We start from the raw sequence: 72,089 nt of genomic DNA, 5'->3' as shown, positions 1-72,089 counted from the left end.
GAACCATCAGAAGCATTTATTTTTTCAGTTGGAGCTCCTTAGCGTTTCTCTTCAACCACGTATTCACAGCGTACGAGGCGCGATGCAGAGTCTAATCCTGATTTACGTCGGTAATCGTTGACGTCATAACTCCGCTAGTCCCTGTCGTTAACTGGCAGATTGACGCCAGACCCGCCCCCGCGTCCCACACACTTCCCGTCTATTTCCAACGCGTGCCAAAACCAAAAGAGAGCTATTGCGTGGAAGAGAAGGAACGGCGATTGAAAAGTGATACGATATTATGCCCACAGCAAACTGGCTCTGAGCACTATGGAACTTAACTTCTGAGGTCATCAGTCCCCTATACTTAGAATTACGTAAACCTAACTAACCTAAGGACATCACACACATCCATGCCCGAGGCAGGATTCGAACCTGCGACCTTAGCGGTCGCGCGGTTCCACACTGTAGCGCCTAGAACCGCTCGGCCACCCCGGCCGGCGTATGCCCACAGCAGTGGGTGATTACGTTGCACAGTGTGTTCTACTATTTTTATATAAAACTATTATTATTAGGTATATTAAACTTACATTGTTTTTGCCTTGCCACTATCAACTGAACTGTAGCCGCGACGGTCGATCGCGATCGACCGGTTACCCACCCCTGCCCTACAGTACAGAATTGGGGAGAAAAGAAATTTGTGACGCAACCTGACTTGAATGACACATTCTGAGACATCAAGGGATCGCCAATTTAATATTTGCGGCAGGTGGGATCGAATATTATTGAATATGGTATGCAGATTCAGAAGGATGTAGGTTGCAGTAGTTATTCGCAGACAAGGAGGCTTGCGAAGGATAGAGTAGGATCAACTGCTGCATCAAACCAGTCTTCGGACAGAAAACCTCAACAACAACGTAAATAGTACTGAATTCCCTTTAACCATTTACTGTTATATGTTGCAGGTATATATTCTGCTACTTTACCTCCATACTGACATACCTAGGTAATTGGGCTGTCCACGGCACGGATGTGTTGCGTATTGAACAGCAACAGTTGTCTTACATCCCAGTAAAAAAGCAGTTCTTGGTGAAAGAGGTAGGGTTTTTGATTTCTTTGGAGCAAATTTTTCGAAGATCTACAATGATGAAATTAAATGCCAGTAACATAATTAGCATAATAATAAACCGTCCGAAGCCATCCCGTTTGGTTTAGTAGGTGGGTAATTCGCTTTGAAAAGGATGTGTCGATAAAATTGTAGGGTCGAACCATACACGTCTGATTTCATGCCCAGCAGCTAAATGCGTTGCACGTAACAACCTGCACCTGTGATCCTACAGTCAAACAGCCTATGCATTGGCTAGAATTGTGAGAAACAAAAGATAAATGAGTGAATAATGAAAGGGTTTTGTTCTAACTTGTGTAACTGATGTATGTGACACCAGAGACTTACGTGCAATAACGTTTATTCAAGTAAGTAATCTCAAATAAACGAAAGCGATCCAACAGTTGTCAGTTATAAAACAAACCAGAAATATAACCTTACTTAAACACAATAAATTTGCATTAAGTAGCGTAAACCCCAAACTAAATAGTCATCCAAGACGCGCGGAAAACGAAGTCCATTTCGTGATCATAATAAACGAAATATTCGCCAGGTCAAAAAACTTAGAATTAGGCAAGACGATTTAAACGTCAACGCACGAGACATACAAAGTAGATAATCTTGCTCTGTCTGGTTTTCATTCCATAACGCAAGCGGAGAAAGCCAAATTTCTGAACTAGAAAACAATCAGACATCGCTAAAATTAAAGTCCCTTCTAAAGTAAAAATATTTTAGCAGCGGCCACCACACAGCAACTATCACCTGCACGGCTGAATATCACACGTTACCTCAGGCAGGTCTGTCTTCTTCCACATCTCGATGTAAATGTATGGGAGTCGCTCTCTTGAACGCACCACTCAAAAAGTGCCCGTCTTCACTTGACTCCAGCAGTGTTCTGCTACTGCCTAATTCCCTCTGTCCACCAAAAATACAGATACGTTCATGTTGCTCGCCAATTGTCCCGTCTCAAACTGGTGCTACGCAACGCCACGGGCCGCTGAAGCGACACCTGCATTGTTATGAACGGCTGCACGTTTAGACTACCTCGGTAGCTACAAGGATGCTGACTTTCCAAAATTTCTGTGGGTGCATATCAATGGCGGAGCTCCCGTGTTCTTCGAAGCCGTTATCTCAACAAACAAAACGATAACAATCCAGATTACATGAAAACAATTCCACTGAAATCTTAAACCACAGTGCCGTTTTGTTAAAAATAAATAGCTGTTGATGTAATCTGTATCAGTCGACTTCCTTGCGTCTCAAATTATTCTTTATTATTGCTCAATATTGACAAGCAGATATTTTAAAATAATTGTTGACGAATGGAGTGGGTATATCGTGGCGTGTCACTTGTAAGGAAACATGAAAGCAAGCCGAAAAGACGGGATTCCATTCGCAGTATAGTGCAACTGTTATTCTGAGGAGTGCCTTTGATTTAGCCTGAGAAAGGCAAGCAACGGTGATGTGTGTTGTTTGGTTGCCTTTGTGCAAAGACATCTGAAAGAAATATTTTTTAGAGGTCACAAATTTTAATTTCCATCTCAGTGTTTTGATAGGTCATTACTTTGTTGATAAAGACAAGTGACAAATATTTATTTTGTTTTTACCAAACTAAAAATTTTTCATGTGCGGCGCACCCACAAGATTATGAACATTATGTGATCAAAAGTATCCGGGCACCACCAAAAACATACGTTTTTCATATTAGGTGCATTGTGCTACTACCTACTGCCAGGTACTCCATATCAGCGACCTCAGTAGTCATTAGACATCGTGAGAGAGCAGAATGGGGCGCTCCGCGGAACTTCGAACGTGGTCAGGTGATTGGGTCTCACTTGTGTCATAGGTCAGTTCGCGAGATTTCCACACTCCTAAACATCCCTAGGTCCACTGTTTTCGGTGTGATAGTGAAGTGGAAACGTAAAGGGACACGTACAAAAGCATACAGGCCGACCTCGTCAGTTGATTCAAACAGACCGCCAACAGTTGAAGAGGGTCGTAATATGTAATAGGCAGACATCTATTCAGACCACCACATAGGAATTCCAAACTGCATCAGTATCCACTGCAAGTACTATGGCAGTTAGGCAGGGGGTGACAAAACTTGAATTTCATAGTCGAGCAGCTGCTCACAAGCCATACATCACGCCGGTAAATGCCAAACGACGCCTCGCTTGGTGTAAGGAGCGTAAACATTGGACGATTGAACAGTGGATAAACGTTGTGTGGAGTGACGAATCACGGTACACAATGTGGCAGGTTGTGGGTATGGCGAATGCCCGGTAAACTTCATCTGCCAGCGTGTGTAGTGCCAACAGTAAAATTCGGAGGCGGTGGTGTTATGGTGTGGTCGTGTTTTTCATGGAGGAGGCTTGCACCCCTTGTTGTTTTCCATGGCACTATCACATCACAGGCTTACATTGATGTTTTAAGAACCCTCTTGCTTCATACTGTTGAAGAGCAATTTGGGGATGGCGATTGCATCTTTCGACACGATCGCTCATCAGTTCATAATGCAAGGCCTGTGGCTGAGTGGTTACACGACAATAATATCCCTGTAATGGGCTGGCTTGCACCGAGTCCTAACCTGAATCCTATAACACCTGTGGGATGTTTTGGAACGCCGTCTTCAAGCCAGGATTCACCGACCGACATCGATACCTCTCCTCAGTGCAGCACTCCGTGAAGAATGGGCTTCCATTCGCCAAGAAACCTTCCAGCAACTGATTGAGCGTATGCCTGCAAGAGTGGAGGGTGTCATCAAGGCTAAGGGTGGGCCAACACCGTACTGAACTCCAGCATTACCGGTGGAGGACGCCACGAACTTGTAAGTCATTTTCAACCAGGTGTCTGGATATGGTTCAAATGGCTCTGAGCACTATGGGACTTAACATCTCTGCTTATCAGTCCCCTAGAACTTAGAACTAGTTAAACCTAACTAACCTAAGGACATCACACACATCCATGCCCGAGGCAGGATGCGAACCTGCGACCGTAGCAGTCGCGCGGTTCCGGACTGAGCGCCTGAACCGCTAGACCACCGCGGCCGGCAGGTGTCTGGATACTTTTGATTACATAGTGTACGTGGGTGCTCGAGCCCCGACGCGCTCACGTAGTCGGTGCGCATGGTTAACTACGCGGTCAGCGCGGTGGATTGCTAACCGGGGGCGTGAGTTCGATTCCCGGCCGGGTCAGGGGCTTTCTCTGCTCGGGGACTAAGTGTTGTGTATAGTCATAATTGACATTTTTAATGTTGTGATGGCTGTGTGGGCACTGTTGTTACAACTTCGTACACGCAACTGTAAGAAGACGTGGGGTACGGAAGGACGTTGGGTGGCAGCAGAAACGATTAGCAAACAGAAGATTTATTTAACTATAAAAGTGGACGAAGACTCGTTGCAGATATTGCACCAAGAAATAAAGTACAGTTCTCAGTGTCAACAAGTATGAGGCTCACTGCACTGGATACGAACGAGGGTGTTGTAGTGAAGAGGCTCCAAGTGCAAGTGGGCTATCTCACTGCCGCAGGCCATTCTATGTTCCGGCGGTGGAGGGCGCTCTGAGCCTGCAGGCGCGGCTCAGTGGGCGTGCACTGTTGACTCCGTCAGATCCCTATCGGCGTGCGGGAGAAACATGCATTTCCGTTACTTGCATTTCCGTTGCCAACTGACGCCCTAGGGTGTCATCTCAGCCTGATACCACAGGCACGTTCAGCGATATAGTAGGTCATAATTAGGCAGGAGCACATTGGCAAAGCCCCAAGTTCCCCGAGGATAAATGGAATGGCCGAAAGAAAGAAAAGGAGATGTAAAACGATCAGTCAAGTGAACTCTTTCGGTTTATTCAGGTAATCAAATACAGTTGTGGAAATTCTTCAGAGTTAAAGATACAAGATTGACTTACCTCCTTCATCCTGGTCATAGACCAGTCTGCAGTAGAGGAGGTATTCATTGGCGTAATTGCTACTAGTAACGAACGAAGTACGAGGGCTGTTCAAAAAGTAAGGTGACTTTTCAAATTGCGCTACCAACTCCATTCGACTGTCGATCTTTTTTTTTTGTTATGTTGGTACACATGTCCCGAACATAATGTTCACAGTTTCAAGTGTACAGCATACTTCGTTTGTTTTTGACGATAGAAAGGTTAGACGTGTTTTAGTGTGCTCGGCGATTTTCGGAGCAAACAATTTGCATCAAATTTTGTGTGAAAAATGGAATCAAGTGCTCTAAAACATTTTAAATGTTGACAGTGGCATATGGTGAGTCTACTTTAAGTCAAAAAAGAAATGACGAATCTCACTCTGGACGTCTCAGCACATCAACAGATGATAACGTCGATGATGTGAAGAAAATCGTTTTGGAAAGTCGTCTAGTTACCGTAAAAGAAGTTGCTGAGGATACTGGCACATCGGTCGGCTCGTGTCATTGAATTTTTTTGGATTGACGTGTGTCAGCGAAGTCTTGGCACAAACTTCTCAATTTTGATCAGAAGAACCGTCGCGTGAGCATCCCTCAGGAGCTCTTGAATGACGCCAATTATTATCCTGATTTGCACAAAAGGTCATAACTGGTGACGAAACATGGTTTTATGGTTATGACGTCGAAACCAAAGCCCAATCGTCCCAATGGAAGAATCCCGGAGAACCAAGACGAAAAAAGCACGCCAAGTTCGATCAGATGTCAACGTATTGCTCACTGTTTTTTCTTTCAATTACCGTGGCTTATTGCATCATTAATTTTTGCCTCAAGGCCAAACGATCAATAAGGATTATTACCTTGACGTTATGCGCCGTTTGCGAGAAGCAATACTCAAAAAACGTCCGGAATTGTGTAAAACAATTCATGGCTTTTGTATCATGACAGTGCACCTGCTCATTCATCGTTGCTTGTGTCACATTTTTCGGCCAAAAACAACACGACAATCATGCCTCAGTCACCATATTCACCGGATTTGGCCCCCTGCGACTTTTTCCTGCTCCCAAAACTGAAGAGACCTATGAAAGGACAAAGATTTTCAACGCTTGAGGAAATGAAACTGCATCACTGGAAGTTTTCAACACAATACCGAAAAGTGCTTATGAGAAGTGCTTCGAGGATTGGAAGAAGCGTTGGCACAAGTGTATTGTATCCGAGGGGAATTACTTTGAAGGGGACAACATGACTATTGATGAATAAATAAATATTTTTTCGTAAAAATATAGTCACCTTACTTTTTGAACACAACTCGTATATCAGTTCGCCTTAAAAATGTAATTTAACCCCACAGCTTTGTTATTCATTGTAAAGTACTAGAAAAATACCGTACAGTACTTGAAGCGTCGTAATCTGGGAGCATGGACATTGCACCTGCATGTGACATTTAAGGAAGAGTGCTGTCCGATAAATTGCCTGCCGGCCAGGGTGGCCGATCGGTTCTAGGCGCTACAGTCTGGAACCGCGCGACCGCTACGGTCGCAGGTTCGAATCCTGCCTCGGCCATGGATGTGTGTGATGTCCTTATTTTAGTTAGGTTTACGTAGTTCTAAATTCTAGGGAGCTGATGACCACAGCAGTTAAGTCTCATAGTGCTCAGAGCCATTTGAACCATTTGTCTAACAAACGAATAACAACAATAAAGAACGATAGAACGTTATTTCCCAATAACTGATAATATTCATTTGCAACCAAATACCTAATGTTAAGTAATGAAGTAAGGTACTAACGTGTACCGTGCAGTGACGTTGAAAAGAACATCAAATCTGTTCGGCTTGCAATACTTACCAGAGCTGAAATTTTCGTACGCAGACTTAGGCACAGCCGTGCTGATGTATCTAACAGAATCTGTATCTATTGTAAAAGCAGAGCGTTGTTTTTCCGAACTAAAAATATTTTTAAAGATGTGTAAAATTTACATAAGGTGACAAAAGACATGTGATACCTCCTAATACCGTGTAAGACCACCTTTTGCTCGGCGTAGTGCAACAACTCCACGTAGCATGGAGTCAACAAGTGGCTGGAAGTTCTCTGCAGAAATACTGAGCCACGCTGCCAATGTAGCCGTCCATAATTACGAACGTGTTGCCGGTGCAGTATTTTGTGCACGAACTGATCTCTCGATTATTTTTCATAAATTCAGAATGGGATTGATGTAGGGCGATCCAGGTGGTCGCACTATTCTATTCGCTCGAATTGTCCAGAATGTTCTTCAAACCAATCGCGAACAATTGCGACACGGTGATGGCGCATTGTCATCCATAAAAATTTCATCGTTGGTGACATAACGTCCATGAATGGCTGAAAACAGTCTCCAAGCAGCAGAACATCCAGAGGCCCCGTCAGCTCCATGTAAACACAGTGACACCATTATGAAGCCACCACCAGTTTGCTCAGTGTCTTGTTGACAACATGCGCCCATGGCTTCGTGTGTTCTGCGCCCCTACCACCAGCTCCTACCAACTGAAATCGGGAGTCCTCTTATCAGGCCACGGTTTTGCAGTAGTCTAGAGTCGAATCGATATCGTCACGAGCCCAGGAGAGACGCTGCAGGCGACATCCTGCTGTTAGCAAAGGCACTCGTATCGGTCGCCTGGTGCCATAGCGCATTAACGCCAAATTTCGCAGCACTATTCTACGGATACGTTCGTCGTACGTCCCACATTGATTTCTTCGGTTATTTCATGCCTTGTTGTTTGTTTGTTAGCATTGACGACTCTACGCAAACGCTCATGCTCTCGATCGTTAAGTGAGGCCGTCAGTCACTGCATTGTCCGTTGTGAGAAGTAATACCTGAAATTTGGTATTATCAGCACACTCTTTGTGACTGTGGATCTCGGAACATTGCATTCCGTAACAATTTCCGAAGTGTAATGTCCCACGCGTCTAGCTCCAACTACCATTCAGCGTTCGAAGTGTGTCAATTCCCGTCCTGCGACCATAAGCATGTCGGAAAACTTTTCACATGAATCACCTGAGTACAAATGACAGGCCCACCAATGCACAACCCTTTTACAATGGTTGAATGAAAAGTAATGCCTCCACCTTCGTTAATTGGGTTTGGATGGGAATATTTTAATAAATCAAACACAGAAGTAATGCTTAGTACGTTATCTTTAATTACCAATATTCACTTTTCCACATAATCACCAGCCAATTGGATACATTTCTGCCAACGATGAACAAGTTTTCGGAAGCCGTCATGGAAGAAGTCGACACTCTTGTTTCCGCAGCCACAGTCTCACAGTTCTCTCAACGTCTTCATCAGAAGCATAATGATGTCCCCACAGATCGTCTTTCATTATCGGGCACAGATGGAAGTCAGACAGTGCTAAGTTTGGACTGTGTGGAGGATGCCGTACGGTGGTGAGATCCAGTCTCTGAAGTTCTGCTGTGCTGGCACATGAAGTGTGTGGTTTGGCATTGTCATGCTGCAGGAAAACATTTCGATTTTCCTTTCAGACCCTTTGTTAACCGTCATTTCAGAGTTCGCAGCGTTGTGATGTAACACTCTGAATTTATTGTTGTTCCATGAACAAGGAAATCAGCATGGATAAAACCATCTGCGTCCCAGAACACTGTGGCCATGATTTTTCCAGCGAAGGGCTGCGTCTTGAATTTTTTTTCTGGAGCGAGTCTTTGTGTCGATATTCCATAGAATGACGTTTCTTCTCCAGGTCGTAATGGTGTACCTACGTTTCGTCTCCTGTCACAATTGAATGGAGAGAGGCACTTTTATTCTCGTAACAGGAGAGGAGTTCCTGGCAAATTTCAAGTCTGTGCACTTTCATTTCAGAAATCAGCATCCGGGGTACCCATCGTGTACAGATCTTCTGATAGCCCACACGTTGTTGTGAAATTCCGATTGTGCTTGCAATTTCTCTCTGAGTGATACGACGATCATCCTGAATCAATCTGTCAACATTTTGCTTGTGAAACTCGGTGGTTGCTGCCACAGGATGTCCAACTCGTTGTTAGTCATGCAGGTCCGATGTTCCCGCCTTTACATCTTTAAACTTACTCGCCCAACGACGCACAGCACTCACATCAACACTGTCACCATAAGCTGCTTTCATTCTCTGATGAATCTACTTTGAGGTGACACTTTCTGCTGTCAAGAATTCAAGGACTGCACGTTGCTTAAATCGCATTGACCGACCGTCTGCGCTGGCTTCCATACTTTACACTGTAACAACACAACTGTTGAATGCTAAGGCTTCCCGCCAACTGGAGCTGTAGAGAAGAGGCTACGGAACAAGCCTGTGCCTGCCGCATACCAATGCTGCCAACTGTTGAAGAGTTACGAAAATGGAGGCATTACTTTTCAGTCAACCCTCGTATATCTTGTAGACGCGATACTGTTTCCATCTGAACATGTGCATATCGCTGTCCCACTACTACTGCCACCTCATTGTCAACTGAATCAGGAAGGGCTATCTCGTTTGGTAATAAAGAATTATCAACAGAAGAAGGGGAAAGCGGGTATGGACACAGGAGTGGTTGACTGGCAAACGAATGTAACAAAAATTTTGAAAAATGTTAACTGATAGAACGCGAAGCGAGACGTTGTATAGCTTGCAAGAACGTGCTTGGTAAAATCAAAGACCTGTCCTCCAGAGCAGAAGCTACACTTATTTGTCAACCTCCTACATGCCATCACTTCGAGGCCGTGCAGATAAAATTAGGGAATCGTCTCGCACAGAAGAGTGCTGTCTGTCATTCTCCCTTGCTCCATGTGCGCATGGAACATAGACAACTTTAATGTGTGGTAAAATAAAAAGTATCCTCTGCTATTAATTTTACAGTGGTTTACAGAGTGTAGATAAATGTGTAAATACGTCCGTAAATCATAAAAGAGCACAAAAATACAGATTTTTCTAAAGTAATGGACGGTGTTGCACTTTTAATGATGAGGAAAAACACATTTATGTAAGACATTCAATCCATGTCACTAAGCATATACACATATCAAAAAAAGTACTCTGGTTCCCAGAACTCCTGAAGATAGACGTTGACAGTGGATATTGTATCACAGAGACAGCCCCTTTGACTGTTCGGAATGTCACTAAACTGGCCCAAAGAAGTAAACAACCAGCAGCGCCTATTAGGTGGAGTGGCTCCGCCAGCCGATCAGTTCCAGTCATTCCAGCAGGAAGGAGGTACACGGCTCTTGTTGTCTGTAGTTCAATCATGCCTAGACGGTCAGTACCGCGGTTCGATCGCGTCCGCATTGTTACTTTGTGCCAGAAAGGGCTCTCAACAAAGGAAGTGTCCAGGCGTCTCGGAGTGAACCAAAGCATGGACATGGAGGAGATACAGAGAGAAAGGAACTGTCAATGACATGCCTCGCTCAGGGCGCCCAAGTGCTACTGCTGCAGTGGATGACCGCTACCTACGGATTATGGCTCGGAGGAACCCTGACAGCAACGCCACCATGTTGAATAATGCTTTTCGTGCAGCCACAGGACATAGTGTTTCGACTCAAGCTGTGTGCAATAGGCTGCATGATACGCAGCTTCACTCCCGACGTCCATGGCGAGGTCCATCTTTGCAACCATGACACCATGCACCGCGGTACAGATGGGCCCTACAACATGCCGAGTGGATTGCTCAGAATTGGTATGACATTTCTTCACCGATGAGTGTCGCATATGCCTTCAGCCAGACAATCGTCAGAGTCGAGTTTGGAGGCAACCCGGTCAGGCTGAACGCCTTAGACACGCTGTTCAGCGAGTGCAGCAAGGTGGGAGGTTCCTTCTGTTTATGGGGGGTGGCAGTATGGGGGGCCGACGTACGCTTCTGGTGGTCATGGAAGGCGCCGTAATGGCTCTACGATACGTGAATGCCATCCTCTGACCGATAGTGCAACCATATCGGTAGCATATTGCGAGGCATTCGTCTTCATGGACGACAATTCACGCCCCCATCGTGCACATTTTGTGAATGACTTCCTTCAGGGTAACGACATCGCTGGAGTAGAGTGGCCAGCATGTTGTCCCGACATGAACCCTATCGAACGTGCCTGGTATAGATTGGAAAGGGCTGTTTATGGACGACGTGACCCACCAACCACTCTGAGAGATCTACACCGAATCGCCGTTGAGGAGTGGACTAATCTGCACCAACAGTGCCTTGATGAACTTGTGGATAATATGCGACGACGAATACAGATATGCATCAGTGCCAGAGGACATGCTACTGGGTATTAGAGGTACCGGTGTGTACAGCAATCTGGACCACCACCTCTGAAGGTCTCGCTGTATGGTGGTACAACATACAATGTGTGGTTTTCCTGAGCAATAAAAAGGGCAGAAATGATGTTTCTGTTGATCTCTATTCCATTTCTCTGTACAGGTTCCGGAACTCTCGGAACCGAAGTGATGCATAACTGTTTTTGAAGTGCACACATTTCATTAGTAGTTTACTTATTTATATGAATGTTAAGTATTTATGTACTTCTTTGAAATTATCGTTTCGTTCCAGGTTTGTCACTGACTCTTTTTAAGTACTTATTAATATCATTACCGTAGGAGTAAAGGAGAATACTTACCGAAAAGCAGAAGCGTTGAGTCATCGAGATGCACACACAGCAAAGAAAGAAAACTTGCTAGCTTTCAGAGTAATACTTTTTCGAGCTAGAGTATGAATACACGCGCGCAAACACACAGACAAACACTAACGCCCCGAAATGGTGCGCTTGTGCATACTGCGTGAGCGAGCACGCGCGCGCTTGTGTGTGTGTGTGTGTGTGTGTGTGTGTGTGTGTGTGGTGTTGTGTTCTGTATGTTTTTGTACTCCGGCCCGAAAAAGGATTACTCAGAAAGCTGGCAAGTTTTCTTTCTTTGCTGTGCGCATCTCGAAGACTGAGCGCTTTTGCTTTTCGGTGAATGAACTCCTTCACTCGTGAAGTATTTACATCCTACCAGAACTTTCTTACAATATTGTTTATTACCTGTTTTTCTTTTCTACTCAATTCTGAGCAGAGCGTCCTGTGTGCAGTGTAGTGTGTGTGTATGGGAAGGCGGGCGGGGCACTTTTATCTACTTGTTCCTTGACACTCACTCACGACTATACGCGAGCCTCTGTACAGGGCCTTTCATGTATTACCATAAGAAGTGTATACGCTATTATCTTGACACTGGGGAAAATCGTTGTCATCATATTCAACTGCATGGATAACACTCTGGTGATGGCTGCAATCACAAGTGCCAAGGACGAAGGTGTGGAGCAGTAATAGATAGAAAACAAAGCTATCTTCAATCCATCTTAGATCAGTATATATCAAATAACGTTTTGAGGGATGGCAAACCCCACCGTGGTTCAGTCGCCTATTAGAAAGTTGATACGAAAGGAAAGCTCCTCTCAGATTTAAGCAGATTAAAAGCCTAGGTGATAAACAGAAGCTAAACGAAGCGCAAATGAGCTTAAGGATAGCAATACAAGGAGTGTTCAATGAATTTGAAAATAAAATTTTGCCCGTCAGTTTGACTAGAAATCCTAAGAACTCTTGGTCTTCTTCCTAAACTTGTACTCCGCTGAAGGTCGTAGAACGTTTCCTCCTTCCAATCATCACACGAACACCGAATTAGCATGTCTTGAAGTAAGAGATCGCGGAGCAGAAAATGCACTAAATTCGCTCAGTAGCGGAAAGTCATCTGGAGCTGATGAGATACGTGTGAGATTGTAGAGATTATGCGAAAGAACTTGCTCTCCTTCTGTCAGTAGTTTATCGTAGGTTGTTAGAATAACGAAGGGTACCTAGCGACTGGAAAGCAGGACAGGTAATTCCCGTTTTCAAGTAAGGTCGCAGAACATATCACGTAATTATAGGCCCATATCGCTGTTTTCAATCTGCTGTAGTATTATCAACATGGATATGCTCACGTCTTATGACGTCTCTCAAGACGAAAATATCCTTTACAGAAATCACCATGGAGTGAGATCCAGAGCGCCGTAACAGCATGTTCTTCAACTTTGGGAAAGCATTATCTACAGTTCGCCACAGTAATCTAGTGAACAGTGCAGCCATTGTCGTAATGCGGAAACGGGGCGCTTTATTTTACGTCCAAATATCTATATCAACAGGCAGAGCCATCAGGTGAAGTGTATTACAAGAGGTATAGAGGGGAGTGGTATCATTTCCATGAGTATATAGCTTGCAATATTGCCTCTAGCAATTCATGGGCACATCACATTACAGCAGTCCACTTAAGGTGAAGAAATAGCAACCTTTTCTTCCTGATATACTGGGACTTCTTGGTAACAACAGGTGCATGCATACTTCTTGTTTTGTTACACAGTAGAAATACTACCATAAAGCAGTGAAGTTTAGCTGTCTGCAGCAATGCTATTCACACAGAAAAATGCGCTCTTCAATTTCTAAGCATATCTTTGCACAATAAGAAAAATTTGACGTCAGCAGAGTCGTCACCACCATGCAAATGATGACGTTTTGATATGAAAGTATTCCATTTGAATCCTGAAAAGGAACAGGACTTTTACTGCAGCAGCTTGGGTGGCAAGATGCAATGGAGATCATGAAATTCATTTCTTATTTCTCAATTCTTATCGTCAGTCTCATTTGAGGCACCGTTCACCTTGGGTCTGCATTTCACAAACATTCAAGCTGTGCAACTGTTACATGAAACGTATACCAATAGATAACATATGAACAGTATTTTCATTTGGTCTCCTGTGTGTGTTCTGAAAAATCTTCTGCCATGATGGTGTTTATTTACTGAGTGGTATAGGAGCCTGTGTGTTTTGACAAGACATATCCAAACATGTTGGTAAGTGGTGCCATCAGCCAAATAAATCATAAACTACAAAGAAAATTAATCATATAACAGAAATTTAACAGATTCTTTCCAATACTCATATGGACGACCTCGCTCTTTTCATTATTTAGGGTTAATTTCCACTTTTTGCACCACACAGATATCTAGACTAAATTATTTTGGATTGGTTTTGATCTTCTGATGACTTTTCTAGACAGCACCATCTGAAAATAATACAAGGGGATGTGCAGATTGTCTCCTAAATCAGCTACTCAGAAACACCATAAAATATTGTATGGCTCTGAGCACTATGGGACTTAACATCTATGGTCATCAGTCTAAAATATTGTAGCTGCACCTAATAGTTTAGTTAGCAGTCCAGACAACATGTTTTTACCAGTCACACAATAATGCTGGAACAATTGCAGAATTATTCCAAGAAAGTCTATGCTCAGTTGCATGTAAATACCCCTGTCATGCGATATAGTTGGAGGTGGCTTTAACCTACAGCATCAAGACTGTCTACAGATTCATTGGAGGTGGTAGGGACACACACGTCTTGTGAAGTAGTTCTGTAAACATTTTCCCAACATTCTATTGAGTAGCTAATATGCAATAGAAATATTTTACACCCTGTAACTACAAACAGGCCAGACCTAGTCAACAGTATGAGCGTAGAGACACGGATTAGTGATCATGATGTTTTTAGGGAGGTGATGATTACTAAATTTAACAAATCCATCAACAAGACTAGGAGAGTATTTCTGCTGTAAAGAGCAGAAAGCTGTTATTAGAAACCTACTTAGACACTGAATGGGTATCACTTAGTTCCAATGCGATGTATGTAGAGCAATAATGAAAAAAGTTTGAACTGATTGTAAATCTGGAGAAGTAGGTGCCTAGTCAGTGGATTAGGATGGAAAAGACCCACCATGGTTTCACAAGGATGTTGAACTCTCGGTTTAAAAGAGAAGGCACAAATGACGACAGACAAAAACTGATAAGAGACTCATGTGTCTGTGAAAAGATCTATGTGCGAGGCATACAGCAACTACCACCACCGCCATATCTTAGATCTGACCAAGAATAATAGAAAATTCTGGTCCTACATAAATTTGCTAAGGGTGTGTAAGGTTTCCATCCAGTCACTAGTTGACTAGTATGGTGCGGCAGTTAAAGATAGAAAACAAAAGCCCCAGTTTTAAATTTCGCATTTAATAAATGCTTCATACAGGAGAATTGTACAAACAAACCATTGTTTGACCATCAAACAGACTGCCGTATGGACGAGATAATAATAGGTATCACTGGCGTAGAGAAACAACTGCAAGAGTTGAAAACAAAAATGTCACCAGGTCCGTATGGAATACCTATAGAGTTTTACAGAGAATACTCTATGGCTTTATGATGTCCTGTGAACCAAAGATGAAGGGTAATAGGCAGATTCCATAGTCCTAGATTTCTGGAAAACTTTTGACATGATGCCCCACTGCAGACTGTTAACGAAGGTCGAGCATAAGGAATAGGTTTGAAGATATATGATTCAAATACTCCTTAAGTAACAGAAGATAAGGGTATCGGCAAGAACACCCAAGGGAAGTGTGAGAGGACAGCTATTTTCTTCTGTACACATAGATAATCTGACGGATAGGATGAGCAGCAATCTGCGGCCATCTGTTCATGAAGCTGAGGTGTACGGGAAGGTGTCATCATTGAGTGACTGTAGGAGGATACAGGATGTCTTGGGACAAAATTTTACTTGGTGTAGTGAATGGCAGCTTGCTCTAACCGCAGCAAAAGTATTGTGCAGTGAACGGTAGCTTGCTGTAAACACAGAAAAATGTAAATTAATGCACATGAGTAGGAAAAAGATCCTGTAATGTTCAATACAGTATTAGTAATGTGTCAGTTAAATATCTAAGAAAAACGTTGCAGAGCGATATGAAATGGAGCAAGCCCGTAAGGTCGGTAGTAGGGAAGGCAAATGATCCAGTATGGTTTATTGGGAGAATGTTAGGAAGGTGTAAGCTTATGTATAAAATTGACAGCATGTAGAACACTTGTTTGACACATTCTTGACTACCACTCGATTGTTTGGGATCCCCACCAGTTCGGATTAATCAAAGACGTGGAGGCAATTGAGAGGTGTGCTGCTAGATTTGTTACCAGTAGGTTCGGTTCACATGTGAGTATTACGGAGATACTTTGTGAAATAAAATGGGAACAACTGGACTGAAGATGAAGCTCTTTTAGAGAAACACAATTGAGAAAGTGCACAAAACCGACATCTGCAGCTGACTGCAGAACGATTCTGCTTCCACCAATGTTCATTCTGCAAAAGGATCTTGAAGACATGATTAAACAAATGGCTCATACGGAGATATGTAGACAGTTGTTTTTCTCTTGCTCCATTTGCGAGTGGAACACAAATGGTATGAGTTGCAGTGGTAGAAAATATCCTCTGCTACGCACTATATGGAGCCTGGGGGAGTAGCTGTAAACGCAGATATACTTCAATTTTTTTGCATATTCCACTGATTCTTCCCTAAAACAGATGGTAGGTCATTAATCAGACGAATGTCTACTCTTTCATCTGAATTTAGAACACAGCCAGTGAACACACGCTGCCCTGTAACCAGCACACAATAAGCACCACAAGCAGGAAGTGCTTCTCCATGTAAGAAATGGCCAAATGTCATAGACAATGCCCTATTCTTAGTTTTTGTGTGGAGGACGTTTACGGGAGGTGAATTAAGGTCACTGACACGTCTGCAATCACACTTCACCGATTAACGACACAGGAATCTACTGTATGATCGTATGCATCTGGGTCAAGCATCACACTACTAGTGCTGTATTCGAACATTAATGGTGTGTCTTTCCTCATCTGAATTAACTTACATTTTTCTACATTCAGAGCCAGCTGACATTCATCACAATACCTAGAAATTTTGTGTATGTCATCCTGTATCCTCCTACAGTCACTCAAGAACAACGACTTCCTTACATCACAACATCAACAACAAACAACTGTAGATTGCTGCACATCCTGTCCACCAGATTATTTATGTATATAGAAAATAACAGTGGTAGTATCGCACTTCCCTGGGGCTCTCCTGGTGACGCCCTTTACTCTGATTAACACTAGCCATCGAGGACAACGTACTGGGTTCTGTCGTATTGACAATGGTCAGGAAAGCGTTCCAATAGAGATACACCCACTTGGAGGCAGAGATACCAGGTCTTTGACATTGTAGGTTTTGTTATGTCTTCCTTTGCATGCTATGTGTTTCTTTAGTAGATACAGAAGCGAGGAGCAGATGCTGTTCATGAACAGAGAATTCAGAGATTAATTTATTCTACATCTAACATCAAATATAATACATAACTTTGTTGCTGTATTAGCGGCGTCAGTTGCTAACAGTAGTTTTGAATGTTGAAACATATACAGATACAAAAGATTTATAAATCTGTCACTCTTCAGAAGACGTCGAGTCCTGGCAACTCTGAAAGTCTGTAAACGTTATTCAGCTGGCAAACACACAAAATGGGCTCAGCATGTGAATGTTCGAACATAAGTGCACCCGCCCCTGGCAGTCCGGAGAGGGGTACTTGTATCTTACTGGCAGTGGCGTAATCTTTTGTGGCAGCGTCCTCCTGCCATGATGGCGGTTGTAGGAAACGTGACGGGGGCGGGGCGCATATTTGAAAGTGCAGCTGACCGGGTAGGTGCCGATATCGCAGGTTTGAACACTTAAAAGCAGCCGCACGGAGTGCCCGTGTGGTTTGAGGCACCATGTCACGGATTGCGCGGCCCCTCCTGTCGGCGGTTCGAGTCCTACCTTGGGCGTGTGCGTGCGTGTGTGTGTGTGTGTGTGTGTGTGTGTGTGTGTGTATGTGTGTTGTTCTTAGCATAAGTTAGTTTAAGCAGTGAGTAGGTCTCGGGACCGATGACCTCAGCAGTTTGGTCCCTTAGCATTTCACACACATTTGAACATTTGAACTTAAAAGCACACGTGAGAAAACACCAGGCAGGTGGGAATGTTCTGTTTGTACCAGTGTTTTAGCCGCACACTCAACAGAATAGTGAGTTAGCAAGATGTAGCACCATGATGCGGTAACCAGAATACCCGTCGTTCCATCAAAAGCACGTATCTCAGTTGGAGAGGCAGGGTCAACTGCAGGAAGTGCAGACATGCCTCGCCTGTGAGGCATTGTGGAAATGTGACTACTCATACTAGGCGGTCGCCAGTAATACCCGCCCACACACTGATACTGACCACGTGCTTATGGTTCGCTGCCACCGTATCATGGGGATTCTCTGTAGGCCAAAAGTGGGTTTTGTGCAGGTTGACGATACCGCCCTTGTAAAGGTAGCTTCATCTGTGATTAGGATGAATGGCAAATCCCAGCATCGTGGTGCTCTGCGCGACGAAGCAGCGACAAAATCTTTGCCGTGGAGATATGCTCTTCATTAATAAGGCCTACACACGTCGTAAATGATACGAATAGTGGCATTTGTCATGGAGGATGTTCCAAGAATAAACTGCAGTCGACTGACTTTTGGCACCTATTGCTTGAGTCATTAAAATAGCAATCACAAAATAATTTTAATTGAAGTATAGGAACAATTTTCACCCCACAATGGCCATCTTCACTAGGTAATCGTTTCTTTCATTGTGTTGACGCTCCAAAAGTGCAGTCAAAAATATGTGTCATATACCAGCGAGTAACAAGCTTCTGTGCTCTGGAGGATTATCTTTGTAGTCCTGAACTGGCTCCATGTAAAGTTTGCTCATTTCCACAAAGAGAGACATACCTGAAAGATGGGCTCCTACAAGTGTCACACTCCAAGAATAAGGAGGGGAGTGGAGGTTTTGTTTACTGACTTTGAAATGATGAGATACGATTAGTACTGTGGAAATTAAATTCAAATAAGCTGGACTGTATTGCAAGTTTCTTAGTACCCTTTGTATTATGAAAATAACATAAACCTCAGTTGTGAACTATAAATTGTATTTCTTATTCTTATCAAATCATACTTATCCTCTATAAGTATTGATGATGATGATAATGTGTTCTGCCCATAAGACAGGTCTGTCACTGCAAGATCAACATTCTTCAGACCTTGCAGTTTCTGCCATCCTATTTGTAGCTGCATTTGATACATTTATCTTGATGTCATCAATTAGCTGTTATCTTCTCCTTCCTCTGGTCCTCTTCTCAGTGACTATCCCTTCCAGTGCATACTTTTCTGTGCAGTCTGTTCTCAGTGTCTCATCCACTTTCTTTTGCTTCTCTTAATTGTTTCCAGAATTTTTTTTTCCACATTCACCCTGTGTAACACAACCTCGTTCCTTATTTTATCTGTCCACTTCACATCTTCCATTCTTTTCCAAATCCACATCTTGTAAGCCTCTTAAGCATTTCTTCTGTCTGCCTCACAGTGTCCATGTTTTGCCACCATACACAGCAACAATCAATACAAAACACTTCACTGATCTTTCACCTAATTGCCTGTTCAGTATACCACAGAAAATAATCCTCCTTCTGTAAAACACATCTTTTGCAATGGCTGTTCTTTTTCTATTTCTTGAGTACATGTCATATTTCTTGTTATTTTGCATCCTAGGTAACAGAAGTAATCAATTATTTGACCAACTTTTCTCTTCCTCATTAGTCTTGTCAAAACCATTGCCTTAGTCTTCTTCAAATTTACCTTCATTCTATATTCCTTGCAGCTGGTTTTCATCTCCTTTAATATATTTTAAATGCCTTCATTTTCGCTTATTAATACTCCGTCTCATTGGGAAATCCTATACAACTGATTATTCTTCTTCCTATTGTCATGTTACTTTTTTTTTTTTTTTTTTTTTTTTTTTTTTTTTTTTTTTTTTTTTTTTTTTTTTTTTTTTTTTTTAAGCAGTTTTTAAGTAAATGGATGCTAAACAGACTATGTATCTGTATTAATTGTACAAATGTATTGTTTCATCACAGTATGTACAGATAAAATTCTCTTGAGCTTCCAGTCACACCAAGTGATTTAAGATCCACGAGTTGTCAGGCAAGTTCTCTTCAGCCATTGTCAAGTGGTGACTGTCTTTTGGTTTGCTGCTACCATCCTTATAAAGCCATGCTACCTTCTGTGACATCACTAATATTTGCTCCATTGCCATATAAGGTAATGTTTTCACGGCATGCCCTGTGTGTCTTCTTCAACTTTCTGATGGCCATGCCCTGCGCACCGTCTTCAACTTTCTGTTGGTCAGTCCCAAGCCATGCTTAACTGCAGACCACCATCTTTATTGAGGGTGTTGTCACAAGTTTTTCTCTCAGTCATTTCTTTTACTACCCTATCCCAGAAACTATTAGTCCATGTAATAACAGATGTCTCGTCAATGTTGTTGAAGACAACACAATGTCTGTTTTCTAGAGCATGCTCTGCTGGCATTGATTTCTCAGGGTACCGAAGCAAAAGCATCTGTCATGTTCTCCACAGCACTGTTCAATAGTATGCACAGTGTGTCTGACATAAAATTGTCTACACCCACCCAGGAATGTGTAGAATACCATGTGGGTGTGTACAGTTTTATGTCAGACAGAGTCTGCATCTTACTGAACAGCACTGTGTAAAACACGAGTTGCTTCCGCCTTCAGTACCTTGAGAAACCAGTTGTAGCAGAGCACTAGAAAACAGACATTGTACTCTCATCAACAAGATGTGTGTTATTACGTGGATTAATAGTTTCTGGGGTAGCATAATGAAATAAGTAATCGAGATAAAAATTTACGAAAAACCCTCAACAAAGATGGCAGTCTGGAGCTAACCATGGCTTGTGACCTGGGCATCAGATTGAAGTGGGCAGTCAATGAAAATATTGTCTCATATGGTGCTGGAGTGAGCACCAGTGATGTCGCAGACAGCAGTGTTCCTATAAAAAATAAGGATGGTAGAAGGAAACAAAAGACACTTGGCTGAAAGGTCAAGTGTTTGAAACCAATTGGTGCGGCTGGATGCTACAAAGAATTTTATCAGTGTTAATTGTATTATAAACAGTTTCTGCAGTGTAGATGCTCGAAATCTTGGTTGCAGCTCGAGTGTCCAGACGAACTGCGGAAATCTGTGCGGGAACAGGTGGAGCAGGGTCTGCTCAGTGGCTACACAGAGCAGTTCCTCGACTTTGAAACCATCACACCATACCCTGTGGGCATTGTGGGCATGCCGGACTACAATTTCTTTCCAGAATTTAGCGGCCATATGTGGTACAACCAGATGCAACAGGTATGTAGATGCACTCAGTATTATTGAACAGTAAGAATTATTGAGATTATTCGAAGGACATACTGTAACATAGCTATTCTCCTGGTGCACAAGATATATGAGACAGGTGAAATATCCTCAGCCTTCAGCCTACATGAACATTATTGTGGACCACCTGCATCCCTTCATACTTACTTGATGTCTTCCCCATCAATGATGGCATCTTCTAGCAGGGTGATTGTTCATGTCACAAGCCCAAAATTGTACTACAGTGGTCTGAGGAGCATGATTGTGAGCTCGTGTTGATGTCTTTGCCATCAAATTTACCTGCTCTGAACCCTGTGGAGCACGTTTGGGATGCTGTCAGGTGACAGCTCCGTGCCTACAAACCACTGGCTTGTAATTTATGGGAGTTGCATGACCTCTACATAGACACATTGATGCCATATACCAAAAATCACTACCAATGGCTTCTTGTAACCATTCCCCACAGAATCACTGCCATTTTGCATTCCAACAGTGGACCAGCATGCTGTCACAAGGAGTGATCAAAAAGTAATGGGAATCTTTGTTTTTATTAAAGAATGTTTATTTATTCATAAACATCAACTTGTCCTCTTCAAAGTAATCCCCCTCAAATATAATATATTTGTTCCACTGCTTTTTCCAACCTTGGTAGCATTTCTGGAACTCAGTTTTCATTATGGTGTTCAGCTCTTTGAGTGATTCTGTTTTTATCTCACCAATTGCCACCAAATGACATCATTACATGGTTCCCTTCAGCCTCACGAGTAGAAAGAAGTCATAAGGGGCCATGTCTGGCAAACATGATGGCTGAGGCAATATAATGGTTTTGTTTTTTTGCCAAAAAATGACGAACAAGCATTGAGATGTCAGCGGGAACATTATTTTGATGCAATTCCTACAAGTGGTTTTGTCACAGTTCTGTTAGTTTTCTTCAGATTGCTACATCCACATAGCACATAGCTGCCAGATAGTATTCCTTATTGACCATACAACCATAAAGCAGGAACTCATGACACACTATCCCATTATGTTCAAAGAAAACACTGATAAGAACTGTCATGTGGGCAACCACTCACTTATAGCTGATAAATGCACGGTGCACAGAAACACAACAGAAAACATTATTCACTCATGCTTTTGAGCTCTTGCTTTTTCTCTAGTAAAAAGTACACATATTCACACACACAACTACACAGACACTCAAATGCAAACTCCTGCAGTCGTGGCAAGACTCACATAGTATATATTATACTCATTTACCAAAACATTGTTCCAGATGCTTGTAAATTTATGTTGATAACTTGGAAAGTGCATAATCTGAATCTCAAAATGTTTACCTTCATTTCAGAATTACTTTTCCACTTATGAGGGGTCCACTGAAGACAGTTATGTTCATTGGACTATAAAGAATTGTATCTATTACCTCATTTTTAAGTAGCATTTATTCTTTTCAGTGAGTGACTGTATCGTATGTATGAATGAGGAAGTGCTAAATAATGTATAATAATAATTTTCAACTTTTTTGTCAACAGGGATCTCAGCATGGAGGAGCAAATTATTTGAGGCAATCAGATGACAAACTCCAGCCATTTGGGGCCTGGAATGTGTGTGGTAATGACAGCCGAGGCCACCAAGGTGGGTACAGCATTTACATAACACAGCAAGAATGTTTTGAATAACAAGTGATACTAGTTAAAGATACATGTTCATCCAATTACAAAATCTTTGTATGATTCTTTATCAACTGAGTGATCTTTAGTGGTGAGATACTGGACTTACAACTGGAAATAAATGTGTCCTATTGTAAGGTCAGCTTTCACTGCAGAAATTTTTCATTTCTGTTTATTCTTCTTTCTTCAACTTAACCAAGGGTCATTGTATCCTGTTTTCTCCTCACAATTGACCAAATTCACCAGGTCTAATAACTGAATATCATAATCAGTTCTAACTGAAAGATAAGCAGGCATTAATGTCTCCAACTTCTTTTTGTTCATTGTCAGCTGCTTTCCATTAAATATGTTTGCAGTGCATGTTGCTGCCTTACAAACTCACAGCCCTCCAGAAACACAGCTCTCTTTATTGACAATTGATGCTGTAGAATGTGTGTCCATTTCTCAAAAGTAAAGCCAAGCATTTAAATTATGTCAAATAAGTCAACTGATGCCTGTAAGTAGTCTCAGCCAAAACAGCAGTGAATGAAGTACTGAAATCTATCCAATATATTAATTAATTATAGAAGATTAACTGTCAGGGACTGCTTCAGAGTGGCATAACACATTATGGAAAGTCACTGGTGAGTACTCTCTGAATGCCACCTTCCTGCTGTTTCAGAGCATTTGATTTGCTGCGATAAACCTTTTCATTAGCCTTAGCCTAAAATGACTGAATGAGGAAACTACATTAGAATTATGTGCTGCCCACTCATGAGAACTGTGATGAACTGTCCATTATTGTTGAAAATGCTTACCAAGCAAGCAACAGGCATCAACAAATATTATATGATAAGTCTTTTTTAATAGTTTCATTAGTTTCTCTTTGTGTTGTACATAGTCGTCCTCATCTGAAATATTGACAGTTGTTTTTATTTTGCCCTGAAGTGGATTCTGCTGTTTAGTTAGTTCAACGTTCTGTGGATCATACTTGTAACCTCTCACTGTGATATGAAATGATTCAGTTCTACAATTACTGTATATCTTCTCAGCAGTGGGGAGCAGAAGCATTCATTAAGTAGATATAATTTCAATTTGTGTTTCAAGCTACTTTTATTATCCATTCAAGTTTTTATGTACTTAACTAAGTGAGTGATCAAGGATTTTTATGGCTGAATACCCCACTCCTTTCGGTGCCACACTAAGGGTGAATGATGGATTGTGTAAATCATTTCTACTTTTAATACGATATTTATGAAAGTACTGTTGCTTCCTGACAACATGCTTCATAAATGCACTATGAGATTGTTGTCAGCATATCCAACTGTTTAACGAACTGTCTACTTTACATTTCCATCTTCAAAATCTAATATTATCCATAATGCGAAAGTTGCAGAGGCAAGGTGTTTAAGGTCTGCAGAATGTGACTTCCAGTTCATGATCTATTCAGTGTAAACACCTACGAATTAAGAATATTCTGTTTCATTTATTGATTCATCCTTGTACATTATTTCTAACAATATGGTCAAGACTTACGCAGTACTGTTTATTTATACAGAACAGCAGGTATTGTCTTTTATTTAAATCCAGCAATAGCCCATTTGAAGATAACCAGTTATTAATTCTCAAAAAATGCTATTTACATTTTAAAGTGTTGAAGTTACTGAATTGGGCTTAATTATAATACATTCATTGCCAGCAAAGAGAACTATTTTTGCTGTTTGGATGTATGATGGAAGATCATTTATGTACAGGGTGATTATAACTAAAGTTAAACTTTCAAACTACTGAAAAAATAACACCACTGGTCAGAATTACATCAAATTGCAATGGAATATTATTGGAGAAGGGGAAAAACTTATGGCAGAAGAAAAAAAATAGTGTGAAAACTGATCAGTAGAAGTCGAAATACATAAATGAAAACAACTGTCATGCTCATTGAAGTTGATATAAACACACTGGGTACACAGAATTTGCCTATTTTCACATCTGCTATGTTTGCCATGACTGTCTCAATGCAGAATCATGCTCTGTTTGTAAAGCTGTATTACAAGAATGATGAGTGCGCACATGTCACTCGGCAGAAATTCCGGAGACTGAAGGGTTTGAAAAAAGGCATTTAATAGCAGTCGACTACAAATGACAAATGAATCATACAGCAATGCGTAAGGTGTACTTTTGATGTTAAACTTTACTACTCAGTGTGCATGGTTGTACAGTTGTGATACTGTTAGTTACATAAGCCCATGCACCACGCAAGGTCAAATCACATCGGATGGGAAAAATCGGTTTTTAATTGTCCTCAGGCAAAAAACTGCATAAAAAGCATCAATCACATCAGTTTTGAATTGTCCTGAGGCCAAAAACTGCATAAAAAGCAACAGTCAGAATCAAATCAGATTAATAATTCCCATTTGACTAGCGCAAAACATTTTCAATATGCTGTCGACTGTTTTCTGCAACAAGTTGAAACAGCATGTTCCACAGCTGATTGAAGTGTTTCTGGGGTCATGTACAGAATGTGTTGTGCAATGTGTGCCTTCAGTGCAGCTAAATTTGCAGTTGGAACACTGAACACAGCATCTTTCAGATAGCCCCACAGCCAGAAGTCACACCGATTAAGATCAGGTGATCGGGATGGCCAGGCTGTAGGGAAATGACATCTGATAATTCTAGCATTTCCGAAATGGTGCTTCAGCAGCTGCTTAACTGGATTTTCAATGTGAGGAGGTGCGCCATCTTGCATAAAAATGATCCCATCCACACATCCATGCTGTTGGAGAGCTAGAATGATGTGGTTGCACAAAAGACACTCATAGCACTTACCAGTGATGGTACAGGTAACAGGAATGGAAGCACCTGTCTCTTTGAAAAAATATGGCCATATGACATGGTGTCCATTTCATTTTCATTGAAAAAGGGGACATTTATGATAAATGAGAGAAAAACCTGGGACAATGAAGGAAAAAAAAAAAAAAAAAAAAAACGGGACATAAATATTGTATGGACTAAATTTAATACACATACAAGTTTACCTTTACAACGTGCACTCAGATGATCCCAAATAACTTTTTACAATTATTCTGCCACACTATCACCGTACTTTTCACTTTTATGTACTTTATCAAGAAGTGCATTTTCGTTTGAAATTGTCTCATAAAAGTCAGTACACGATACACCATTAAAGTGTGTTTTGACAATGAGCAAGGCCCTCACTGTTTCAAATTTCATTCTGTTTTTTTTTTTTTAAATCATGTTTTTCATGTTAGTGTTTTTACTTTTGAAATAAGCAAATATTTTGCACCACGTTGCACTAACACTTTCTTTGTCTCCTTCTTCACTTTTTATGAGGTTCTGTGCACATGAAAATTCATCGAACAGTTCGTCTTCATTGAACAGTTCGTCTTCATCAATAGGAAAATTTGGTACAATACTTTTAACAAAAACAACAGTCCTGAATATCCTTCCACTGTAGCTGCTCCTTTTCAGTATTAACCCAGTCAAATGCTTTAAAAGGTGTGAGAAATGGTGAACACCATTCTTTAATATACTCAATGCAAGAGTCATAGAAGACGTCAGCATAAATATGAAATTGTTCTACAGTAATTTCACCCTCTTCTTCCAACTTTCTTAGAGTCTCATGTACAAAGGATGTGAGAAATCTTTCAGATTTTCTTCATTGAAATTTGCCCAATAATTTGTTTATTTCTTGATAAACTTCCACTGTTGTGATTTCTTATTTCTCAATACATTTAATTGTTGTGGAGAAAGGTTTTAGCTGGCTAACAAGAAAATGTAGAAGAACAATAGACACAGGATTATCAAAGAATTGTTTAAGGATAACAGGACACTTATCAAGGGAAATGAAATATGATTTCAAAGCAGGAAATATCTCTACAATTCTTTCCAATGCTGGTAGCAGAGATAGCCACCTTGTCTTGCTGTGCCCAAGTACAGTTTTGTATTCAGTTTCAGTAAACTTACAGAATGACTTCAGAGATTCAACCCTTACTGTATATATGTACACATATGCCCAAATCCTGTATCATATCTGTGACACTCTCTCCCATATTTCGCTATGATACAAAACATGCTGCCTTTCTTTGAACTTTTTCAATGTACTCCGTCAGTCCTACCTGGTAAGGATCCCACACCGTGCAGCAGTAATCTAAAAGAGGACGGACAAGCGTAGTGCTGGTAGATTTTGTTTACCATTAATTGGCAGTCAATGGGTAGGCAATCTGAGCCAGCTTGTAAGGAATTGTGCACCACATGTGCTGGATAGCCAACGCCTACTATATTATTCACTGTGTTCTGTTGCAATTTATAGAACAAATTGTTTTTTCCTTTCCTCTGCTTACCACCAAAATTGGTGTTAGTGTTGTCTGCAGAAACTGCAATCACCTTTCCCTCAAGATCATATTTCTTTAAAACCTCCAGCACATAATTCTGAAGTAAATCTGAAGTTTCTCCAGCTAAATTAACCAATTCGAGCACTTTCACCGTGATGCCATTTTCAGGGTGAAAATACCTGATAAGGAGAGGAACCAACTTCAAATCCAGATGATTCGATGTATCAATCATTACAGAAATGAATCGAGCACTTTTCAGTTCATTTAAAACCTGCTGAGCTGCATACGGTGCAATAACATTTGAAATGACTGCATTACATCTTGTGTGTCCACATGTGAATTTAGGATTGAAAAGTTTTCTTAACAACTGCTGTAGTACAGTCCATTGACTTAAAGCTATGGTTATGTATTGCACTGTGGTATGCAAACGTAGCTTCTTGTGTTGCCAACTGCCTATCCATTTCTGTTACTGATTTTAAGTTTACATAGTAGTCACTCGTGCATTTATTTGCTCTTTTCGTTTGATCACTCATGCGATGTTTCTTCTTCTTAATGTGATTCACAATGTCAGACCTTCCACCATCACCAATAGCAAATTTTGATCTGCACAACATACATTCTACAGTTTCTCCACTACCAGTGATAAAAGGAAACAAGCTTTTTATATTGCTGTTAAAGTTACACTTTCGTTTTGGCATAATGAAACAGTGATTGCACAGTGCAGAACATTAACAGTGTGGTGACGAAAGCCAGAGAGCAAATATCAGTGGTGTAGAGTATCTCTGGACCGAAAGGATGGATTCAGTGGATCAATTTAGAAGAGAAGAATCTTCGTTGTTATTTGTAACCTATAGTGCGTTTAAAATTACTTGTGACTTTTGACAGTTTGGTACATGTTTGAGGTATGCTGAAAGTCATCACACGCTTTCTAGCGTAAATAATTGCGCAGTTAATAGCAAGTCAAACAACCAGTAGTGTAAAATACTCTAGCCAAGCGGAATCATAAAAAACGGGACATTTTAGCGTCCCCAAAAAAACTTTCGGGACAGTGGGACATTTTGGTAAAAAACGGGACTGTCGCTGGAAAAACGGGACGAATGTACACCCTACCCTATGATAAATGATGTTGTAAACCCACACCACACAGTGACCTTTTCAGGATGAAGTGGTACTGGTTGATTTGTGTGTGGATTTTCCGTTGCCCATATTTGACAATTCTGTATATTGACATATCCTATCAGATGGAACTGGGCTTTGTTTGTCCACAAAATATTCCATGGCCAATCATTGTCCACTTCCATGCAAGCAAGAAATTCTAAAGCTCTCTTGCTGGCAGGTCAACAGGAAGCAACTCATGCACATGGGTAATTTTGAATGGATGGCAAAGAAGGATGTTTCGTAGGATTTTACGGTCCTTGCTCACGAGTATGTCCAGTTTTCGGGCAATTCTCCATGCACTACACATTTGCACACCACCACTTGTCTCCTCCTGCATTGCTGTGCCCACTGCCTCCACTGACATCAAACCAATTTGTTTTCTCTCTCTACCAGGGTGCACACCAAAAGAACCCATCTTTTTGAATTTCTGCATCATTTTCTGCAAACCCACGGCAGCCATCGGACCAATGCCTTTTTTCAAACCTTTCAGTGTCCAGAACTTCTGCAGAGTGACATGTGCCCAGTCATCATTCTTGTAATACAGAGTGCGATTCTGCATTAAGACAGTCATGGCAAACATCGCAGATGTGAAAGGAGGAAAATTCTGTGTATACCAACTGCAATGGGTCGTGTGCATGACAGGTGTTTTCATTTGTGTATTCTGACCTCTATTGATCAATTTTCACACTATGTTTTCTCTTCTGCCGTATCTTTTCCTCCTTCTCTGATAATATTCCGTTGCAATTTGACATTGTTCTGACCAGTGGTGTTATTTCTACAGCATTTTGAAAGTTTAACTTTAATTATAATCACCCTGTATATTTGATGTATTCAGTTATGATGATGGGCCAAGTTCCTTGATGTTATAATGTACTACTCTCACTTCTTTGCCTATACCCCAAAGAAGCTCTATACCCCATAAATGTTATAAGGTACTGATGCTTGACTTGATATCCGGCCTACCTAACAATGCCCTGCAGAAGTTGTGGCAGTGAGTGATACTGTCACCATGAAATACTCCACATTACTTAGTGCTGTTGGATCATCTTGTGTCAGTGTTGAATTCATGGATCGGTGTTGTGCCAATTCCTCCATGTCTAGATATGTTGGCTTCAACCAGTCACTACAGATTGTTTTGTGTCTACTGTTCTGGTCATTTCGTAGGTATTCGTATAACTCAAAAGTACATTGTATGGCCCTGTATACATTTGATGTAATGGCAGGTGCACTGTATCATCTTGGAGCCAGATTTGTGATGCCTTGTGAATGAAAATCTGTGTTTCACTGTATCTGACAGGTGGGCTCACCCACAAAATCTCATGTATATGCCGAGCTGCCCTGTGAACTCTGGTGTTGGGGTCTGAACTCTTTTCAGGCTCATGAGCTCCCCTGCCACCCACCCTCAACCATTCTCCATAGGCCATTTGGGCTGGTGAACATTTTAAATTGTCCTTGATCACTGTGCACAGGTCCAGCAATAGTAGCTGTAGTGCCCCCATGAATATAGGCGAAGAATAAATCAGTGCAGCCTTTAGGTACGATGCAGCCTTTCCACTGTTCCATTACCCTTAAAGTGTCAGCTGGCAGTGCGCAGATGGTTGCAACTTCATAGCTGTAGGATTTCTGCATAAAACTGTGATTCAAATTGTCATCTGCAATCCATAGTAATTGAGTGAGGAATACCAAATCTGAAAACCATACACTCACTAATGCCTTAGCCACCATCTCTGCTGATATTTCTGGTACAGGTATAGCTTCTGGCCATCTGCAAGTGTAACCAGATAACAGTGGCCATCTGAATATGATAATTGTCCCATGATGTCCACATTGTTGTTGTTGTTGTGGTCTTCAGTCCTGTGACTGGTTTGATGCAGCTCTCCGCGCTACTCTATCCTGTGCAAGCTTCTTCATCTCTCTCTCTCTCTCTCTCTCTCTCTCTCTCTCTCTCTCTCTTTCTCTCTCTACGTAATATTATCTGACTGAATTTGTGATTAACTACTAACAATGCGTTTAATTTTAAAAGAATGAAATATATGGCCAGATAAAAGCCACACATTGTGGTTTGTATTTTGTGAACACTTACATCAACTCATATGCTGCTTTGACAATGACATGGGTATTCTTACTGCCTTTCTGTTTCTGGCAATCCATTTCAATTATATCATAATTTTGCAGTTTTAATGGTATTCAAGTTTTGTTTTTTTTTTAAATTTAGAATACTGATTTTATGTCCATGATAAAACCTTACATGATGAAGAAAAGTATTTGTTAATATTATGCTTGTCTCTCAAGGTTCATCAGTGATGGTCCGGCAGACAGTGTTAGGTGGCACAAACCAATTTGGACTAGCTCAAAATGGAACTTGTGCTGGTCAGAATGCTGGACGCATAGGTTCTGCACAGCTGCAACACTCTGGGCTATTCCAAAAAATGGAAAACTCTGTGAGTATTTACCATAACATAATGCTTTTTTTGTATTTATTTTAAATATTAAGTTTTTAAATGTGATCAATGTCTTTATTTAAGTTATGACTTAGGTTTCTGTTTAATTTTAGTTTCATACCTCATTGACACTTGTGGTCTCCACACCAAAAGTTGGTTAGGTACTAGCAGTGCACATAAACTACAGAATGGCACAGAACTAAGGATGCCATCTAATGAGGCAGTGCACAAGGCTGCTAGCAAAACCCAGTACCTATCAGCAGCTACTGCAATGAGGCTGAACAGACACAACAACAGTGATGAGTCAAGCATGATCTACCACCCAGAGGCATCTACTAGTTGATCTCTTAAGCCACTCATAGGTCCAAAAATGGAATAAAAAATCTCTGAGACAGCCAACCATAAATTACATCCATGAATTGTTGATGAAAGATATTTCAAAGATCATCAAGAAGATAATAGAAGAAATAAAGAATGCAGCACAAAAATCACTGTGACCAATACAGAGACTCTTAACGCATCAGGAGGAATAAACTCCCATAGAGAGATGGAATGTATTAAATGAGGGAGATTCTACAAAGATGCAAAAAAGAGTGGAGGAGAACATCAATGAATGATCGTGACCAGAAAAGGAAATCGACCTATGAGAAGATCAGAAATTGACACAAAATATTGGACTCTGAAATGATGTACACAGGAGAAAGGAAAACACTGACAAATCAACTTAGATTCACCACAGGATCCAAGAAAGCAGACTGAGCTGGAAGCAGCAGCCAAGGTGGCCTGGCTCTACATAGAGAGACTAAAAGAAATCATCAACACAGAAAAATCCTTGAGAGAAGTGATATTGGTGAAAATATAGAATGTGAAGGACTCCAGCATGGGGAGAGGAAAGCCTTCAAGATTGGCTTCACATTCAGTTATCCAGAAGACACGCAAAGAACAGACTTCCGGTCCGAAGGAATAGCCATAAGAAGAAACAAATTTTGAAGATACAAAGGCCACTGGAGGGGGAGAGAAGATACAGCTTTTGGAGATACAGAGACACCAGAGGGAGAGACAATAACCTTACCTACAAGAAAATCTAATTACACCTGAATAAGAGCATAAACACCAGATTATGGAGCATCGCACCAAAGGAGATAATGGATGAAACTGATGTTATAACTTTTGTAACTGAAGTTCACAGAGATCTTTCTTACTGAACCTACACAACTTGAGGGTTACTATGCTATAAATTCAGTGGCACAGCCAGTCGATGCATGATCAATGGGGGGAACTGCATGCTTCCTAAAGGGCAAAGCAGAGAACATCAAAAGAATTATCAAGGAGGGTAATATGGTAATAATAAAAACTACCATAGTAACAGTAATAGGCATATACAAGGTGATTTTTCCACCGTGTACATACTCTAGCGATCGATCAATGTGAGGATATGGAATGAAAAAGGTCTAATGAACTTATGTCTGAAAATGCGTGGTTTACATTCTGGAGACCATTTATTCAGTCATACATTGTTACAGAGACTGTGGTCTGATACATGCTGTACCATCAGCCACAGCTACGGTATGTGTTGAAAATGTGTTTCCATGTGCCTCAGCACATGTGTGTATATGCTGTAGCATGTTCTGTCTCACACATTCACATCAGCTAGGCTGTATCTTAACAGAATGGATACTCTGCTCCAATGTCTCCACATCTGGAATGGACTCTGCATACATGATACTTTCAAGATGGTCCCATAACCAGAAATTGCAAGGGTTAAGATCCAGTGAATGAGTAGGCCATGTAACTGGACCCCCTCATCTGATCCATCAACCATGTAAGACACAATTGAGATGTGTCCAGACATTAATTGCAAAGTGGACTGTAGCACCATCATGTAGCAGCCACATAATCCTTTGAATCATCAATGGGACTTCTTCCAGCAGGGGAGGTGAAGTCACCTGCAAGAAACATGGATAGTTCTATCCTGTTAGGTGACGTGGGAGGAAGACTGGTCCCAGAATACGGTCGCCAATTATCCTGACCCACACAATCTGTCTGTACCGATGCAGATGATTCACTGTCACCATACCATGGGGGCTCTGCATACAATACCACAGGTGACTGTTACAAAAGTTGAAGATACCACTCCATATATAGGTGGCCTCATCTGTGAATAGGATGGCTGAGAAAAATCCTAGAATTGTGGTTGCCTGGTGAAGAAACCAGTGATAAAACTGCTCCTGATGTGGAAAGTCTGTTGCTAGTAAGCCCCACACACGGTGTAAGTGATAAGGGTGGTAACAATTGTCATGGAGGATGTTCCACACGATCGTCTGGCTTACCTTGTACTAGCTAGTCAGCTGCCTGTTACTGACATAGTGGTTGCCTTCCACAATGTTAATCACATTTTTCTCCAAGTCTGGTGTCGGAACATTTTGGGTACATCCTTCATGACCTCCTACTTCCTGAAGTGACCCTGTCTCAGACAAATGGCAAAACACTGTTGCAAACATTGAATGCTGTGGTTGTTGTTGGTCTCCTGATACAACCTTGTTGCCTGCCACTCTTTGCCATTTGTCTTTCCATAAGTAAGCACCATATCGGCAATCTCTCAATTTCAATACAGAACCATTGTGTACAATGCTGTATCACATCCATTACAAGGTGAGTCAGCAGCAGATATACACACATCAAAAAAAGTTTTGCATCACCCCAGTTCCCAGAACTCCTGAAGATAGACGTTGACTGTGGATATTGTATCACAGACATAGTCCCTTTGACTGTTCAAACATGTCACTAAACTGGCCCAAAGGCGTAAACAACCATGCATGAGTAGCACCTATTAGACGGAGGGTGTCCAACAGCTGATCAGTTCCAGTCATTCCACCAGGAAGGAGGTACACGGCTCGTGTTGTCTGTAGTTCATCCATTCTTAGGCAGTCCATACCGTGGTTTTATTGTATTTGCATTGTTACTTTGTGCCAGGTAGAGCTCTCATCAAGGGAAGTGTCCAGGCGTCTCGGAGTGAACCAAAAGCGATGCCTGTTTGGAGGCAACTCGGTGAGGCAGAATGCCTTAGACACACTGTCCAGTGAGTGCAGCATGGTGGAGGTTCCCAGCTGATTTGGGGTGACATTATGTGAGGCCAACGTACGCTACTGGTGCTCAGGGAAGGTGCCGTAATGGCTGTACAATACACGAATGCCATCCTCCGACCGATAGTGCAACAATATCTGCAGCGTACTGGCGAGGCAGTCATGTTCATGGACAACAATTCGCGCCCCCATTGTGCACATCATGTGACTGACTTCCTTCAGGATAACGACATCGCTCGACTAGAGTGGCCAGCATGTTCTCCAGACATGAACCCTATTGAACATGCCTTGGATAGATTGAAAAGTGCTGTTTATGGACGTTGTGAGCCACCAACCACTTTGAAGGATCTACGCTGAATCACCGTTGAGGGGTGGGACAATCTGGACCAACAGTGCCTTGATGAACTTGTGGATAGTAGGCCACGATTATTACAGGCATGCATCAATGCAAGGGGACGTGCTACTGGGTATTAGAGGTACCGGTCTGTACAGCAATCTGGACCACCACCTCTGAAGTTCTCACTGTGTGGTGGTACAACATACAATATGTGGTTTTCATGAGCAATAAAAAGGACAGAAATGATATTGATCTCTATTCCAGTTTTCTGTACAGTTCCAGAACTCTCAGAACCGAGGTGACACAAAGCTTTTTTTTTTGTGTGTGTGTGTAAGTTCTTTAGTCCATTTTTGTTCTGTATCCTCTCATCGCTCAATCCCTTGAGATTGTACACTGTGGATAAAGTCAGCTTTTATATACATGGTGTCCACAGTTAAAATTCCAGTGTCAACACTGTAGAAAGAGAAATACTGTTCAGAGTGACATCAAATTTGGGGGGGGGATTCATGAAAACTTTACCAATAGGCGGCACTGTTAGCGTCTTGACATAAAGAGGGCAGCTGCAAATGACAGATGAATTTCAATATGATAGTTGTGGTTTGAGTTGCATATTGCACAATCCATACTGTTCAGTGTCCAGAACAGCACAGGTTGGCAGTCAGTGTTGTGGCTCTGTTAGTTAGGTAGGCCCATCCACCAGAGCTAGATCATATCACATTGGATGAGAAAAATCCGTCCTTAGGCCAAAAGCGACATAAAAAACAAAATGACATTGGTTTCTAATTGTTGTGAGAGTGGCACAAGAAATGTTCAGTGTGCCATCAACCATTTTCTGCCGCAAGTTGAAATCGAGAAACAGCATGTTCTCCAATAGATTGGAGTGTCTTGGGCATCATATTCAGAATTTATTGTGCAATACGTGCCTTCAGTTCAGCTATGTTCACCATTGGAACACTGAACACATCTTTCCAGTAACCCCACAGCAGAAGTCACACGGATTAAGATCAGGTGCTCTTGTGAGCCAGGCTGTAGGAAAATGACAGCTGATAATTCTAGCATTTCTTAAATGCCTGTGCAGCAGCCACTTTGCAGGCTTGGCAATGTGCAGAGGAGTGTCATGTTGCATGAAAATGGTCCTTCCCAAAATTTCCGTGCTGTTGTAGGGTTGGAATGATGTTCATGCAGAAAAGACACTCGTAGTGTTTACCAGTGATGGAACTGGTAACAGGACCCACATGTGGTATAGTTAACAGGACCTGCAGCACTCATCTCCCAAAAAAAATGGGCCCTATGATAAATGATGATGTCAACCTGCTCCACACAGTCACCTTCGCAGAATGAAGCAGTACCGGTTGATTTGTGTGTTGATTTTCTGTTACCTATATTCTGCAGTACTGCATATTGCCATATCATTTGAGATGGAAATGGACTTTGTCTGTCCACAAAAAGTTCCATGGCCATTCATTGTCCACTTCCATGCAAGCAATAAATTCCAGAGTGAACATGGATGATTTTGAATGGCTAGCAACGCAGTATGTTTCGTAGGATTTTATCCAGCATGCTCTCAGGCATGTCCAAAGTTTGGGTAATTCCCTGACCACTCTGTGTTTGCACACCACTGCTCAACCCTTCCTGCAAAGCTGTGGCCGCATCTTCAACAGATGTGGGATCAACTGTTTCCCTCCTTGTGCCACGCTGCACTTCAAAAGAACCTATCTTTTCAAATTTTGTGATCATTTTCTCCATGCCTTTTTTCATACCCTTGAGTATCTGGAACTTCTGCAGAGCCAACGGTCCATAGTCACCCCCTCATGGAGATGGTCATATTAGATGTCTCGGATGTTGATATTCCAACACTTCTAGCGCCATCTGTTGGTCTTTCTTCTTCTTCTTCCCACCCCCCACTCCCATTATTATTATTATTATTATTATTATTATTTTACATTTCTCCCTGTGTCAATAATGTGCTGCTCAAATTTGATGTCATTCTGAGCAGTGGTTTTCTTTCTACAGGATTTTAAAACTGGAACTTTAATTTTGGACTCCCTGTACATCCAGGTGTACCAGTTGAATATATTACAGATATGGCATCAGAAGCCAGTGACCAATTGAAATATAAATCAAATGTTGTACTAGCCATAGATCTTAACTGTAAAATTGATAAGCAAAATGTAGAATCATCCATACTACTCGAAACACTAGAAGAGGAAGGTTTCAGAGCAAAAATAATAGCACATAATGGAATCAGTGCAACTGTAAAGTGTGACAGCAACTCACGCTTTCATTTGAATCAGGTCCGCAACAAATGGGATTCACGATATCCAGTTTTATGGCGCTATACGATAAGCTCATTGATTCAAAGAAAGCGTATGGGGCCTGAAGATGGCAAAATGAATTGCCAAAACTGGTTGATTTCCAAATAAAATAAAATATCTTTAAGTGTACAGCTGTTGATAAAGTTTATTGAATTGAAAAAATGCAATATAAGTAGTTAAAGAAAGAACCTGGTCTGAGCAGGTTCTGTTTGATCAGAACTGGTGGGGCTGCTTGCAGTGTCTTATGGCTAATTCTGTCGAGGAACTCTTTCTAATAGTTTTTAGATGATTCTGAGTAGGGCAATTAAACAATAGCTTTGAGGTCTATTATGTTCTCATGAGATTTTAGTATAGCTATAATATTTGATTTTTCATCATTCTTTCGACAAGGTAGCAGTTTGACATTCTGCTCCACCTGTACTCAACATTTAGAGTTTTTTATCATATTTAATTTATTGAAACTATTTTGGTGTTTGCATAAACATTTCGTAATCCATAATTTGAACAGAAAAAAACCTTCAAAGTATCCAAATGCTTTGCATCATCTCCTTCACCTATCTGGAAGCAGCTATTTTCTTAATGAGCTCCACAATATCAATATCTCCGCTATATTTGGCGCCAAAATACGCAGCATGTTTTTCAAGATACGATACAGAGCTTTCATTTAAGGGAGGGATGCCATTTGGACTTGTAATTTTTTTGTTTTATTTTTTTACTCATATTTCATTCTCTCCTGGAACTTAGTTTTATTGACCCAGTTTAACTGGCATTGGGGCAGGAGGATACCAATTCAGAATAATGACTTGTCTCATGGCACAATATTTTTGAAATTGCAGCCTTTATGTAGACACAATAAGGAGTTTGCGGACAGTGGTACTAGCAAGACTGTGCACCTCTGATTCAAGGTATTTCTTGATGGAAAATTAAAGTTAGATGAAATGACATGATACGTGTTAAATGTTTTCCATTTCACCTATTGATTCAAATACTTTGAAGCACATTCTAGCTCAGGAAGTCTTGCTGTGGCCTTCAGTTGCCAGAAATCAGCAAAAACTGGAAACCTTCAGTCAAATAGCATGCTTGCACACTCCTGTGCCAAGCTTTGAGATCCTATAATACTGCAGTGAAGCAGCAGCAAAACCTCCAGTGTTGAAATGAGTGAGGTGTGTAGATGATAGCTGTGTGAGCCAAGCACACTGTTGTCACATAAATTAAGCTACTTCTGTGCCCTGCTGAGGAAAGTACCAGTAACTAAGAAGAGAAAAGCTAAATAGGGAAGAATAAGTATTGGAATCTCAAAATGAAGACTATAGCATTGGTACATTACGATTCCTTATGAGAGGCTTAAACTTTTGTATATATAGTTTTCCTCCAGTGTACTGTAGCTTTGATTTTCAGTAATTTAAGTATCACTTTGAAAATACTTGATATAGGAACTAGAAATTAGATTAGTGGTTTATCCAGTGATGTTCTTTAAAATGCATTGAACAGTTTTCCTTAATTACATAAAAATGATCAATAAATTTGAAAATATGTAATAATTTTTAGTAATATTTACATTTCATATAGTTTTCTTTCCTTTTAAGAAACAGTAAGCTAAAAAATATCTTTGTCTTTACTCTATACCAACATCATCTTTGAAGTTTAGTGCTGATCATTTACCCTTGTCTTGAGAAGAACTGAAGAGTAGTTGCGTTTTTGAACCTCTCAAAAATAAAAATCTGTATTACCTATTGCTCTTTAAAAGATTTCTTATCTTGCTATTTTGATAGAATCCAATAGTTGTGACTTACTAAACTGGCTTCAATCAAACCAGGATATTCTTTTGATATATTTTCCAGAACTTATGGTTCTATATGATTTTTGCAACATAAGTGTGTACGTACAACCTGTATCTGTGTATGGTTTCTAGGTACCATTGTGCATATGTGGAACCAGTTTCCATGAATTTTTGAGTTTCTACAATAATTTTTTGTTCCTTTAGTCTGTTTCAGACAGATCTCATTCTAATGATGTGTGTGATATGAAGTATATTTCTCACAGATGATAATGTGTTTTGTCATTTTTATTCCTAGAGGACTGTTAATATGCACAACTAAACTAATGTTTTCCAAATATATCCATATTTTCTCATCATCTAGATTTTGTTGAGCCTGTTGTTCAATTTTCCTATGTAATGTAGAATATATCTATTCTTGGAAGACATTTGTGACATAATTACTCACTGCAACCATGTTATGTGCCTCTGATGTTGAGCTTACAATGAACATGAATCATCAAATCGTGCATATGCACAGAAGGAACTGTTCTTAAAATATCTACAAATATATCTCCGTGGTTGATGTTTAGCTAGGTTTCATGTAGAAATGGTTCTGTTTGGGGGAAAAGAGAAAATTTCTCATCCAGGTAGTGCAAGACTTTTAAAATATAAAAACACACTTCTGTTTTAATGTAGTTCTCCTCTAGGTTATTGACCCCCTCACCTCCAGCCCTGACTAGATTCCATCTGTGAATTGCCTCTATGTAAGGTCTGAAACGTACTCATCTATGTGCATTGGACTTTAAATAATTTCCAGCCACACATTTCTTCAAATGTTAGAACAGGTGCAAGTTAGAGAATGAGGACTCTTGTGAATATGTTGACTCTCTCTCTCTCTCTCTCTCTCTCTCTCTCTCTCTCTCTCTCACGCACTCTCTCTCCATCCCTTTATTATTTCTTTCTTTCTTTCTTTCTTTTTTTTCCCCCAGATACACCACTTTTTGCATTGTCATGAAGAAAGAACATTAGTTCAGAAGGCTTGCATAGTAATTGTCAGTCATTATTTTACACCAAATCGTGCATATGCACAGAAGGAACTGTTCTTAAAATATCTACAAATATATCTCCGTGGTTGATGTTTAGCTAGGTTTCATGTAGAAATGGTTCTGTTTGGGGGAAAAGAGAAAATTTCTCATCCAGGTAGTGCAAGACTTTTAAAATATAAAAACACACTTCTGTTTTAATGTAGTTCTCCTCTAGGTTATTGACCCCCTCACCTCCAGCCCTGACTAGATTCCATCTGTGAATTGCCTCTATGTAAGGTCTGAAACGTACTCATCTATGTGCATTGGACTTTAAATAATTTCCAGCCACACATTTCTTCAAATGTTAGAACAGGTGCAAGTTAGAGAATGAGGACTCTTGTGAATATGTTGACTCTCTCTCTCTCTCTCTCTCACACACACACACTCTCTCCATCCCTTTATTATTTCTTTCTTTCTTTCTTTCTTTTTTTTCCCCCAGATACACCACTTTTTGCATTGTCATGAAGAAAGAACATTAGTTCAGAAGGCTTGCATAGTAATTGTCAGTCATTATTTTACACCAAATCGTGCATATGCACAGAAGGAACTGTTCTTAAAATATCTACAAATATATCTCCGTGGTTGATGTTTAGCTAGGTTTCATGTAGAAATGGTTCTGTTTGGGGGAAAAGAGAAAATTTCTCATCCAGGTAGTGCAAGACTTTTAAAATATAAAAACACACTTCTGTTTTAATGTAGTTCTCCTCTAGGTTATTGACCCCCTCACCTCCAGCCCTGACTAGATTCCATCTGTGAATTGCCTCTATGTAAGGTCTGAAACGTACTCATCTATGTGCATTGGACTTTAAATAATTTCCAGCCACACATTTCTTCAAATGTTAGAACAGGTGCAAGTTAGAGAATGAGGACTCTTGTGAATATGTTGACTCTCTCTCTCTCTCTCTCTCACACACACACTCTCTCTCCATCCCTTTATTATTTCTTTCTTTCTTTCTTTCTTTTTTTTCCCCCAGATACACCACTTTTTGCATTGTCATGAAGAAAGAACATTAGTTCAGAAGGCTTGCATAGTAATTGTCAGTCATTATTTTACACTTTACAAGAAAATCAGTTAGGAAAATTCCAACTGGAACTTATAAAATGCTGACCACAGTGTGGAAGATGACATAGATCCCATGTTTTTTTTTTTTTCATCAGGGCATTTGGCTTCCACTCTATATTTTGACTGCTGTTCCATGTTTAGTGTGAAATTGTAGAACCAAATTCTATTGTTAACAAAATCGTTATCAGTGATTAATAATGTTGATCACCTTTGTCATCTTTGCTTGTGTGATAGCTCTAATTGTTATAGAGTGTGTGTGTGTGTGTGTGTGTGTGTGTGTGTGTGAGAGAGAGAGAGAGAGAGAGAGATACTTTTAAGTCATTGTATACTCTTAACTATTAAAATTGGTGCTTTTTGTTTTGCATGGGACACTGCAGAGAGAAGACTGTGTGCGAGTAAGTACACCTGTGCATGCTGGATCTCAGCAGAAGCAGCTGCATCAGCAACATCAGATTGCTCAGAGGCAGCAGCAGCAGCAACAGCAACAACAACAACAACAACAACACCAGCAACAACAGCAACAAGCCCAACAACAACAACAACAACAACAACAGGTCTCAAAGCAGGCCAACAGCAAGAAGCAACAGGGATCAAATATGGCTGTTTCTGTGACTTCTGGTGGAAGTACATGCACCACAGCTGTCACTTCAACTGCTCCAGTTGACACTAAACCGTTACCTGCTTTTGAGCAGGCATTTGGGTCTACTGAGATTGGTCGTTTCTCACATGAGGGTTTTTTTAGTAGCATGCAACAGCAACTTCAGCAGCAGCAGCAGCAACAACAACAGCAACAACACCAGCAGCAGCAGCACCAGCAACAGCAGCAGCAACAACTTCTGCACCAACAGCAGCACCAGCAACAGGTCAGTCAACATATGGACTGGCCACCAACCTTGGTGGACCCCTCTGCATACTGCAATTATTATAATGACTATCACAACACAGGTTTCAGCTCTTACCTGCTCAACAGTTTCTAAAAGTGTGCTGTGTGCAATGAAGTGCTCTTTTTTTTTTTAACTGAAGCTGAAAATAAACAATTGTAAGGGTGAGCCTTACCAAATGGTATAGTGTTTACAATGACTGAAGAATTGTCCGCAACTGCCAAAACCAACAGACATAAAACTCATCCTAGCACAGTTTTTAGTGACATACATATTAAAGCCCTGCCTATGATAAATGATGTAATACTATAGATGGTTATGCCCAACCTTTTCAAACTAACAGTGAGAAACTTTTGATAGAGGTAGACAAATGCCAGTAGCTGTGATCACACCAAACTATATTGCTGACTCCGTTTTAATGAAATCAGTGTTTTTAATTTCAGTCCTACATAATTACAAGCCTCATAATATTAACATAAATCCCTTGTTGACTTCCAACAACAATATCATGATTTACACAACTTCATTTCAAGGTTTCCCATATTTATATAAAATTATTTCATTAAGTAAATGAAAACCATGTCAGTGTTTGTCAAGGAAGTGGGATACTTTCAGAAATGTGCTAAGACATTTCAGTTAATAGATTATTTTGAACATATAATATGCTTCATGTACAGTGAGTCTAAGGAACGAATGAAAAATAATTGGTGTGTTATGTACATGAGGGCAGCCTTCAGTATAAAAATCAGACAATTTTTGTTTCAAAAATGTTACCCAAAATAGGGGTCAATGTAGTGAAAACCTTCATGTTACAAAATAATAAATAAACCCATCATGACTGCTCATTGCTTCTCTGCAAGCTCAAATAGCCAATGAAGACACAATTACTGCATTATCTAAATTTTTATTTAACTCTGCAGAAATGAGAATAGTTGAATTATTGTTTTCATATTTTTATTTGTCAATGATCTCCCTAATCATTAACAACAGAGTGCACCTAAAGGCTATGGACAAATGATGTATTTCCATTTTGGTTCCTGTCAGCTATACTAGGGCCTTTGATTACAGAAAAGGCAACAGAGGAAGAATAACATTTCCAAAAGACTACAGTAGTAGTATCAGCTCTTGTTCAACTACAAAAACACACCATATTATGAAAATATGAATTTACAGGATAATTCATGACATAGTAATGATTTAAATAAATATTTTCTTCATACTTGGCACCACAACCACATCTTTGTTAAATAAAAGGGGCGTTGTTCCACCAAGGTTAAAATTTCAATGGTGTGTTGGGTATACAGCTTAGTTGCTGTTTCCATCCTGCACACAGTATTTCAATGACTGATGTAATTACCTTCTTCAGGTGTTGTGAGATGTGCAGTTAAGTGTACTTGCTGTCTTGTTGCAGTCCAAGCGGTCATTTTCTTCAGGTGTTGCAAGTTGTGCTGCTAAGTGGATTTGCTGCCTGAACTCTATCCAGGCAGCAAGTAAATTTAACAGTGCAACTTGCAGCACATGAAGAGGAGGACATGGTCGCTCATTGAAATAATGTGGATAATATGGGAACAACAAGTTGGTTGTACAGCTGGAAGCCCACCATTATTCAGTCATGTAAAGGAAATTGGAGGGATCGCAATTACTAAATTTTATCTGGAAGGTCTTGTTGGCCACAGTGCACACCTCTAGTTTCAGATTACAAAATCATTCCCAAGTGTGAAAACATTTTGAACTGTGAATATTTGCATCAGAAACCGTATAGAATAATGCTTCTCTACATTGTTTGGCTCTTCAGAGTTGTTCTATGTGGATTCATAGATTAGCAATATTAGAAAAAGAACAGATTGCTACTCACCGTAAAGATAACATATTGAGTTGCAGACCGGCACAGCGAAAATACTGTCACACATTTACTTGCCAAAGCCTTCTTCAGAAAACACACACACACATATATATATATATATATATATATATATATATATATATATATATATATATATATATATATATAAAAACAAAGATGATGTAACTTACCAAACGAAAGCGTTGGTATGTTGATAGACGCACAAACAAACACAAATACACACACAAAATTCAAGCTTTCGCAACCCATGGTTGCTTCATCAGGAAAGAGGGATGGAGAGGGAAAGACGAAAGGATGTGGGTTTTAAGGGAGAGAGTAAGGAGTCATTCCAATCCCGGAGGAGGAAAGACTTACCTTAGGGGGAAAAAGGACAGGTATACACTCGCGCACACACACACATATCCATCCGCACATACACAGACACAAGCAGACATGTCTGCTTGTGTATGTGTGGATGGATGTGTGTGTGTGTGTGTGTGTGTGTGTGTGTGTGTGTGTGCGCGAGTGTATACCTGTTCTTTTTCCCCCCTAAGGTACGTCTTTCCTCTCCCGGGATTCCAATGACTCCTTACCCTCTCCCTTCAAGCCCACATCTTTTCGTCTTTCCCTCTCCATCCCTCTTTCCTGATGAAGCAACCGTGGGTTGCGAAAGCTTGAATTTTGTGTGTGAGTTTGTTTGTGTGTCTATCAACATACCAACGCTTTCGTTTGGTAAGTTACATCATCTTTGTTTTTAGATATATTTTTCCCACGTGGAATGTTTCCCGCACACCTCACACGCATATGACTGCCATCTCCAGCAGCTTGGACCAGAAGCATTCTGTCCTGAACTGCCTGAGATGGTGATCATGTGAGCATGCGTTGAGCTTGCCTGTGTGTGTATGTGTGTGTGTGTGTGTGTGTGTTTTCTGTTCTGAAGAAGGCTTTGGGCAGAAGCTGTGGGTGTAACAGTCTTTTTGTTGTGCCTATCTGCAATTCAACATGACATATTTACAGTGAGAAGGAATCTATTCTTTTCCTAATATTTTTGATTTCCGGTCTGGGCTCTCCTTTCTTTGACTTCACAGATTCATATTGTGCTTCAGTGTTAACTGCAAGAGTGGGCTCTGTAACCTTGTAACATGAACAACAATATCTTTCTGATAAAATTTTAATCTCGGTGGAACAATATTGCCTCCAATAAATTCAAAATTATGTGTTTGCTACTAAATTTTAATCTTGGTGGAAAAATGCTGCCTCCATTTAATTCAAAATGGTGTGTTTGTTACTAAAAGATATAATCAGCGTCTTGAAGAGTTTGCAGTTAAAGGGAGAAGAAAGAGACTGGACTCTTAATTTCAAACACTCATTCTTGTCCAAAGAGCAATTTGTCATAAAGGAAGGATGAGTGAAGCACCAGTTTTCACTTTTTGTCAGCATTATGTATTGATCTCCATTCTGTCTGCAAATGATCAGTTGTTGTTTCTAGTATTGCTGATATCAAAATGAGAGATGAGAGCAAATTCAAGTGTTGATTCCATTTTGTTTTCCTGCTTGTTTCTTTGCTGCGAGAATTCCAAGAAGGCAAACAACCAAAGTAAGAACATACTTTTAGGTTATTCATAGCAAATTTAGGGGTTGATGTGGAGACAAGGGCAGTATAATTTGGTACTAATTTCCTAATATATCAAAAGTTAAATATCTACTATGAAAGTTAAAGAAGAGAGAGAAAAAGAGAAACCAGTTGCAGTCCGAGGATGTCATAAAGATACGCTGCCCATGATAGAATTATGGAGAACTGAGACTCTTATTGTGCTTAGTTTTATTATAGCTCATTACTTTCGTGCGACATTTTTCTTACACAGGAGCAGCAGAAAGTGCACTCTTAGCAGAGATGTTATCAGTAGAAGCTTCAATAGACATAACTATCAAAGAGAACCTTCAGTAGTCTGCACACATTATTGTTCATGAAAATATACAGAGGTTTTGTATTTGGCTGTAGAAGGTTCTGTAAGAAATCAATTTTTGTTCATTATTAACCCTTGAAATCAAGATCATACACATTATGCCACACATGCACATGTGAACTCATTACAGAGCAACATTGTGCAATAGCCATATCATGCTTACAGTTTTGTTCATTTAATTTTGAAAGGTGCAAGTGTTATAGAGACTCAGTATACATGGGAACAAAAGTCCTGCAATAATGAATAATTTTATTTCACTGTGTCTGATAGTTGTAAAAAGTTTTCCTTAATACAAAGATACTCCCTGCAAGTTGAAAACCTGCTCTTATCCATGCTCCTACCAATTAATCTATATTCTCTCTCTCTCTCTTCTCTCTCTATCTCATCCCACACCCTTCCCATCCTCACCCCTTTCCCTCTTTGTAGCATTTCTCCCCAAAATTTGGAGATTCTTGAGAAAGGATATAATACATTTAATAATGAACACATTACACTACACACATGTCTACATATTCATCATAGAAATGATGCAGCTATCAAAAAATGCACCATCACAGTATCTTCCATGACCAATACAAAAGAACAGCTGACTTTAATGTAATGCAACTGCATGAATAAGTCCTCTGGAAATTAGCTTTGTGTTTCATGATGTAATATTTTTTTTTTTCTTGTTTAGCAGATCAATGAAAGGGTGGGATTTACTTGTGTAGCAAATACAGTGACTGATTAAAAATTACTTTACACTGTGTAAAGTGGTTTAGTTATATACTGTGGCATTGTTTAATGCTGATATCATCAGTATACAAAAGAATAAATGCTGGGTAAAAAGGAACATTCTGCAAATATTTTAGAAACTGTAACTTATTTGAAAATTGTGCCTTGAAGTGAAGGACTGGAGAAAGAGCACATTGTTAATTCAAAATAGTGAACATTCCAGCATGATAATCATTTGTGACACTCACATATCCAGCCATAAAATTTATAATATTCAATTTCAATCTCTCTAGTTGAGCTCTGGGTGGAAGTGTTATTGTAGTCACAAAATCCAATCCTGTTCATTAAAGGTGTACTTCTGGGGACCAATTACTGTTAAAAGTCACAAAAGCCATACCAATTTCTTCCACCATGTGGTAATCTTATGTATTATTCATTTAACATATTTACTGAAATATGAATAATACTTCTCTTAGTCAAGTCACATTCCTTGAGAAGTATTTACAATGTGTTTCAGAAAAAATTGTGTAACATATTTCTGGAGACCATATGTTAAGCTGAATATAACTGTGTTTTGATGACAGATTTTTAATGTTGAATAAACTAAATTGAACAGTGGCTGCATGGATATATTTAGTGTTCATGTGGACAAAATATAGCAGTAAATGGTGGATTGGGTGCATTGAAATTCTGCTCCTAACCTCTCAGTATTGCTATGCTCCACTAATTTGCAAATAGCTGCATTATTACTGCAAATATTAATCTTACTGCTCTTAAAACAATTTAATTTTAAATATAACTTACTTCATAACCTTTAAGTAACATATAATCTCATGTATTATTGAAATAATGTATATTTTCCATTTAACATTATGAGAATCTCCAATGTATCTATCTGTATTATTGATAATGTTTCTACTGGTGGGAATTTTCTTTGTTGGCCAAGTTAGTGTACTAAGTTCTGCCTGTCAGTGACTGATATTTTGAAGTAGAATGGTGTGACTCAACCCATAAATCTCAGACTGCATATAAGACTAAATAAGTACATTAACAAACAGCTTGAGTGGTCATGATTTGGCTAATAGTGAAAAGAGAATTTCAAAAAATTAAACAAAAACAAAAATTACAGTATATAATCTTTTAAGAGATTATCTTTACTATTCTTTTTTTAATATTCAAATTAAGGACAAAGCAGAATAGTCCAACCATTTGAAATAATTTCTTATGCTGCTACTGATTATATCATGCCTATCCTAACTTTTTCTAATTACACTCTATTTGTCTGTGATGATTTCAACATCAACAGAAGTTAAACAGTAGCCTTTCTTGACTGCACTGTTCAGATTCCTTAATGATATTATAGCTCTCACTTTAGACTGGCTAATCATCGAGAAAGGCATTTTGTGTGTCTTGGTGGAAGAAGAAACACAATGATGTAATGAATGAAACATTACTAACTTGATGCTCTTTGGGGAATTAATTTTAAATTCATATGCAGTATTTGACATACAAATTACAATATGTGAAGCTGTGAATATTGTTACAGTGTTAATGAGAAAAATACAGAAATTCTATTTCATAATTTCTAAAACTTTTGTCAGCACATGTGAATGTATGCTGTGCTCTATCTTTGCAAAAGAAATATAAGACATCACTAAAAGTGTACCATTAATTAGAGATGCAGGCATTACATAGCATTTCAAGCATCTTTATTCATGATTACCTCATTCTCGTTGTTTGCTGTATGATAACAGTGGTGGCTTTAAAAAATTAAAAGGAGACATTGCTTTTTTTTACATTCATGAAACATATACCAGTAGTGACACAGATTCATCCACAAAACATAATAATAGAGGAAGTATGAGTCTCCTGTCATAAAATTCCTGACAAATGATAAAAGCAGTACAATCCGTTTTGTGTTGTGTTTGAAGCATATTTAGAGAGGGCATGGCATCTGATTATGAAACTCAGCTTTATTCTGATAACTGGATGGAAGGCAACAGGCTCTATTGTTACTTTTCCTATCTTTCTAGTCACTGCTAACATACTTCTGCTGTAAACAGTATTTGCACTGAATGTGCCAAGAGCATCATCTCCGTTAGTGTACTATTTTTTATCTATCAGGTGTTGGTGGATTTAGAAGTGTGTCAGCTTGAAAAATACTATGTAGCTCTGTGTTATTTTATAATATTAGCATTGGATATTTGAAACTCATCCAATGATTACATCTAAACTAAAATAGCACCTGCATTTTCCACAAAAACTTCAATATTTCACATGAAAATGATCATTCCATTCAGTGCATTTGTTTCCTTGTTTTTATAAGACTTCAAATAATTTGTCATTATAGAAGTAGTGCATGTAAGTTTTTTGTTCTGATATCTGCAGTACAAGTGTTAGTGCCAACTGAGAAAAACCACCATGCATTATGAATTGTAATAAATGAAAATTAATTAAACACACATGTGAAATGTATGTATATATGCATATATTATACATATGTACATAGTCAGTCATGTTTTGCATGTATTGTAGACATTATAAGACAACTTTTCTCAAGTTTCTCTTGTTCGTTTTTAACATTTTGAGCATTGAACATAAACTGCCTACACTCTTGAGGATGATAGTTACCTTTCTGAAATAATACCTTCAATGTCACAAAGAATAGACTTCCCAACATAAATATGAAAACAGATGTCTGAAAAAGCATGTGTAGTCTGAAACTTGGAGTGCCTTATTTATTGGTGAAACTCATGTTTTTGAGAGCTAGAATAATAGCTTACATTAAGATACATTTTAAACTCATGATAATGCAGAGAGCTTTAAGACGTGAAAGTGATGTGAAGAAGTTTAAGATTTAATGCTGGAGCAAAGTACTCTTTGATTAGAATTACACTAGAAGCAGCGAGAAAATTAGGTACTTTTTCTAGAGTTCACTAGCAAACAAAGTTTATATAGTATAAATATATAAAAAAGTTGATATATATGTAACTTATTCATTTGAATGATGGTTGCGTAATGCAGCAGAGAAGGTGCTGTGTCTGTGCATGAAGTAAAGAACTTGATTCATGAACTCCAATCATTAAGTTCTGTCCTACTTAGTTTAAGAAAGCAACCAATTATTTGTCACTAGTTTTATTCCATGGCTCTGTGCTTCCTTGCCTGAAAGATATTTTCATAGATTTTTGTGGTAGATTTTTGTCTCTGACTGAATATGTGACAAGTGTTTATTGCTGAAGTTTCACCTGATGATTTACATTCAGGTAAAACTTCTTAGTGAATGGCAAAATATAAATAATTGTTGAGGACTTTACAGTTGTCCATAGCTTGTCAGCTTTGCAGGACATTTATGTGTTTGATAATTTTTAAATGTCAGAAATATGTCCTTTGAATGGGTTTTCTTCCTACAGTGCCTTACAAAGAGGCAAAATCAAGCAAAAAGACACACACAGTAAATTCATAAGAGAAGCAATGTGTGGGACATTCAAGATAACCATTTTTCACTAAAACAAGCAGTTCACAAAACTGTAACCTAATTGTCACTTTCTGCTGTTCAGCCTAGTTTCCATACAAATATTTAAGACTTTGTTGAAAAAGTGCTGGATTTAAGATTTAAGTGATTAGCATGTGCCATAAAAACTACATTTATTCATTAGTTGTGTTTGTTATTATAAGGATGTTTCTGTTTCGCTCTTTGTTATTAATGTAAGAAAAGTCATTTCTTAGAAGTATGATGGGCATCACGATTCTAGAGTTCCTTGCCAAAATATTTTGTTGGCCTTTATCAGAAAGTAAAAATATTGTGTCACATAAAGAATAGTGTTACTGTCCGTACCGGTATGTAATTTGATTAATGCGAAGAACCTGTTACCTATTGGAGGGTAAAATTGCCCCTTTTTGTTTTTTAATTGCAGCATCTGAGTTTATTACACTTTTTGTTATAGATTTGATAATTTTTGTATTTTTATTACACACTTGTTAATAACAGGTCACTAGAGTATAAGATGGTAATGTTCACTGAACTGAAAACATATTGTTATAAAAAATGTTGATACTTGAAAATTTTGAAACTTACTTACAAATGAGTCGCTATTTAGAATTTAGCTCTAGTTCTTCCAGTACAGTAACTGTGTTATTAGCATAGTAACTGCATCTATGTTGTGTACAGTTTATTTGCTGCTCCTGAAAAAAGGAAACTCCAGTATTCAAAATGTTCCAAAATAAAAAAAGCTTACATTTAATGACAATATTAGTATTATTTTAGGAAATTTTGAAATGTAACACATTTTATCATTTTACAGAGTTCAGAAATAACATTCAGTGACTTGTATTTATTATCTTATTATTTAAGTGATGAATATTTTAAAAATTAGGTAGCAAGATAAAATTGTATATTGACTTAACTGCATAACCTGTGAGGTGCAATAGTTAATATAAAATTATATTTTTAGTGTGAAAAGGCAGTCACTGCCCATTTATTCAAACTATTTTACTCATATAACTTTTTTTGCCTTTATTTTGGAGAGAAAACTTATTGAAATTCAATTTAAATGAAACATGCAATGATTTATATTACTTTAATATATTGTTTATTGCTTAAAATTTTGAACATTTAAGAACAATATAAATATTACCATTAAGAATCTCGAAACACCCAAGTCAATCTAGTAACAAACACCAGCAAAGAAACAGTGTACAAATGATTTACCAAAGTTTGATGTTAATTGTGTATTCCTAAATGATATATAACTATGCAGTGTTGGTTAAAATGCATATCAAAGTGATATCATGCATTTAACATTGGAGGTAAATAAATGTATTGCATCTACTAAAATACATTATTAATCTGCCCCATTTCAGAATATCCAAATTTCATTTACAGCTTTTTTTTCTTCTTTTTTGTGCTACATGTAACACAGCTGCATTGATGTAGGTCCATAAGAAAATGGAATTCACCTCTCAAATTCTACATTACACTTTTTCTGCATGATTGTTAAATTTAGTGTAGGGGCAGGCATTTAAGCTATCATTATGGGGGTCTGTCTAACTTTACTTACCATATTTACCTGAGTGTAAGATGACCCACCTTTCTTTAAGAGGCTCCTTGAGAAAAAATATTTTTTAGCATATTCTGACTAATCAGAATTACAAAATTTTTTCTGACGTAAAGGATCACACCTTTTCGAAATTTGTGCCATTTATTGACTGTCTACATTTTGGTTATATAAGGAGGAATAAAATAAACAAAAATTGTTTACATTAGTTTTTATCTTTATTGCCTTTTTTGTTTAATTAGCCTGTCGTTTGTGGTATTGCTGTTTTAAGTCATCATTGTCATCATCTTTACAGGACAGCTGTGGAACTTATATAACCATTGTCACAGACATTTGGCTATCTCTTCTGTATGTAATGCAATTTCTGAGGTTGTCATTACTGTGGGACCCAAGAAAACAGCTCCAGTTTTTTCTATACTCATGTGAGAATGCTACAATGTCTCTTGCTTCCAAACATATCATCTATTGTCTACCACCACTCTCTCATTGGCTGTGTAGAACCAACAGCTCACAGGCCCCCGGTTGTTCCCGTCATATCTCATAGTGAGTGTCGACAACATTGCTGCACAAAATACAGACATATACCACTGGCCCCCATCTAGACTTTTAGCATCTCTTGCAGAAAGTATGCTATTGTTGAGCATTTGTTCAATTTTAAAGTCAATTCGATTCTGAGTGCAAATGGATTCAGGCAAACTGCATTTTGAACATGATAGATGTTCATAAAAAGACAAAGTATGCTTTATACATTCTCATGGTTGCCTGCACAACAAAATTTCTGCCTGCTCAACACTTTCGTCTCTGCATCTCTGCACTTATCATAGCTCTCAGCCAAGCTGGGTCACTGTTCCCCCTCCAACTTTCTGTTGCTAGTGCTATGCTTGAGCAACAGTGAAACGTGTATGGAAATATCTTCCAGGGTACACATCATATGTAACAACAGCAACTAATACATAAACAGATCACAATGACTATTCAGTCCAATTCTCAAACTTTCTGTTGTCCTGTGATTTAGTGATGTCTATTCATACTATCTCTACAGTGTGTCTACTGCTGTAATTAATTCTCACGTCAACAATTACATTCCATTTAATATAATTTATTTCATTTGTTAGACATTTCATTCTGTATGAAATGATAATTAAATGGACACCCTAGCTGCAAACAGGCGTTGATGTACTTCATTGGGGACATGTTGAAAATGTGTGCCCCGACCGGGACTCGAACCCGGGATCTCCTGCTTACATGGCAGACGCTCTATCCATCTGAGCCACCGCGGGCACAGAGGATAGTGCGTCTGCAGGGACTTATCCCTTGCACGCTCCTCGTGAGATCCACATTCCCAACATGTCCATACCACTACATTCGTAGTGCGCCTAATAGATGTTTGCCCATCATACTCATAACTCGTGGCAAATTAATCTAACAAGTTCCGTACGAGTTCGGGCATAGCGTGTGCGTTCGCACAAGAAGGTCAATGGCCGGGAAGCCACATTTTAACTATTTATGACGGTAGTATCTGTTCCCGAAAGAACAGTTACCGTGGATGACCATGCAGCTTTGCTAGGAATGAAATGATAATTAAATGGACACCCTAGCTGCAAACAGGCGTTGATGTACTTCATTGGGGACATGTTGAAAATGTGTGCCCCGACCGGGACTCGAACCCGGGATCTCCTGCTTACATGGCAGACGCTCTATCCATCTGAGCCACCGCGGGCACAGAGGATAGTGCGTCTGCAGGGACTTATCCCTTGCACGCTCCCCGTGAGATCCACATTCCCAACATGTCCACACCGCTACATTCGTAGTGCGCCTAATAGATGTTTGCCCATCATACTCATGTGGACATGTTGGGGATGTGGATCTCACGGGGAGCGTGCAAGGGATAAGTCCCTGCAGACGCACTATCCTCTGTGCCCGCAGTGGCTCAGATGGATAGAGCGTCTGCCATGTAAGCAGGAGATCCCGGGTTCGAGTCCCAGTCGGGGCACACATTTTCAACATGTCCCCAATGAAGTACATCAACGCCTGTTTGCAGCAAGGATGTCCACTTAATTATCATTTCATTCCTAGCAAAGCTGCATGGTCATCCACGGTAACTGTTCTTTCGGGAACAGATACTACCGTCATAAATATTTCATTCTGTATTAATTTTCCTTCTCGTTTCATCTGAATGTCATCATCTTGTTCTGAAGCTGATTAAAAGCTGGTAATGATTTTCTCTGGTATTCTAATACATTGCAGCAACCGAATTTCTCATTTGTGATCCACATGGTAAATCATTAGTTTCTCAAAATTAAATTAAATATTACCTTGGGTTCAAAATCAAGTAATGTTTTTCGAAGGACAAGATTTTCACCTTAGAATGTTACCTTTGCTTAAAAAGCAGTATAAATGTATGGATAAAGTATCCATACATGTACGAGAACTTTTATTGCAAATCTGTTCAAATATGTTTGTAAGTTGATGGAATTTAATGTTGTTTCCTCCTGTGTTTCAGAAAATTGTCAATTTTCAAGCAGAGCATTATATTGTTGTTGTTGGTAGTTTATAGTTTCCCATGTATTGCTTGCACTAGTGTCGCGAGTCAAATGTCAGATGATTGTTCAAGCTAGGTCAATTCTGTATAAAGCATTTCGGTGTACTGAGAAATCTCGAGCCTTTTTGAAAGCAAGTATTGTTTGATATGCCCTACCCTTCAGGATTGTTCAAAAGAAATTTGTACAAAACCTCAGTAGCCAAAGCGTTTCCTGTAACTGTAAGATGACCCTATATTAATCTGTTAAACAATGTAAAAGCATTGTCCTCAGTAGCAATAGTTTGTGAATGTAAGACGACCCTCTATTTTTGAAATGACGAATTTGGGAGAAAACCTCATCTTATGATTGGGTACATTTGGTATTTTTAACATATTTATTGTGCTTGTGCATTCTTGTGTAGCTACTGAAATGCTCAGAGAAAGCAGCTGTCTGTTCACACAGATATAATAGCAGATACAAAACTGTAATAGATTTGCCTAATAAAGAAAAAATAATGAAAGAACTGTTTTCTCATAAAAAAGATAGGCTAAATTCAATTCGCAATTAGGAGGAATGGGAACAGTACACCATGTGCCAGGAAGAGAGAACAATACCTCATTTCAAGAGGTTACTAATAACAGAAAAAATACTGACACACTAAATATCTGGTCTTAAGCTGTTGTTACCAAAATAGCACAAGGTATATACAGTAATATGCTCACCAATTAAAAATTCCATTATATATCAATAGAAGACATTAGAAAAAAATATAAAATATTAAATCAATGAGTGCAGCAGCAATTTTTCTGACCATGAAGCATTTTTTTTTTTTATAAAAGCATTGACAGCTGTGTTAATTTCATAGATCTCACTGTCCCCATGTTGTCCTTACAATCATAATAAATAAGAATAAATTAATATTATTCATCTATAAAATATATGTAAGTAAATAACCTATAGGCTAACTAAATATCAATCAGTGTCCATCTCACTCCACACACACACACACACACACACACACAGAGAGAGAGAAGAGTGAAGAGAAAAGATACACAGCTGGTCATCAAAATTGCAAAACCATGAAGTATAGAAAATAATGATATTTTACTTACTATACATAAACAGTCTAGTAGGAATACATGATTAAATTAGAAGGTGATTTTGGGCTATACAGGGCACAATTTGGTACACAGAGCTTCCAACTCAATCAGCAATAATGGCTCTAACCTGGCCCAACACTGAGTCAACCTGAGCCTGGGCAACAGATAAGGGAATGCCATTCTGTGCTGCTTTAATGCTGTGACTGAGTCCATCAACAGTAACAGCCAGCGAGTTGTGGTATGCCCATCTCTCCACAACCATGACTATATAAGTTTACAATGGTTGAGGAATATGGAGAATATGCAGACCATGGAAACAGTCGAATATCCTTGATATTGAGGTAGGTCAGGACAGCAGGGATAATGTGCAGTGTTATGTTATCTATCTCAAAGATAACATCATGATGACTTTGAAGATGGCACACAACCAAAGACCTTAACACTTAAAAAGATAATGGCTGCTTTCCAAATTACATCTGTGTGAACCAGAAACGATCATCCCGTGTACGCAGTGCATCTCATACCATCACTCCAGGTGTTCAGCTTGCATGGTGATGACAAACACAATCTGGCCATGTATGCTCTCCTTGTAGCCTCCACATGGATACATCTATCAAGAGGCTGTACATGAAACCAGGATGACTCTGAAAAAAACAGTACTGCCATACTGTGTCCACTGTTGTCATTGGGTGCACTGTTGTTGGTACACCTCTCTATTATGCATCAAAGGAAGCCACAACAATGGTCACCATGCTGATAGCCCATGGTGCCCCAGGCATTGCACTATTTGTGTGGTAACTTATCTTGTTGCAAACAAGCCAGTTTCCTTATTCAAGGTCTGTGAGGTGGTTGTACAATCCTGCATGGGAAGTCCCTTAGGATTGTAGCTACGTTGGGCCATGAAATCCTGTTGAGTATGGCCCTCCTTAAACCAAAGATTCTATATTTGCGTGACAGTTATGGAATTATGAGCAACACAAGCAGTAATATTATGGAATGATAAACCAAGATCTCAGTAGGCCATAATCCTGCAGTTGTCACATTCTGACATTCCTTCCTACTTGAGGCATAACATGATATTCTCACAAACAAACAGCATTTAAATGTAAAATATATGAAAGCCAACCAATAACCTATGACTGTCTGATGTGTACACATAGAAACATTAAATATGATTTCTGAGTGAGAAACTAACTGCACAGTCCTTTGTTATGTACATAATGTAAATGTCATTACTCTCACCTATTTTCTACAATTCTACTAAAATACTAATCATCTGTATATGCAAGCAGCTAGTACATTTCATGACAATTTGACTTCTGCTTCATGGCTCCTTCCTCATGTCATGATTTTAATGGACAGGAGCATACTATGTGCTATTGCTATTCAGAAGTTTATTTCTTCATTTAAACTCTGTTTGATTTTGTGTAATATCTATTCTACAAAAATACCTGTATTTGACATAACAAAGCAAGAAGAAATGCGAATTGTAGGCAACTGCATAAGAGATTCTCAACTGTGTTGTTAAACACCATCAGAGTAATAGACCTAAACTCAGAATAAGAAAACAATGATGGACATCCTTTGAAGTTCAGTATTTGCTCTCTGTAGTTCTTGGGTGTTGACAAATGAACCAAAAATGTTCTAAATGTTCTTTCAAAAATTGTAAAATTATTTATGACACAAACATGCTGAGAATGAATTAATAATAACAATATCATGAAAAGGACAGACTGCTGTTCCCCATACAGAGGTGACGAATCACAGACAGGCACGATGCTAAAATTGTATACATGTTAGCTTTTGACCAAACAGCCTCCTTCTGAAGTAGAAAAGACACACACATTCGTACAATCACAATTCATGACTTCAGACTCTGACCACTGTGGCCAGATTGAGTCGTAACTGCATGTGATGGGAGCAGCACTCTGGGTTGAGTGGAGGGGGCAAGGAAAAGCCACAGGTGGGGATGGGTGGGGGATAGCAGGATGGGTTGGAGGAAGGTGTAGTGCTGCTTGTGGGAGATTGCAGCAGGGACATGGTGGAGTAGGGTTGGGCTGCTGTGTACAGTTGTGAGTTTCAGGGGAAGGGGGAGGGAGGTAACGTTGGATATATTGCAGGGAGAGTTCCCACATGCACAATTCAAAAAGCTGCTGTTGGTAGGAAGGATCCAGATGGTGCAGGCTGTGAAGCAGTCATCGAACTGAAGTGTACTGTGTTGGGCAGCATGTTCAGCAACTGGGTGGTTCAGCTGTCTCTTGGCCACTGTTTGTTGCTGGCCATTCATGTGAACAGAGGGTGCTTGTTAGTTGTCATGCCCCTGTAGAAATCAATACAATGGTTGCAGTATTTTATCCATCCTCAGCAATTGCAGTTGTATATATTGAAATAATCAGCAACCAGTTGCAAAAAGAAATTTAATTTCTTAATGGATTTTTGGCTCTCAGTGCCCTTCTTCAGAAGGTTATACCAATTGCATTACTTGCAAATGTCAGCATTAAGACACATGCAGCAAAATTCTGTGGTCATTTATTTATTTATTTATATCCCATAAATCCAATACTGCGAGGCATTCGCATGCATGTAGAATGGGTCAGAATTATTACAAATAATACAAAAGGAATACATAAAAGTACCTCTTGCAAGAGGATATCTGATATAAGACAAAATACACATTAATTGGCATAGAAAAATTACATTAAAAAATATGGTAGATCTTAATAGCTAAATGAAAGACACAGTAATGTTAACAGTGATCGCGAGTATCGTAATGCACAATAGCATATCAAATTAGTAAATGAAAAAATCAATTACAGTTAATGCTACTGAAATATTCTTCTACCAAATAGAAGAAATTATCTAATAAATACTGTTTGAGTTGTTGTTTAAATTTGGGAAGCTCGTGGATAAGTAATTTCAGTGGTGGTGGGAGAGCATTGAACACCTTGCAGTTCACGTAATGGACTCCTTTTTGTACAATAATAAGGTTTTTTGATTCATAATGGAGGTCCATCTTCCTCCTGGTATTGTGGGTATGGTATGAATCATTGGTTTTATACGATTGTCCATTTTTACCAATGAAACATAACAGGGAGTAGATATATTGACATGCAGTTTTCAGTATCCCTAATTTTCTGAAAAAGGTTCCTACAAAAATGTCTAGGCTAGACTCCACTCATTTTCCTAATAACTCTCTTTTGGGCAATGAATATTTTTTTGGATAGTGGCTGATTACCCCAGAAAACTATGCCATACAGCAATAATGCATGGAAATAACTAAAATAAGCAGTTTTTGTGGTGTCTCGGTCACATACAGTGGAAATAATATGAACAGCGAATGTTGCTGAGCTGAGTTTTTTGTGGAGGTGCAAAATATGTCCAGACCATTTTAGACTGTTGTCAATGCGTACACCCAGAAACTGGGGTGACTCAACTTTTAGTAAGTCACTACCATTCAATGTAATACTTAATTGATCCTCAACTTTTTTCCTTACTTGGAATTGCACAAACTGAGTCTTATGTGGTTCATAGCACCTGTACAAAAATAGTAACAATAAGATATATACAGCGAAGTGCCATGGTTATGTGGTTCATAGCGCCTTTACAAAAATGATGCACCACGTTTGTACAGGCACTATTGATCACATGACCATGGCACTTTGCTGTATGCATCTTACTGTTGACACTCACAGATAATGCGATAGGTATAACCTTCTAGAAAGTGCCTGAAACTGGTTAAGAAATTAAACTTCTTTTTGCAACTGATTGCTGATTATTTCGAGGTACGTAGTGGTTGCGGCTTGGTTTGTTGATCATATTCCTGCTTTCGTAGATAACCCTGCCTTAGATGGGACAGGAGATGTTTGTGACCAGACTGGAGTAAGTGGCGGTGGTGGTAGTGATGGGAGAATGTATGGGACAGGCTTTGCACCTAGGCCCTGTTGCAGTGAAATGAGCCATGAGGCAACAGGCTGGGAGCAGGGGTAGTGTGTGTTAGTTAATATTCCAAAGATCATTTATATGATAAATAATAATGATGTGGAACAGGTCCTTTTCCATTCATATCGCAGATTAATTTGTAAATATGGCAGCATGCTGAATATTTATAAGTTTTTATTTTATTTATTATCATTATCATCATCATCATCATCATTGTTATTAAATATACAGATATGAGTTAGTGATTCATACTTTATAATAATAGAAATTTTTATGGCACAGAAGGAGCTGTCAAGGAGAAACATTTTCAGTTTATTTTCAAATTTTAATTTGCTACCTGTCAGGCACTTAATATAATAGGGTAAGTGATCAAAAAGTTTAATTGCAGCGTTGTGCACCCCTTTTTGTACTAAGGAAAATGTGGAGTAATAAATGTCATTTTTCCTTCTAGTATCATTGTCTTATACATCCTCGTTCCTTTTGAACTGCAGTGGATTATTTACAACAAACTTCATGATGGAGTAAATATACAGTCAAGCAGCAGTCAGAATGCTCAAATCCTTAAGCAGATGCCTACAAGAGTATTCTTGGTTGGCATCTGGCAGCACATATTATTCTTACAGCACATTTTTTAGCAATGAAGGCTTTACTTCTTAAAGACAAGTTATCCCATAACAATATTCAATATGACGTTATTGAATGAAAATATGGCAACTTACCAGTTTCTCTCCCCCCAAGATTTGCAATGATTCTACTTGCAAATGTGGCCATCTAGACGTTTTGGTTTCCACCCTATTTATTATTTCCTCACTGTGTGTTACCCTTATCATTGGTGTAGTACCTCTAAATGTGCAAGAACTGAAAATGTTGTGCCTTTATAAAATTGAGCATGCAACCATTTGCAGAAAACCAGTCAATGACACTGTTAAGAACTTCATTATCATTTCTTCTGTTGCTTATGCATGCTTTGATTGATTACAGTACTAGTGTCATTTGCAAAAAGAAGTAATTCTACTTGTAATTAGATGGAAGATCATTTACATATATGAGTAACAATGGCAGACCTAAGATTGAGCCTTGGGGAACTCTATGTGATTTCTCTGCAGTCAGAGGGATCTCCCCTGATTACACTGGTTGAATTACTAAGTATAACTTTCTGCATTCTTTTGGTTAGATATAACATTATCCTTTAATTGCCTACACCATCAATTCCATTAAATTCCTCTTTTTCTAGGAGAATATTGTGGTTCATACAGTCAAATGCCTTAGATAGGTCACAGAAAATATCGACTGGTGCTGTTTTGTTACTTAATCCTTGTAAAATTTGGTGAGTTGATGTGAAAATGGCATTCTCAATCGAGAAACTCTTTTTAAATGCAAACTGTGATTTATTGAGGATATTATTGTTGCTCAGGTGGAATACTATTCTAGAATGTCACCTTCTCAGAAATTTTGTAAAATGATGTCAGCAGTGAAACAGGTCAATAGTTATTGACATCTCTCCTATCATCTCTCTTATAAAGGGATTTAACAGTGGCATATTTCATTCTCTCCAGGAAAATCCCATGAGTAATTGATTCACTATATATTTCAGATGAGACAGGGCTTATAAGGGAACAAATCTTTAGTACTCTGTCAGAAACACCATCAAGTCCATATGAGATTTTATTTTTGAGGGGTTATATAATTTTCTTAATTTCAGTTGATATGATTGAAATTTATGAGCATTGGTTTTTCAACTTACAGCTGTGATTTTTTCTCAAACTATTTGCCACCATATTTTCTACTATATCTACAACTACATCTACAAGGCTACTTTGCAAATTACACTTAAGTGCCTGGCAGAGGGTTCATTGAACCACCTTCACACTAATTCTCTATTATCCCACTCTTGAACAGCACACAGAAAATATGAACACCTATATCTTTCCTTGTGAACTCTGATTTCCCTCATTTTACTATGGTGATCATTTCTCCATATGTAGGTCGGCTTCAACAAATTATTTTTGCATTCAGAGGAAAACGTTAGTTACCGAAACTTCATGAGAAGAACATGCTGCAATAAGAAACACCTTTGTTTTACTGACGTCCATCCCAAATTCTGTATCATGTCTGTGGCATTCTCTCCCCATTTTCTCTTTAATACAAAATATGTTGCCCTTCTCTGAACTTTCTTGATGTGCTCTGTTAACCATATCCGGTAAGAATCCCACACTGTGCAGCAGTTCTCCAAAAGAGGATGGGCAAGCATAGTGTGGGCAGTCTCCTTAGTACATCTGTTGCATCTTATAAGTGTTCTGATAGTAAGACACTGTTTTCAGTTCTTCTTCCCCACATCATTTTCTATGTATCCTTTCCAATTTAAGTTGTCAGTATCTGTAGTTCCTGGGTATTTAGTTGCATTAATGGCCTTTATATTTGATTGATTTGCCACGTGGCTGAAGTTTGACAAATTCCTTTTAGCATTCAAGTGGATGACCTCACACTTTTCTTTATTTAGGGTCAGTTGCCAGTTTTCATACCATACAGATATCTTATCTAAATCATTTTGCAATTGGTTTTGACCTTCTGATGACTTTACCAGACATAGCATCATCCACAAAAAACATAAGATGGCTGCTCAAATGGTTTCCCAAATCATTTATATAGATGAGGAACAGCAGAAGGCCTGTAACGCTATCTTGGGGAATGCCAGAAATCACTTCTGTTGTACTTGATGACTTCCCATCAATTACTATGAACTGTGACCCCTCTGACAGGAAATCACAAATCCAGTCACATAACTGAAATGAAATTCCATAGCATGCAATTTGATTATAAACCAACTGTGGTACGGTGTTATCTGGAAATCTAGAAACACAGAATCAATTTAAAATCCCTTCTCAATAACACTCGACACTTTGTGTGAGTAAAGTGCTAGTTTTGTTTCACAAGAATGATGTTTTCTAAATCTTGGGCGACTGTCAGTAGACCATTCTCTTCGAGGTAATTTATAATCTTTGAACGCAATATATGTTCCAAATCCTGCTGCATATGGTCATTAATGATATGGGGCTGTAATTTAGTGGAGTATTCCTATTACCTTTCTTGAATATTGGTGCAACCTGTACAACTTTCCAGTCTTTGGGTACAGATCTTTTGTCAAGCGAGTGGTTGTACATGATTGTTAAGTATGTAGCTATTGCATCAGTTCATTCTGAAAGGAACCTCATTGGTATACAATCTGGACCATAAGACTTGCTTTTACTAAGTGATTTAAGTTGCTTCACTACTCTGAGGATATCTACTTCTAAGTTACTCATGTTGGTGGTTGTTCTTGACTTGAATTCTGGAATATTTACCACGTCCTCCTTGGTGAAGGAATTTTGGAAGGTTCTGTTTAGTAACTGTGCCTTAGCAGCACTGTCATTGATAGGATTTCCACTGCTACTGCGCAGAGAAGGCATTGATTGTGTCTTGCTGCTAGCATACTTTACAATAGGTCAGAATCTCCTTGTATTTGCTGACAGGTCTCGAGATAAAGCTTCATTGTGAAAACTATTATAAGCATCTCGCATTGCGGTCCACACTAAATTTTGGGCTTCTGTAAAAGGTTGCCAATCTCAGGGATTCTGAGTTTGTTTAAATTTAATTTATGATAATGAAATGCATTTGCTACCTATGACTCGTCATTTATAGCTCTTCCATTTAAGTCAGTAGCGATGTTATCATGTTCTTAACCAGTCATTCTGACTTTGTTTCGCTACATTCCATATCACCTTAAGTCTGTTGTCAGAGCTACTGATTACTGATGTGCCATGCATGTGCATTGATTTTTTATTAAATTTTCTTGGTAAATTTGAGTAGTTTTTGTAGTGTGCAACTACTGCAGTATCTTTATTTCTTCTTGCCAACAGATACAATTTCCTTTTCCTTTCATGAAATACTGTAATTTCTCTACTGATCCATGGGTTTTTACATGGCTGTTTAATGTCGTTTCTGGAAAGCGATGTAGCATAGGTTTGGTGGGTGGCAGAATACCTCTGTGGCTGAGGTGGAAGGGATGGTGGGTAGGGTATTTCTCATTTCAGGGCACAATGAGAGTTAATCGAAACCCTAGCGGAGAGTGTGGTTCAGTTGCTCCAGTTCTGGGTGGTATTGAGCCATGAGGGGAATGCTCATTTATAGTTTGATGGTGTGTATGTGGGAGGTGGCAGGTGACTTGAGAGGTCACCTACTCCAGTTGTAACATTCTGGTTTCAACCTCATGCAAAGGCATTTGCAAGTAATACAAAATACACATTCACACGGGCAAACAAATTAACATTGTCACAACTGTATCTACTCTTATTACCACTAATAATAATATTTAAAATAAATTTACAAATATGAAATACTCACTCAGCCCAGTGTCACATTTTAATAATGACACCAAATCAAGCTTAGTGTGAAAATATTTCTAGGATCAGATTAATAAAAGACTGAAACTGAATGAACACACTGATAACATAGCACAAGACATAGTGTAAGTGTAGCCCATCTTATCCTTAAATGTTCCTCGTTCTTTTGATATTTACATGAAAACTGCTTATACACTTAGCATATTCTAACTCCTGGTTGTTTTGTAGAATGTGCTTTAGGGACAAAGTCACAAAATTCTTCACTCAGCTAAAACAAGCACGGAGAATATCATGTGCAGCTGCTATTACAAGGATCTTAGTATTTTGAGGCTCACTTGGCAATATGACTTCTTTTTAAAGGAAATTGTACTAATAATAAATCTGAAAGTCAGATGAACTGTTAAATGTTCCATGAAGAGACTGACATGATTACCAAGTAAGTTTTGCATCCTTTTCCTGCATCCAGAATGGAGTTAAGTGTGTTGGCTGCAGTTGTCTCTATTACGGTACCTACAAACATAAAAAAGAAGAACAGAACTCCCAAGAAATTCCAAACTACATTCAAAATAAATCCTGTTGACTATGCTCATAAATCATCTGGTTCTTGGTGCTGAAGTTTTTAATTAATACTCATGGCTTTAGGAAAACAAGTTCTTTAGAATGTGTGTCGATGATTATTGTTCATAAAAAATTATTTTTATTTGTCAGGTAACTGTAAACTTGAAACATTTCAGATGAGCACCAAACAGATTAAATTATCAGCAAATTAATGCCAATATTAATCTTTCAAAGTATCAAGCTTAAAGAAGTGCTAATTCTAGCACATGAACATAATCTAAGAATGCATATGTAAGTGAATGTATAAAACACTAGCAAGTCACTAAAATGCCATCCCTTCTGTTCATGAGGTTCAGTCAAATGAAACCTGGTCAGTGTGTCTACCTTACACATAAGGTGACACCACGTAACTGTAGGTATGGTGGCGCCATCTATTGGTAGAGAGACTGATGCGTGCACACCATTTGGTGTTGCATAGTGCCAGTGTGGTTTCATGCCGAAGAGAAGGTGGTTATACAAGTACATCTACATCTACATCTACATTGATACTCCGCAAGCCACCCAACGGTGTGTGGCGGAGGGCACTTTATGTGCCACTGTCATTACCTCCCTTTCCTGTTCCAGTCGCGTATGGTTCGCGGGAAGAACGACTGTCTGAAAGCCTCCGTGCGCGCTCTAATCTCTCTAATTTTACATTCGTGATCTCCTCGGGAGGTATAAGTAGGGGGAAGCAATATATTCGATACCTCATCCAGAAACGCACCCTCTCGAAACCTGGCGAGCAAGTTACACCGCGATGCAGAGCGCCTCTCTTGCAGAGTCTGCCACTTGAGTTTATTAAACATCTCCGTAACGCAATCACGATTACCAAATAACCCTGTGACGAAACGCGCTGCTCTTCTTTGGATCTTCTCTATCTCCTCCGTCAGACCGATCTGGTACGGATCCCACACTGATGAGCAATACTCAAGTATAGGTCGAACGAGTGTTTTGTAAGCCACCTCCTTTGTTGATGGACTACATTTTCTAAGCACTCTCCCAATGAATCTCAACCTGGTACCTGCCTTACCAACAATTAATTTTATATGATCATTCCACTTCAAATCGTTCCGCACGCATACTCCCAGATATTTTACAGAAGTAACTGCTACCAGTGTTTGTTCCGCTATCATATAATCATACAATAAAGGATCCTTCTTTCTATGTATTCGCAATACATTACATTTGTCTATGTTAAGGGTCAGTTGCCACTCCCTGCACCAAGTGCCTATCCGCTGCAGATCTTCCTGCATTTCGCTACAATTTTCTAATGCTGCAACTTCTCTGTATACTACAGCATCATCCGCGAAAAGCCGCATGGAACTTCCGACACTATCTACTAAGTCATTTATATATATTGTGAAAAGCAATGGTCCCAAAACACTCCCCTGTGGCACGCCAGAGGTTACTTTAATGTCTGTAGACGTCTCTCCATTGATAACAACATGCTGTGTTCTGTTTGCTAAAAACTCTTCAATCCAGCCACACAGCTGGTCTGATATTCCGTAGGCTCTTACTTTTACTTTATTTATCAGGCGACAGTGCGGAACTGTATCGAACGCCTTCCGGAAGTCAAGAAAAATAGCATCTACCTGGGAGCCTGTATCTAATATTTTCTGGGTCTCATGAACAAATAAGGCGAGTTGGGTCTCACACGATCGCTGTTTCTGGAATCCATGTTGATTCCTACATAGTAGATTCTGGGTTTCCAGAAATGACATGATACGCGAGCAAAAAACATGTTCTAAAATTCTACAAGAGATCGACGTAAGAGATATAGGTCTATAGTTTTGCGCATCTGCTCGACGACCCTTCTTGAAGACTGGGACTATCTGTGCTCTTTTCCAATCATTTGGAACCCTCCGTTCCTCTAGAGACTTGCGGTACACGGCTGTTAGAAGGGGGGCAAGTTCTTTCGCGTACTCTGTGTAGAATCGAATTGGTATCCCGTCAGGTCCAGTGGACTTTCCTCTATTGAGTGATTCCAGTTGCTTTTCTATTCCTTGGACACTTATTTCGATGTAAGCCATTTTTTCGTTTGTGCGAGGATTTAGAGAAGGAACTGCAGTGCGGTCTTCCTCTGTGAAACAGCTTTGGAAAAAGGTGTTTAGTATTTCAGCTTTACGCGTGTCATCCTCTGTTTCAATGCCATCATCATCCCGTAGTGTCTGGATATGCTGTTTCGAGCCACTTACTGATTTAACGTAAGACCAGAACTTCCTAGGATTTTCTGTCAAGTCGGTACATAGAATTTCACTTTCGAATTCAATGAACGCTTCACGTATAGCCCTCCTTACGCTAACTTTGACATCATTTGGCTTCTGTTTGTCTGAGAGGTTTTGGCTGCGTTTAAACTTGGAGTGGAGCTCTCTTTGCTTTCGCAGTAGTTTCCTAACTTTGTTGTTGTACCACGGTGGGTTTTTCCCGTCCCTCACAGTTTTACTCGGCACGTACCTGTCTAAAACGCATTTTACGATTGCCTTGAACTTTTTCCATAAACACTCAACATTGTCAGTGTCGGAACAGAAATTTTCGTTTTGATCTGTTAGGTAGTCTGAAATCTGCCTTCTATTACTCTTGCTAAACAGATAAACCTTCCTCCCTTTTTTTATATTCCTATTAAATTCCATATTCAGGGATGCTGCAACGGCCTTATGATCACTGATTCCCTGTTCTGTACATACAGAGTCGAAAAGTTCGGGTCTGTTTGTTATCAGTAGGTCCAAGATGTTATCTCCACGAGTAGGTTCTCTGTTTAATTGCTCGAGGTAATTTTCGGATAGTGCACTCTGTATAATGTCACTGGATGCTCTGTCCCTACCACCCGTCCTAAACATCTGAGTGTCCCAGTCTATATCTGGTAAATTGAAATCTCCACCTAAGACTATAACATGCTGAGAAAATTTATGTGAAATGTATTCCAAATTTTCTCTCAGTTGTTCTGCCACTAATGCTGCTGAGTCGGGAGGTCGGTAAAAGGAGCCAATTATTAACCTAGTTCGGTTGTTTAGTGTAACCTCCACCCATAATAATTCACAGGAACTATCCACTTCTACTTTACTACAGGATAAACTACTACTAACAGCGACGAACACTCCACCACCGGTTGCATGCAATCTATCCTTTCTAAACACCGTCTGTACCTTTGTAAAAATTTCGGCAGAATTTATCTCTGGCTTAAGCCAGCTTTCTGTACCTATAACGATTTCAGCTTCGGTGCTTTCTATCAGCGCTTGAAGTTCCGGTACTTTACCAACGCAGCTTCGACAGTTGACAATTACAATACCGATTGCTGCTTGGTCCCCGCATGTCCTGACTTTGCCCCGCACCTGTTGAGGCTGTTGCCCTTTCTGTACTTGCCCAAGGCCATCTAACCTAAAAAACCGCCCAGCCCACGCCACACAACCCCTGCTACCCGTGTAGCCGAATGTTGCGTGTAGTGGACTCCTGACCTATCCAGCGGAACCCGAAACCCCACCACCCTATGGCGCAAGTCGAGGAATCTGCAGCCCACACGGTCGCAGAACCATCTCAGCCTCTGATTCAGACCCTCCACTCGGCTCTGTACCAAAGGTCCGCAGTCAGTCCTGTCGATGATGCTGCAGATGGTGAGCTCTGCTTTCATCCCGCTAGCGAGACTGGCAGTCTTCACCAAATCAGATAGCCGCCGGAAGCCAGAGAGGATTTCCTCCGATCCATAGCGACACACATCATTGGTGCCGACATGAGTGACCACCTGCAGATGGGTGCACCCTGTACCCTTCATGGCATCCGGAAGGACCCTTTCCACATCTGGAATGACTCCCCCCGGTATGCACACGGAGTGCACATTGGTTTTCTTCCCCTCTCTTGCTGCCATTTCCACATGCAGGCAAGTAAGCAGGAACAACAAAGAGTGATTCAATTTTTGGCAGCGGAGGGAGTTGGAGGCCGCAAAATGTATCGATGGATTAAGACTGTGTACAAAGAGTACAGTCTGAGTTGTTTCGAGTGTTGTAGAATGGCGCAAACGACTCCTTGAGGTGCAAAAGTCACTGGAAGATGATATTCATCCTGGAGAGGCTCATCGTGTGATAATACTGGAAATGGATGTGGAAGTGAGTCTTGGACAACTGCAGAATCCCTGTGGACAACATCCATTGGTTTTTGGATCTCTAAAACAAGCTATTCGCGAATATTGATTCGCAATGGATGACGTTTGCCATAAATCATCATCATCTTCATATCAATGGATGACTAAGTGTGTGACTGGGTCCAGGCCTGTATCCAACAGCAGCCTACTAGCTTCTTCAAGGATGGAATCAACCAGCTAGTGTCACAATGGGATAAATGTGCCAACAGTTTTGGAGACTATTTTGTAGTGTGTGTACTGTGTATACCGTATTTACTCGAATCTAAGCCGCACTTCTTTTCCTGTTTTTGTAATCCAAAAAACCGCCTGCGGCTTAGAATCGAGTGCAAAGCAAGCGGAAGTTCTGAAAAATGGTAGTAGGTGCCGCCAAAAGTAACTTCTGCCGTCGAATATATGTAGCGCTACACAGGCATGCTTTGTAGACACAAAGATAAATACTGGCGCCAAAACCTCTGCGTCAATAAATAAATTTTAAAAAGGTGGAAGACGAGCTTTTTTTCTCCGTCCTGAGTTTCGACCATTTTCATACATTATCCAACGAAGTAAATACAAATTCTGTATTGTTCATCTCCGAATGTAGCAGAATTTCAATGTACTACGAAAAAAAGACTAGCAAGACTGTTTGGGATGTTTGTCAATATGGCCAACTCTACGTTCTGAATTTTTTCCTACCTGTGAGGTTGCTAATAGGAACCTGATGAAATGTGAATCACATGGACTATTCTCTTCACCATAAGAATAATACGAATATAAACATTTTGCCATGTATTCTTTCGTGTTTGCTGCTATCTCATTTAAATCCTGTCTGCCTAATAAACTACGAAACTAGAGCGGGACAACAGAAAACGCGGAAGAATATACGTATCGTGTCATGTTTATATTCGTATTATTTTTATGCCTAATAGTGATACAGTCAGAAATTAAGCAGGGCAACTGACTAGATTTTTAAATCTAAGATGACTAATTTCTGTGCAGAATTTGATGTACTAAAGAAGCGGCCGCAAAGATTTTCAAACGGAGAAAACTTTTCGCCTAACTATCATTCAGAACATGTTCTATCATACGCAGTCTATTATTTGGTTCTTGTTGATCATTATCAAAGAAAGCAGCAGTGTAAGTAACAACAAATAGCAGTCTCTTGCCATTGTTTCGCTAATAAGACGATTCCTCTCTCTTTTTTTTTTCAATTGTAAGCGGCGGTAGCGCGCACAAAAGCAAGCCATGCCGCGAGCGGCGACAGGCCGTAAACACGCACTATCAGAATGCGACAAACAGTGCATGACACAGTACAGTAATGCATTTTCAGCTTAGAGTGGCGTAAACACCTATAACAAAGAAAATGGCACTTATCAGATCAAAGCAAAATAAGCAATCGATTCAAACCAGACGAAGCACGTGAAAAAGGAAGGGTACCTGTATAAATACTGACGGAGCGCCTGCCGCTACCTGGTAAAGCTTAACTGCTAAGCTTACGACTCGAACCAAACTACTGTAGCTGTATCGTCATTCATTCGACCTAAATTGTGTCTCATATTACAATGGACCAACTTTGTTTCGATATGGAGGTGTGGCCTAAAACTTTTCTCTCTCCTTGAATTTCGAGTGTCAAATTTCAGGTGCGGCTTAGATTTGGGAAATTTTTTTTCCCTTTATTTCGAGTCTCATTTTTCAGGTGCGGCTTAGATTCGAGTGCGGCTTAGATTCGAGTAAATACGGTAACTCCATTTTTGAGTTAGTAAAATCATTACCATTATTTTACACTAGTGACTGGGTTTCATTTGAATGTCCCTTATAATTCTGTTATTAGTAAATTTTCAATCATTATTGCATAAATTTCTCCATTAGTTCACAGGAGTTTCATAACAGTTGGTACTGAGAGTGAATCATTTGTGTACTGATGTTTCCCTTTTATAGGCATTGGTGGATCTGTTTAGTTTCATGAATTTGTTATATATTTATGACGTTTGATACATTGTGCATAGGAGTGCAAATAAATGATTCAAACTATTTTGAACATAATTTTATGAGAATGTCCCGTATGCCTTTAAATTCATCATACACTCCTGGAAATGGAAAAAAGAACACATTGACACCGGTGTGTCAGACCCACCATACTTGCTCCGGACACTGCGAGAGGGCTGTACAAGCAATGATCACACGCACGGCACAGCGGACACACCAGGAACCACGGTGTTGGCCGTCGAATGGCGCTAGCTGCGCAGCATTTGTGCACCGCCGCCGTCAGTGTCAGCCAGTTTGCCGTGGCATATGGAGCTCCATCGCAGTCTTTAACACTGGTAACATGCCGCGACAGCGTGGACGTGAACCGTATGTGCAGTTGACGGACTTTGAGCGAGGGCGTATAGTGGGCATGCGGGAGGCCGGGTGGACGTACCGCCGAATTGCTCAACACGTGGGGCGTGAGGTCTCCACAGTACATCGATGTTGTCGCCAGTGGTCGGCAGAAGGTGCACGTGCCCGTCGACCTGGGACCGGACCGCAGTGACGCACGGATGCACGCCAAGACCGTAGGATCCTACGCAGTGCCGTAGGGGACCGCACCGCCACTTCCCAGCAAATTAGGGACACTGTTGCTCCTGGGGTATCGGCGAGGACCATTCGCAACCGTCTCCATGAAGCTGGGCTACGGTCCCGCACACCGTTAGGCCGTCTTCCGCTCACGCCCCAACATCGTGCAGCCCGCCTCCAGTGGTGTCGCGACAGGCGTGAATGGAGGGACGAATGGAGACGTGTCGTCTTCAGCGATGAGAGTCGCTTCTGCCTTGGTGCCAATGATGGTCGTATGCGTGTTTGGCGCCGTGCAGGTGAGCGCCACAATCAGGACTGCACACGACCGAGGCACACAGGGCCAACACACGGCATCATGGTGTGGGGAGCGATCTCCTACACTGGCCGTACACCACTGGTGATCGTCGAGGGGACACTGAATAGTGCACGGTACATCCAAACCGTCATCGAACTCATCGTTCTACCATTCCTAGACCGGCAAGGGAACTTGCTGTTCCAACAGGACAATGCACGTCCGCATGTATCCCGTGCCACCCAACGTGCTCTAGAAGGTGTAAGTCAACTACCCTGGCCAGCAAGATCTCCGGATCTGTCCCCCATTGAGCATGTTTGGGACTGGATGAAGCGTCGTCTCACGCGGTCTGCACGTCCAGCACGAACGCTGGTCCAACTGAGGTGGAAATGGCATGGCAAACCGTTCCACAGGACTACATCCAGCATCTCTACGATCGTCTCCATGGGAGAATAGCAGCCGGCATTGCTGCGAAAGGTGGATATACACTGTACTAGTGCCGACGTTGTGCATGCTCTGTTGCCTGTGTCTATGTGCCTGTGGTTCTGTCAGTGTGATCATGTGATGTATCTGACCCCAGGAATGTGTCAATAAAGTTTCCCCTTCCTGGGACAATGAATTCACGGTGTTCTTATTTCAATTTCCAGGAGTGTATTACATGAACAAGTTTAATTGACATGTTTGTATAGTTTAATGTGCAGTGTGTGACCTTGAATGAATGGGAAGTGAGCCAGAGCTGGACTGAATCCACAAAGTGGATTAACAACCATTAGTCTCCTACACCAGCTAGCCTGCACATGATTTCCAAACAGTTTTCTTTGCTTGTTTAGGTGAATATTAGGCTTGTCCCCAATCTCCATCTCAGTAAATATGATACACATACATTTAAAATATGATAACACACAGGACAAATTTTATACAGTTCACAGATGTCACACACATCTTCCCTCCATTAGGTTAACTGATGACTGTCATAGGAAGGCCATATTAAAAGAAGATAATTTGCCAAACCATGAATAACTGTGGACCATATACAATGGGACAAATGCTAGGAAAAAGAGACAGAGTCAAGTTTAATTTTTCTGCTTCTTGTTGCTTTAGTCTCCAGTTCTCATTTTATGCAACTCTCCATGCTAATCAATCTAGTGGAAGTGACTCCTGTCAACAACATATTGTTATCCTAGATAGCTGACACTTGTGACAATTGAGGTACATATAATATATCCTTTAAATGGTGACACACACCAAAAGCCCAAGATATGCTTGACCTTGAAGATGGAGGATCCGGCAGAGATCAAATGTGCAGTCATCATGAATCCTCCAGTTTTGCGCTCAACTGGGAAGGCCTCAAGACAGTCTAGTAACATGTCACACTTTCCATTGGCTGTGGTATGGTGTCTATGAGAGTACATAAGCATTGGAAGCATGACACCCAACTATTACTTCAGGGTGATTAGCTGAAGCTGTGACCAAGTGTGCATATCTCACTCTGTGGTTTTCCAGGTCGATGGGATAGTGGTCCCATGTGTCTGGCTGCAGTCAACTGTCTCTAGTGATTAGATAATTCCATGACTTTCAACTTTTAGAACTGCACACTGATTTCTGGACAACTTATGGATACCCTCTCATTCCTGTACTTTATTCCTGTTACCTTCAGAATTTCAAAGAATATATATGAGTCAACATTGTCAAAATATTTATCTACATCAACAAATGCTTCAAGCGTAGGGTTGCATGTCTTCAACCTATTGTTGAGGATAAGGGGTCCCCTCAATGTA

The 72,089-nt window shown here is 39.9% G+C and overlaps 1 protein-coding gene and 2 non-coding genes across 3 annotated transcripts; 1 reads left to right on the top strand and 2 right to left on the bottom strand.

Moving 5' to 3' along the window:
- The first annotated feature begins 13,838 nt into the window (after positions 1 to 13,838).
- LOC126419594 (myb-like protein P) lies at positions 13,839 to 41,393 on the top strand. The gene is made up of 5 exons (XM_050086781.1): positions 13,839 to 13,844; positions 20,926 to 21,114; positions 22,653 to 22,755; positions 30,572 to 30,720; positions 40,740 to 41,393. The coding sequence occupies exons 1-5, from the start codon at positions 13,839 to 13,841 to the stop codon at positions 41,337 to 41,339; spliced, it is 1,047 nt and encodes a 348-aa protein (XP_049942738.1). The 3' UTR covers positions 41,340 to 41,393.
- A 10,634-nt stretch (positions 41,394 to 52,027) lies between these two features.
- Trnat-ugu (transfer RNA threonine (anticodon UGU)) lies at positions 52,028 to 52,102 on the bottom strand. The gene has a single exon. It is a non-coding gene; the product is annotated as a tRNA-Thr (tRNA).
- Positions 52,103 to 52,467: 365 nt separating this feature from the next.
- Positions 52,468 to 52,542, bottom strand: Trnat-ugu (transfer RNA threonine (anticodon UGU)). Its single transcript has one exon. It is a non-coding gene; the product is annotated as a tRNA-Thr (tRNA).
- Positions 52,543 to 72,089: the final 19,547 nt, after the last annotated feature.

This window comes from Schistocerca serialis, chromosome 9 (assembly GCF_023864345.2).
Source record: "Schistocerca serialis cubense isolate TAMUIC-IGC-003099 chromosome 9, iqSchSeri2.2, whole genome shotgun sequence".
Taxonomy (NCBI): domain Eukaryota; kingdom Metazoa; phylum Arthropoda; class Insecta; order Orthoptera; family Acrididae; genus Schistocerca; species Schistocerca serialis.
The sequence above is the reverse complement of the archived record's forward strand: the minus strand, read 5'-3'. Positions and strand labels throughout refer to the sequence as shown.

Excerpts from the sequence above, each read along its gene's own strand:
- LOC126419594 (XM_050086781.1), top strand. Across the intron at positions 21,115-22,652 it reads GGTACAACCAGATGCAACAG|GGATCTCAGCATGGAGGAGC; the intron begins GTATGTAGATGC and ends TTTTGTCAACAG. Across the intron at positions 22,756-30,571 it reads TGACAGCCGAGGCCACCAAG|GTTCATCAGTGATGGTCCGG; the intron begins GTGGGTACAGCA and ends TTGTCTCTCAAG.